At 37.7% G+C, this 72,089-nt stretch overlaps 1 long non-coding RNA gene across 1 annotated transcript; it reads left to right on the top strand.

The window, feature by feature from the left end:
- Positions 1-28,935: 28,935 nt before the first annotated feature.
- On the top strand, positions 28,936-66,614 carry LOC120226982. Its single transcript, XR_005527134.1, has 3 exons — positions 28,936-28,965; positions 46,007-46,083; positions 66,537-66,614. It is a non-coding gene; the product is annotated as an uncharacterized LOC120226982 (long non-coding RNA).
- The last annotated feature ends 5,475 nt before the right edge of the window (positions 66,615-72,089 follow it).

Below are 72,089 nucleotides of genomic sequence, written 5' to 3'. Positions count from 1 at the left end.
GTTTCTACTATATTAAGTGGATGGGATAATGCTCACCTCTGGGGCTTGCTGTGACGAAAAAGGTGACACAATGTAGGAAGGACATCAGCACAGTTTCTGGATAATCTTTTACGATGGGCCAGAAAATCCCCCAAACTCTGTCTTTGGTCGACTATCCCAGTAGCTAAGACAGCACCACTATTTCCATTTACTTAGGATCTTACAGTTTAATCCTCTGCCTTACCACATAACATATTTTATCCTCAGACTTGTGTTCTTTAAGGTTCTTTAAGGTAGGATAATTTTTTTCTTTCTTAGGCAACTTGGACTTTTATCATTCAAAATATCTACCCCAGTGAGACCTGCCTTATGCCACACAGTCCCTTGTTACCACATTTTCTCACTAGCAGGAATTTTACTAGGAAGAGAAAAAACTTAAAACTACTATTTTTTGATAGCCTACTGTGGGCAGACAGTCTAGAAATGAAAAAAGTTGGTAAACTTTTTACCTCACGAAGTTATTACTATATTATTGATTATAGTTTTTATGCTGTGCTTTAAATCTCTGAAAAGCACTTGCTCTTTTAATGAAACCTATTCTCTCTCTCTCTGTTTTGAAGGGTAGAAAGGTGAATTCTGAAAGTGGGATGGACAGAATAGGATCTGTGCCTCCTTAATGCTCCTGAGCACTAGAAAATTATCCCTTTCTGTTCAGAAAAGAGACTTCTAGATTGCTCAAAGAACTCTTCTTCTCTCCCTGAAATGTTGAATTCTTACCCCTTGAAGAGTGGCTACAAGGTTCATACCGAGGACAATGTGAGTGAGGCCTTGGTGTCTTGGTTGGCACATCTCCACTGGCTTCTTCATGACACACATAGAGCTGTGGGTTGTGGGCGTTGTTTCTCAACCCCTGAGAAAAACCCCCTGTTTCTCTTCTTATATAACTCAGTAGGCCCCTCTTTAGTAAATTATTGTTTGTCCCTTAGCCACATGATACATTCAGAAACAAGGGTTTGGTATGCAGAGTTTGAGGAATGGGCTAAAATGAGACCATTTCTCTTTGCCTGACAGCATCCCATTAACTGCTCAAATCCATACTCAGCCATTGTTGAGGGCATATTCACACTCCTTCTGAGAGGGTAATAGCAAGACATTGAGCTATGAAGGGAATCTGGGTTCCCCAAAAGCCATAGCAAGATGGACACACTTGACAAGTAGTTTCTAAAACTACCTTTTGTTCAGTGTAATTTGACATAATTTGGCTAGGCTTTGTGTATTTTTCCTCTCACTAGGTAAAAGGGAAACTGTGTTGCTTTGTAACATTTACTATTATGGGAATCATTTTTTGGATTACTTAGAAAAATCTTCCACTAATCGCCATGCTGATGCCTCATTGTTTTTGTAACTTTATTCTAAAGCTGACTGAAGAAATGTAGATCAGCACTGTGGCACAGCTCATGGAGGGCCATGATACAGAGCTGTGCACAACAGCTTGTCTGTCTTAAGCATTTATAATCCAGCTTACTAAACCAGACATTCCTGTAAAAGAAACCTAATGTTACAGGACAGAGTCTGCAAGCTGCATTAGAGGGACACTTCAAATGATTCACTTTGAACGATATACCCCAGTCTGAACATTGTATATGGTATTGTATATATTCAATGAATGAATAAATGAATGGTACAACAGACAAACTAAATCTATAACATGTCGTAAAAGAAAAATTACAGGCTTTGGAGCAAAGGGGAGAATTCTGGCTTTACCTATTGCATGATTTGGGGCTAGTCACTGATTCTGTGTTCTCTTATGTAAAATGGATATAATAAGCATTTCCTCTTTTGTCTGTGATGAATTAGTGAGAAAATGCTTGAAAAGAACCCAGGATGAGTAAATATGTATGTATCTACATATGTACATAGGTATGTATTTACTTCTTCCCTTGTACTTAAAAAAGGATTTGCAGTAACATAAAGAAACATTGAAGTTACCAGGATTGCATATAAAAGTAGAGGAGGAAATGTTAGTAAAAGGAAATTAAAGATGGAGAAAAATGTAAGTATAATGGAAGCTGAATGTACATAAATTGCAGGGTATATATATTTTACACTATCTAGAAAAGAACCACAAATTTGCTCTGAGCTTTCTTGTAAATAAAGCAAAGAGGTTAATATGATAAGATACACAATCACATTGTTAAGCAAATCTTAAAAAACCCACCTTTTTAGAAGACTGGTCCTGAGGAAAAAGAAAAATTTGCTGTGAACTACATTCTCCATAAACAGAACTCACTGGATTATTTCTTTTAGTGCATGTCATTGTGGAATCCAGTAAACCGTGTGCCTTAAAATGGGAAGGAGAACATAAAAACCTGCAATTTAGAACATTGATTTCTCATGGTAATACTTAGTCCTAGGATAAATTTAATTTATTCCTTGTGATTTTATTTTAGAAGGACTATATAAAAACAAATTGAAGACAGGAGAAGTGACCAAATGGATAGTCAATCAGAAAAGCCTGGCTGCAGAGTTTATAGATAGGATATTTTGGGGAGTTGCATTTTTGGAGGAAAAAAATCGCTTACTCAGTTGCAATTATGATGATTATGGTTTAAAGTTATTTTTAATAATTCACTTTTTATTTGGTATTTTTGTCATATATTTTACTTCTACATAAGTTAAAACTCCACAAAACATTGCTATTATTGCCTGAAGCAGTCAATAATCTTTTATATTTCCCTATAGTTACCTTTTCGGGTGTTATTTATTCTTTCTTAGTTCTCCATGCTTTCTTCTGGAATCATTTTCCACCTAGATCAAGGAAATTCCTTTATTTTTACAGTAAAATTTTGTTCCAATGAATTCTTTTATGACTATCTGAGAATCTCTTTCTTTTGCTTTCACTTTTAAGGTATATTTTTTGCCAAGTATAGAATTCTCTTGTTGGCAGTTTTTCTTTTAGCACTTAAAAAAAAAAAAAGATTACAATTTCTTAGGGCAAACATAGTTTCTGTTGAGAAATCAGCTGCCATTTTCATTGTTGTTTCCCTGAAGAAAATGTTTCTTTGCTCCCCTCTGGTTGATTTTAAGATTTTTCTCTTTATTTCTTTTTTCCTTTTGCTTTTGGGTTTCCAATGGTATGCCTAGGTGTGATTTTACTTGTATTTATTCGGAGCTTTGGCTGCACCCAGACCATTTTCTAGTTGTTTCTAAATGTATTCAGTGATACCTTTTTAAGTTATAACTGTGTATCTCTTCAGAGGAAATATCTATTGATTCTGTTACGTTTCTCAGCCAGCCATCATCTGCATCTTACACCTGAGTGAACTGAATGTACAAGCAGAGTCACATTTAATAGAAAACCTCTTAGTGACCATTCCTTACCTGGTTTCCATAGCAACAAAGGCCAGTCCAATAATAGGTTAATTTTTAGTTTGATTAAATTTAAAATTTGTCATTTTATAAGAATCATTCTATTCTGGCATAATGGACTTACCTATTTTTTTTCTTTCTTTCCTTTCTTTCTTTGTTTCCTTTTCTTCCTTTTTTTTTTTTGCAAAGACTATAGCTGCTGGGTTTTGGTGAGTTAGTCACTTACCTGATTCCAGTTAATATCAAAAGAATAATTACTTAAATATTAATAGAAACATTACTTAATTACTACATACTTGAATATGAAGTAGATTGGACTATTTATACAAAGTCTAGAAGTTATACAGTACAGGTCTGGATTAAAATATTCCATGAAAGCTCTGATAGTTTTAAGACAGTGTCTACAAAATTATGGCTTGCTCTACACAGAATTTTCATGATAAATCCCTGTTTTAGAAACTATTTCTTGAATGTTTTCCCCATAAACAGACAAAAATGAGGATAATTTGACAGTGATCTTTGTTAAAGATTCAGAAATGTATTTTCTATTTACTTGCAATTTCTTGGATGCTGTAATTGAGCTATATTTACAGGGGATTTATAATGCCAAATTGTTGATTCCTTCATGGAGGGCATACAGTTCTTAAGTCAGAATCACTACCATTTGGAAGCCTGTGTGGTATAAAGTGGAGAAGCCCTGAACTTCAAATAGAGTAATTCTAAGCTCAAGGTCCTGTTTAGTCTTTGAACAGTTGGATGAAATCGGGTAAATCACTTCATTTGTAAAAGGATGCAGTTGAGTTAAATGATTTTGAGCTTGATTATTTCTAATTATAGGACTTTATGTTTAAGCTAGCAGGTTTTGTGCCCCATCCATTTTCAAGCAATGTTCAGATTTTTTACTTTGGTTATTGATGTATAGGGGCTATTGTGGAAAAATCTATGAGCATCTAAATCTATCATGTTGGGTTTTTCTTTTTCAGGAGGACAATAAATAAGACTCCTTTCTGTGCTTTCTAAATTCAGAAGCAATTAAGAGATGAGCTAATTGTAGAATAGGGATAAACCCAAGGAGGCTATTTGAGTGTCATGGTAATTTTAGTAGGAAAGAATTTGAAGAAGGGTGTGATAAACTGCCAAATGTTGTAGAGAGAGAGATGAAGTTGATGAAAAAAAGCAGAAAACATCATTAGTGAGCATCGAGAGGTCAATGTCATTTTTGAGTAGAGGCCAGTTTTCAAGGGATAAAGAAGGGAGTGGATGATGCATGTGAAGTGGAGTTCACATTCTTCCTTTGAGAAGCCTGGAGTCATAAAGCAAGAGACTGTTATCCTAGGAGGAACACACTGCTGAAAAAAGAGTGCTTTATGATTAGATAGAATAAATGAAATTTGCCGTTACTTTTTTTCTGTGCTATATAGTTTTCTTTTGCAAAATTATCTCTTTTTTAGCCTCTGTCCATGTAGTGTAGCAATAGATAATTCCCACTTCTCTCTCCCCTTGTACTCCAAGATCTCCATGTGACTCAGACCTAGTCGATAAAAGCATTCTATCTTTTGGTCAAAGGAATTGGTTCAGGGAGAAGCACATGACTCCAGTCAGGAGATTAAGAACTCTCTGGGGACTTTTTCTACAGCCATTAGGAAAGAGGCCTTTTTTTTTTTTTTTTTTTTTTTTCCATTTTAGTATTCATTGTACTAAGGACAATGAGAATGTTTGAAAATGAAAGACCCAGAAATAAAGAATACAAACATATACAGAGGGCACATACACACAGAGAAGGGGCATTGGAGAGAGAGAGAGACTAAGATTCACTGTCCAGGTTCTTTTAGCTTTTAGATCTATCTCTAAGTGTAACTCTGAATTATAACCAATCATAGTAAAAAGGTATGCAAAGGTAAAAATCAAGAGTGAAGAATGGACGACTAGAGGTCTGTCAAAAGCAGTGTCTACTGATGAAATATAGTCTCAGAGGGAGCTCTAGATGAAGCGTAGGGATTTGTCTTATATACCCCTCAGATGCTGAAGAAAGGAGAAAAGAATAACATTGGAGATAAAGAGAAATGTTGATATGGGGAGAAGCGGAATTGAAGAAACTGGTATTAAATGGCTAAGATCACTTTTATACAATAGGAAAAATGTTACCAATCATTTGACACATAATCAACTTGTTACATTGATTTTTTTTTCATAAATTGTTATGAGAAGTTGGTTTCAAAAGGATGTTATGTTACTGATTGAGTTCTATAGGTGATTGACTGTAAATAGCATTGGGAGCTATGAAAAGCAGTAGAAGATATGGATAACCCTTGAAATCTCTCTCTCTCTCTCTCTCTCTCACACACACACACGTGCACACACACACACACAAACACACACACACACACACACCCCACCCCTGCAGACATAGGTGCACTTACCTTTGCACATTATTACTTGTGAATGCAGCTGTGAATAAGCCCAAGCACTGGGAGTGGATCTCTACCTTGATGTCCTTAACCAGCCAACTCCTGATGTACTTTATGAACATAGTCCTATTTGCTTTCTGTGGTTTTCCTCTTTCCTTCCTTCTTCCCTTATTCCTTCTTTGTGAATATTTATAATGTGCTAGCTATAGGGATTACAGTTTTGAATAAGATAGATATAGTGTCTGCTGTCACACTGGTAAAAAAAAAATGATGAAAGGATTAAGAAGGACCAAATATTTCACAGGCCTGGAGTCTTGTATCTGTTTTTACCAACTGCAGAGGTTTTTATAAGAACATTATTTATTGATAAGTTGTCAAAAGAGAATCAGCTGTGGTTATTTTTATTGAAATTGCAAAGTTGATTATGTCCAACAAGCTTGACAATTTATGTGGACAAATCTTTGGAGAAAAGTCAGGTTTTAAAAATAGCCTGCTCAGCTATGGTGCATCTAGTTTTATTTAATTGAATATCAATAAATATATTTTAGCATGTGCCATTTCTTTGGCTACCTTCTCCCCACTTGACAAGTGTTTATTAAACAAAAGCCTTATTATTATTATTAATTATTATTATTTTGTGATAAAGGGAATTAAATTATTTTCAATGATTTTTTTTATCTTCTGGCACAGGGGAGCTATTAATTGTACTAGGGGAATTGGAAGGGACACTAAAGAAGTTACACAAACTAATGCACCATACTACAAACTAGCCTTGGGAATGTAATAGAGAATTCAGATGGAAAATATTCTGTGTCCGTTTCCCAATTGTGTTAAATTTCATAGAGTTTAAATTTCAAAAATGACTGGCACAACAGATTATATAAGCATTGTCCGATATATTTAATTTAACATGTACTTATATAATGTCTAAAACTAGTCCATTCAGAACTTTGGTTCAGTTTAAGGAAAGCTCTTCTGTCTCTTAATGACTTTTCAATATCAATGATTAGTTGTCTATATTGTTTATTTCCTCCCCAGGTGATTTTTCAAATCACAGTCATACTCAAGGCCTGTATATCTTACCTCCATTTGCTTATCATTAAATTCACTTCTAGTTTGGGGCGCCTGGGTGGCTTAGTCGGTTAAGCGTCCGACTTTCGCTTAGGTCATGATCTCGCGGTTCGTGGGTTCGAGTCCCGCGTCGGGCTCTGTGCTGACTGCCAGCTCAGAGCCTGGAGCCTGTTTCAGTCTGTGACTCCCTCTCTCTCTGACCCTCCCCTGCTCACGCTGTCTCTCTCTCTCTTTCTCCTAGAAATAAATAAAACATTAAAAAAAGAGTCTTTTTTAATACCTTTTTTTTCTTTCATAGTTTATTGTCAAGTTGGTTTTCATACAACACCCAGTGCTCATACCAACAAGTGCCTTTCTCCANTCGGGCTCTGTGCTGACTGCCAGCTCAGAGCCTGGAGCCTGTTTCAGTCTGTGACTCCCTCTCTCTCTGACCCTCCCCTGCTCACGCTGTCTCTCTCTCTCTCTCCTAGAAATAAATAAAAAAAAATTAAAAAAAAATTCACTTCTAGTTTTAATAGTTGAGGAAATACATTTGGCCTGGAGTTCATCTTCTTCCTCATTTGCCATTTTATTTATATTTCTGTCTTAGAAAACAGGGATAGGAAAAAAGAGAACTGGATAAAATATTTTGTAAATCATACCAAATCTCTTTGTAAGTTCAGCAATGAATGTCTGTACTCATAGGCTAATGTCCTTCTCCAATTAATCACTGGCTTTACTCTGTCAATAGAAAGTCAGCATTGCTCAATAGAAAGAAGACTTGAATTGGGGAAGAGAAAGTTTGGTTTAGTTTCACCTATTAAAATTATAATATGCACAGCTTTGAGTTTTTACTTAATCTTTCTGGACCTTGTAATTTTATAAAACAGTAACACTAATATGAACATATTCCATAAAGATCACCTTTAGAAACAAATGAGATCAATTCTTTGCAAGTGTTTGTAATTTTGTACCTTATATAAAGATGAAGATCATGACTACACAGGCAAATTCCCATACCATTAGTTTTGCATAGCTGTCATTTTAGGTCTCAAGGGAAACATCCTTAGAGTGATATTTCCCAGTGTAGGAATAAGTAAGCATCAGTATTCTGTTAGAAAGAAAAGGTCTAACCAAGTGCAGCCCATTGTTTTGTACATTAATGAAATGATGACTTTAACAGTTATGGTGATTTCATGCATTGTACACATTCTTATTATAGGTCCATTATTAACCACAGGAAGTAAGAAAATTCAGATCAGTGAGAGTAAACTATTCAGATGAGCAAATGGTTTTATAAATCTTTGTATTCTTTTCTTTATTTCTCAGTCAGAAAACTGATATTTTTCAATAGAGAAAAGTCCTAACTGACTCCATATTTATCTGACAGTTGTTTATCTACCTAAAAAAAGCTAGATTTCTTTTTCCAGCTAATTTAAATAAAATTCTCTGTCTTACCTTGAATTATTAGTCAAGAGTGTTTTATGATCCTTTGATGGCAATTAAAAATTTTTTTTACACATTTATTTTTGAGAGACAGAGACAGAGCACAAGTGGGGGAGGGACAGAGAGAGAGGGAGACATAGAATCCAAAGCAGGCTCTAGGCTCTGAGTGGTCAGCACCGAGCCTGATGTGTGGCTCGAACTCATAAACCATGAGATCCTGACCTGACGTGAATTCAGATGCTTAACCCACTGAGCTACCCACGTGCCCCTGATTAGTAATTTTTAAAAAACTTATGCATATATGTATGCATGTATTTAAAGTAAGCTCTGTGCCCATCATGGAGCTTGAACTCATGACCTCAAGATCAAGAATCACATGCTCTACTAATTGAGCCAGCTAGGTACCCCAACCATCTAATTTAGATTTTACTTTCTAGTATGTAGAATTCAAATGACCTAATTTCTTCAAAAATACAATCTTGAATATAAATTGTATGAGTATTGAAAAATAAAAAAAATAGGGACTTAAGTCTTGTGTTGAAATAGTAGTGAGTCTAAAAGAACATAAGCTGTAAGAAAGTTGGTATCAGAATACTCTTCTAAAGCTGCTCATGATGGGATATGCATTGACAGATAAGCTTGAAAGATAACATGTATCTCTGTGGTGTTCCATTGGGCATCACATGGCCTCAAAAAATCTCAAGTTCCACTGAGTTGACTAGTCTCCAGTTTTGCTCTATGTTACCACAGTTCTCTAGAGTGGAAGTAGATGGGGTTGATTGCAGAGTGGTGAGGTAGAAAGCCTTGAACCTAAGAAACATGCATAAAAATTCCACTTTCAGGATGCAGCCTTAACAATTTTATGCTTTTCTAGGCACAACTGTGTTCTTATGTAAAAATGGACAAAAAGCTTATGTGGTGGGCTTCATTTTAAGAAATTTTAACAAAAAAGTTAGATTTAAAAAGACTAATTATATTAAGTGTTGGCAATGAAGTAAGACATGTGACACTTTCATATACTGCTGGTGAGAGTATGAATTGCTACAACCACTTTCAAAATTCTTTGCCAATATCCAATCAAGTTTAACATTAATAGACTCTAACCAAACATTTCCACTTCTAGAGATGTACCTAAAAAATTGCTTACATATGTGCATGGAAAGATATGCATAAGAATATTCATATTGGGAGCACCTGGGTGACTCAGTCAGTTGAGCATCTGACTCAATTTTGGCTCAGGTCATGAACTCACTGTTTGGGAGTTCAAGTCGTACGTTGGGCTCTGCGCTGACAATGCAAGCCTGCTTGGGATTCTCTCTCTCTCTCCCTCTCTCCCCCTCTCTCCCCCTCTCTCCCCCTCTCTCCCCTTCTCTCTCCCTCTCTCTGCCTCTCTCTGCGTCTCTCTGCGTCTCTCTCCATCTCTCTCCCTCTCTCTCCCTCTCTCTCCCTCCTTGCCCCCCAGCCCCTGCCTCTCTCTGCCCCTTACCTTCTTGCATGTGCATGCTCTCTCTCTATCAAAATAAACTTAAAAACTAATATTCATATTAACATTATTATTAATAGCACCAAACTATTGACTCAAATCTGCTTTAGCGGAATGGATACATAAATTATGATATAGTCATCTAATGACATATAGTGTACAATAATGTATAATGGTCCACGATAATGATGTATAATGTAGCTACATGCTATAAAAATTATGAATGAGACCATTTATATTTCAAAAGCAGACAGAGCTGCTTATCTATGATGATTTAAGTCAGAAAGTGATTACTTTTGGAGAAGAGGGAAGAGTTAGTGTTAGGGATGAATAAGGAGCTTTTGGGGTGCTGGTAATGTTTTATCTTTTGCTCTATGTGGCAGCCACACAAGCATGTTAACTTTGTAATAATTCATTCAATGTTACAATTATGATTTGGCCACATTTCTGTATGTATACTATACTTCACGATAAATGTTAAAATTAAAAATGATGTCAAGCCAAGAATCAATCAAAGCATCAATCAAATGTGAGGGTAAAGATCTTTTGAAAAAATCACACAACACTTAAAATTTTATTTTGAATGTTTGTTCTTGAGAGACAGAGAGAGAGAGAGAGAGAGAGAGAACATGAGTGGGGGAGGGAGCAGAGAGGGGGAGACACAGAATCTGTAGCAGACTCCAGTTTCTGAGCTGTCATCACAGCCTGACTCAGGGCTCAAAATCATGAACCGCGAGTTAATGACCTGAACTGAAGTTGGATGCTTAACTGACCCCAGGTGCCCCATATGGCATTTTTAAAACTTTACTGAGATATAATAGACATGTAACATTGTGTAATTTTAAGGTATACAATGTGATAATTTGATACACATATATATTACAAAATGATTACCACAGTAGGGTATGTTAACACCTCTGTCACTTCACATATTTACTATTTTTGTGTGTGCATTTGGTGAGGACATTTAAGATCTATTCTCTTAGTAACTTTCAAGTAGATAATATAGAATTGTTAACTATAGTCACCATGCTGTATAATAGATCACCACAACTTATTTACCTTATAACTGGAAGTTTATACCCTTGATCAACATCTTCTCATTTCTCCCACTCCTGACCCTTCATAATTCTCCTCTCTATTTCTGAGAGTAGAAACATATAAAAGAGATCGTACAGTATTTGTCTTTCTCTGTCTGACTTCTTTTACTTAGCATAATATTCTTAAGGTTTATCCATGTTGTCTCAAATGACAGAATGTCCTTTTTCATGGATGAATAATATTCCTTAGCATATATATGTACATATATATACACATATATATGTTTACACACACGTACACACACACATGCACTCACGCCTCACATTTTCTTTGTCCATTCATCCAAGGAGGAAGACTTAGATTGTTTCCATGTCTTGGCTGCTACCAATGATGCTGCAGTGAGTGTGGGAGTGCAGTTATCTCATCGAAATACTGATTTCATTTCCTTTGGATATATTTCCAAAAATGAGACTACCGGATCCAGGAAGAAAGAATGGTTTGAGAGAATAATAAAGGAAAGTTCAGCATGACAATCATGCAGCTAGCTTAGAGAATAAGAGTCCTATGCAGAGCAAGAGACCATAAGACTCCAGGAGGGTATTTAAGAGATTTGATATTATCCCAGAGAAATGGAAAAACTTAAGAACTCAATAAGGACAAATAATGCAAGAAAACAATAAAGACCAATAGAAAGATGAGGATAAAAGGCCACGTAAAAAAGAAAATATAACTAGAGAACATTTCTTGGCCCTGCCACAAACAGTATTTACATGGTCATAATAATATAAATCCTGTTTACTATTATCCAGATCTCAAGACTTAAATTTGGTTGCAGAACAGATTCAAGTATTAGTAACTTTGAAATGTGAAAATAAAATTCTGATGATAAAAGCTTGGAGGCAGAAGTGTGTATGAGGAGTAGAAAGATGGATGGGGACATGGGCACTGTGTCTTACAAAGTATTGGGACAAAAGGTGCTGGCTATGTCAGTTGGTTGGGGCTGAAATGTTGGAGTGCATTATTTCAAGCCAGAAAGTGGAACCAATTAAAAAAAATAACCCAAAATATATTAGGATGGGAATGAGAAAATGGTCTAAGATGAGTTAAATCTTTATCATTTCATAACATCAAACAATAATGTTGCACATTAATGAGGCAAGAAATAGAGTGAGCAAATCATTAAGTGATGCAAAGCTCTCATGGAAAACCGAAAAAAAAAAAAAAAGCAATTAGGAGTTAAAAGTGGCTATTTCTGGAAGTAAGATTTAGGAGTGGAAGTGGGTATAAGATAGGGGACTACTTATGTTCCCTACAAGCCCGAATGTACTATTTGATTTTTCAAATGAAGTGCAAGTATTATTCTGAAAAATGAAATTAATGTAAATTTTGATGGTTCCTCCATGTCAATGTTTGTTTATAAAATTTTGTTTATATTTTGTCAAGATTACCTCTATGTAAAAGTCTGTTTCTATTGTTGGTGTTACTGATTACCATAAACTTAGTGGTTTCAAAAAGCACAACTCTAGGGGTGCCTGGGTGGCTCAGTTGGTTGAGCATCCAACTCTTGATTTCAGCTCAGGTCATGGTCTGTAGTTCATAGGATTGAGCCCTGCCTCGGACTCTGCACTGACAGTGCAGCACCTGCTTGAGATTCAGTCTCTCCCTCTCTCTCTGCCCTTCCCCTGCTCATGGTCAGTTTCTCTCTCTCTCTCTCTCTCTCTCTCAATGAATAAATAAATAAACTTTAAAAACACATACACACACAAATCCCAAACCCACAACTTTATTACCATAGAGTTTTGTGCTTTAGAAGTCTAACATGGTCTCACTGGGGTCATATCAAGGTGGTAGCAGGGCTGTGTTCCTGTGTGAAGGCTCTAAAAGAGATCCCGTTTCTTTGACTTTTCCAGATTTTTGAGGCTGCCCACATTTCTTGGCTCATGGTACCCTTAATTCATCTTCAAAGTCATCAATATCACATCTCTCTGACTCTTTTTACATCATCAGCTCTGTCTCTCTCTTTCTTTCTCTCTCAATATGTCTGCCTCTGATTGACTGTGGAGAATTCTTTGATTTTTAAGGGCTCATGTAATTAAATTGGGTCCTATTGGATAATCCAGGGTAATTTTTTTTTTAATCTCAACATTCATTACCTTAATCAATCTGTAAAGTCCTTTTTTTGTTTCTTTTTTCTTTCTTTCTTTCTTTCTTTCTTTCTTTCTTTCTTTCTTTTTTTTGCCATTTAAGGTAACATATTCAAAGATTCTGGGAATTAGGGCTTGAACATCTTTCAGACCATTATTCTTTCCCACAAAACAATGTAAAACTCCACTGTACCAAAAGCTGTCCACAACTCCACCATAATAGTATATCCAGAAAAATAATGAAAGGTCATAATTATAAAATTAAGATAATGAAAACAAAGCCAATTTCAAGATAAAACTCTTCCTGTCCTTCTCTCAGAAAATAGGGGTCTGTATATGCTTCTCAAGAGGTTTTACTTTGTTCCTGTTGAAGATATTTTATCAGGTGTCTGCCAACGGAATAGGATGAACACGTATATTTGGTGTGAGGAGGCATAAAGTGGTGAGATCTTATGGAGTGACACTAAGAGTAGAAATAGAGTTTGAGAAGAGGTTTCTGCCTATGGGGTTTATCTGTCCCCACCTGCATGTAACACTCCAGATGCCACGGGCTGCTTTGGATACTGTTTACACTATCTACTTAGAGAGTACCCTGGAAACAGTGGTAAGGATCCAGATAGGATCTCTGAGGTTGAACCACTGTGCATATCCTTGAACCCACCCAGAGCTGAGTGTTCAGTTCATCATAGGACTGTCACTGAGAAGTAGCTACAGGCCACGTAGAATGATCAGCAAAAATGGCATGTCCTTGGGCTGAGGACACAGAGCCTCTCCTAGTTTTCTGTTTTGTACTCTGAGGATTCTTGTTAAAACATAGAAATTCCTAATGAATTGGTGGAGGGCTCAGAAGATGTCTCTCCTGATAGAAAGCACTGTTTCAGGGTAGGGAAATGGATTTTGGATGTAATTTTGCATTACTGCTCCAGAATATATAAGATCTGTAACACTGAGTAATTTTTTTTTTCATCTGTGACTCTCAAACTTCTCTGTAACGTGAGAATTGCAAATGGTTTCTTCAAGGCCGTTGTGATGTTTAATGGGATAGCATATGAGATTTCTTTTTGTATTACTTTGTTCATGACATGTTTAAAGGGTATTTGACCAATTTTGGCTAAGTTATAACTCACATTATCTAACACAATGAATACATATGTCCCTATGTGTGTGAAAAAACTAATATATTTTTTGAATCTATTATATCTCAAGTTTTGTGAGATGTGGGTGGAATATAAAATGAATAAGATTCATTATCTTTTCTCAAGTTACTTAAACTTTAGTTGAAGATTTGGGATATAAATAATTAAAATAGCACAATATTTAAATATCAATATGAGACACACTCTAAGTGGTAATTTATAATCTTATGAGGCATACATGCTGTAGACTATCCCCACTATTATCAGTAGGACTAATAATAATGACTCATTGGGAAAAAGAAGAAGGCTCCAAAGTGGACTTCTCAGGGATACTGAGGACAATTCTGTTTAAATAATTTGAATTACTAAATCTTCTAAATAAGTATCTAAGCCAAGGAAACAACTTTTATTTTAAACCATTGATCCTTATACAATAAAAGCTTTGTCAAAATGTTTAAGCAATGATGTTCTAATTGGAGTATCTGGCCCACTGAGGGTTAAGTAATCGTTTACACTTCAGCTTTTGCTGAAATTGCTTTTAAGATGTTCATATTCAGTTTCCTGCCTTAAGCAATAGAACATTGTTAAAAACAATAATGGACTCTGATGGCAAGATGTTATACTACATTGTAGAATTGCAAAAAAGGTTGAATATTGAGATGGACAATCACTGATCCTAAAATATTTTAAGAACACTTTTCAGGAGCTGCTGACTTCACACACAAAAAATTGTGTTTTTGTTTTTTTGTTTTGTTGTCTTGGGGATATCTTTGTGATTAGACTTTGTCTGAAAGCAAAGTCAGCAAGATTCCAGTACACTGAAAGCCATGGTTACCTGGATTCCAGTAAATCAGGATATTTCTCCATCTGTTAGGTGAGATATTGATGGAAAAGGGTTCTGCTGTATTTGACACCAAACTGCCAGCTCGGATTTAGAGATGAAAGTTTAAAAAATGCAGTATAGCAACTCCGGCTCTCAGTGCCGACTCCACAGATCAATATCATTTGTACACCACAGTGAGAGCTTTTGTTAAGAAATCTCCCTGCCCCTGAGTCCCAGGGAGAGAATAACACTTCAGACTTTGGGTTTACATGGCAGTTTTCTCTACGGATAATAGTGAGCCTTTGTGAAGTCCAAGAGCAACTTGGGGGTGTGAGGTGAAGAAAGCCAAGTTACCATAGTGAACTGTACGGCCAGTGGGAAAGGATCAAACCTGAGTTTGATGGGTGGAGGAAGAGTGGTCCTGAGGAAAATACGGTGCCTATAACTCAGGCATTTATAAACTTTGGTGGCGAAAGTTGTATATGTTTAATATATAGAAACAAAAATTAATGTATAGTGCTCCTAACCTTATCCTCTTTATGACTCTCTAAGTGTGATAGTGATTGTTTCTTCAACTTCTTTCTGCTTTTATCAGATTTACCCTTGAGATGTGTGATATAGAATCTTGAGGAGAGATAGAAATTCTCTAGTTGGCTAGAACTTCAGGGGGAATGATATGTGGCAAGGTGAAGGTTGTGTTTAAGATGGGCAGCTTTAAAGAAGAACTGGACAAGGAACTGGAAGATATGGGGCATGGAAAGGCACTGTTAAGGGCACGAGGGAGTCTAGCTTTTGTGTGGCTGCAAGCTTATACAATTATTGGAATTCTCTTTGAGAGAAAGAGTATGAAATTATGTAAGAAAAGAATTAGGTATGAGAGTGAATGTTTACTTAGAAAGTGTAAATAAATCACCACAAGTTGCAAATGTTAATGAACTTTCAAATATCACAAACATCATTAAATATATAATACCTTTATTAATTAGTCATTGTACACAGTAATGTGAATATGTTGAATCCTTAAACTCCAATATGACAGTATTGGGAGATGGAGCCTTTGGGAGATAATTCCAGTTAGATAGGTCATGAGGGTGGGGTCTTCCTTATTGCTTTTATAAGAAGAGACACCAGAGGGCTCATTGTCAGTCTCTCCTTAGCATGCGAACAAATAATAGGTCACATGAGCACACAGTCAGAGGGCAACCACCTACAAGCTAAGAGGAAAAGTCCTCTATAGAGGCTGGCTTGGTAGCCCCTTAATCTTGAACTTCCCAGACTCCAGCACTGTGAGAAATAAATCTCTGTTGTTTACTTAGTATATGGTATTTTGTTATGGTGGCATAAGCAGACTAAGACATAGTTATAGTAGCGTTTTTCTGTATATATATATTTTGGCTGCATACATTGAGCCTTTCTTCATGTGAGAATATATGATTTTTATATTATTTTCAACCTTAACAAGATTATTGAAAAGTGTATTTATTATTAATAATTGTGATGCATAAAATATATGACACCTTATAGATACACTCATCGTTTTATACGTTTGCGCCCTAAACAGAAAGGATTTCTGATAAATTCTATTTTCTGTTTACCACCAAAAAGACAAAAAAAAAAAATAGTAGGATATCCTTATAACTGCAAGTGCTACATTATTAAATATTTTCCAGAAAGGAAAAGATTGCTCTATTTACAATTTTACATTTTTGGTGATTGGAAGAATTTTCTACAACTAGGTTCAGATTCTCCCATTTCAAACCTGATTTCTCCTCCACTGTCTACACAATTCTAGTGCCAGGTGCTGTGTTTATGATAGTGGGTGAGTATTCCTGAAAGCCATTCCCACCGGGGAGCGCTAGAGATAAATGTAAGCCACATAAGTATGTTCCACTCAAACTAAAAGTGTCTGATAGTCAGCTCTTCCTTAGATTCCCGAAGTTGCCCCCAAGTCCCAAAGATGACAGCAGGCATGGCAAAAGGGGAGTCAGACTGTGAAGAGACACTCTTAAAATCTTGTCACTTAAATATATTATTTTTCCAACTTTTATGGGAACATATTGGATCAAATTTCTAGAGTCTTTCCTTCCCTAATTGATCTTTTGCATAGTTGCCCTGTCCACCATTGAAAGTGGGTTTTAAACTCTTCAGCTGCGTCCATTGAATTGTCTACTTGTCTCTTCAATTCTTTAGGTTTTTGCTTTGTGCATTTTGGGTCTCATTGTTAGGTGCATATGTGGTGTTGTATTTTCCTGATGGAATTACTCTTTCATCATTATCATTATAAAATATTCGTCTTTATCTTTAATACTCTTTTGTTTTAAAATCTATTTTGTCTGATATTAGTGTAGCCATTCCAGTTTAGATCCTTTCTAAGGAAAGTGGTAATTGTCGGTTTGATATTGCATAAGGTGGGATATCTTTTTTTTAATGTTTATTTATTTTTGAGAGAGAGAGAGAATGAGAGAGAGACAGACTTTGAGTGGGGGAGGGGCAGAGAGAGAGAGGGAGACACAGAATCTGTAGCAGGTTGCAGATTCTGAGCTGACAGCACAGAGCCCAACATGGAGCTCAAACCCGCAAATCCAAGATCATGACCTGAGCTGAAGTCAGAGGCTTAACCAACTGAGCCACAGAGGCGTCCCTCATTTTTATTTCTATTCAAAAATTTATCATGTGGGAGGAGGCAGAAAACACCATTAATATTAGAAAAATAAACATTAGGAATAACTAACCTTCATTCATGATTCTTATTTGAGTTTTGGTCAGTGGAATTATGCTATTTGGATAGCTGTGTGATGCAACAATTGTTTGGATGAAATATATATAAAAAAAACTTTAAAGTTGTACTGTGGAATTCTTCTTTCTAGCTTAGGGTGAGGGAGGAGGCATTGTGGGTTAAGATTTTTTTTATCTGGAGTTCAACTCCATTGACATACCCACAGCTTGTTTGTAGATGAGAATAACTTCTGTAAAGTTTTATCACCATCTAGACAAACTAGAGAAGCAAGTCCCAAGCTAGACTTCTTGGACTTATCCATAATTCTTCTTGTTTTCCCATACTTCACATCAGGACAGATGTATCTTTAGCTATGAAGTCTTGCCTTATTTATCACTCTTTCTGAGATTCTCTTTACCTTTCTACTGAAGTCAGTAGCCTCTATATTCCCTCTGCATCCTCAAAAAAGTTTTTATACTCATATTATAGCAACTCTTTCATTGTACTGTGATTCCCTTATTTATATCTGACTTCCCAGTAACAATAGATGCAGAATTCTGAGAGTAAGGACTATTTGTTTATCTTTGTGTCTTCCATACCTGGTATATGGTATGTGGTACATGCCTAATATATGTTTAGACCTCTTGAAAACTTGAACATGAACATCCAATATATTTAACCAGGCTGTACTAGAGAGTTTGTTTGGAGACTAAAAAAAGTAAAAAGTAGAAGTATTTGTGCCAGATGTTTATGATTATGAATGTCACCTTAAAAATTAGGGGGAAATGGGTTATGTAATATATGAAATAATTATGTGTTTAATATTTAATCATTGAGATAATCTATATTCATTAAGACAGTAATTGGAATATGTTCCCTTTGGCTTTTGCCTACTGCTGGATGAAATTATAGATGTTTAACATATAGCTACGTTTTATTTGAAGTGACTAAACACCAAATATAGTTTTAAAAACACCTACATTCACATGAGCAACAGCATGAGAGCCCATTAATAACTGCAGGTTTTTAACAAGCTGTTTGGTTGAAGTTGGCTTATATTTAATCTAGTAGAAGAAGGAATCCCTTCAAACTAGGATCTTCTCTTATCTCCGTAGTTGTTATATTTGTTGGGTTTCCAGGAATATTGATTTGATAGGTCAAAACTATTGATTTTTAAAACTTTTTTAAAAAGGTATTAGTTTTAATTCCGCTTAGTTAACATTCAGTGTTATATTAGTTTTGGGCATATCATATAGTAATTTAACAGTTCCATATATTACCCTGTGCTCATCATGACAAGTATACTCCTTAATCCTCATCTGTTGATGTTTTTTAAAGGCTGAATTATTTCTGCCAAACTGCTGAAAGTATTCTCAAACCTGAGACAGACGTAGAACCTTAAAGTCTTGAATTTGAATGGGATATTCTAAATCAACATAGCCTAACTTTCATATTTTACAGATGAAGAAATTGAAATGCTAGGAATTGAAATGGTTTCTCAAAGGACAGGAACCTATATTTCTTAAGTTCTAGCCCAGTGCTCTTTTCCCCATATAATGCTCAGCTTCTTACAGAGCATTTAATGAACAGATTCAACACAATACCTACAAAATCTCAGCTGTCTGTTTTGCAAACACTGCTGTGTTTGCCGATCCTAAAATTCTTATGGAAATGCAAAGGATCCAGAAAAGCCAGAACAGTCTTGAAGAAGAATAAAGAGGCGCACTTCCCAATCTCAAAACTTACTACAGACTTACTTAGAGTAATTAACTGACAGTGTGGCACTGGCATAAGGATAGACCTAGCTAGCAATGGACTAGAACTCAGAGTCCAGAAAGTAATTCTTAGATTTGTGCTCAATTGATTTTCAAGAGTGTCAAGGTGATACAGTGGGGGAAATAATAGTCCTTCTAGCAATTAGTGTTGGGACAATTGCTTATCTGCTTACAAAAGAATAAATTTGAATCTCTACCTCACACTACGTTCAGAATGTAAGTCAAAATGGATCCTAGGCCTAAACTATGAAGCTCTTAGAAGAAAGACGTAAGAGTAAATCTTCATGAGTTTGGGTTAGACAGTGTTTTTTCAAATGTGATGCCAAAAGCAGAAACAACAAAAAACACAGATAAAATGAAGATCACAACCATGAAAAACTTTGTACTTCAAAGATCACCATCAGAAGAGTGGAAAAATAATCCACAAAATGGTAGAAAATATTTATAAGCCATAGGTCTGATGTGGACTTATATCAAGAATGGACAAAAAAAATCTTGCAACACAGCAATTAAAAGACAACAAAATTAAAAAAATGGGCAGAGGATTTGAATAAACATTTCTCCAAAGAATTTACCTGAGTGACTAATAAATATATAAAAAAGATGCTCAACATCATTAGTCGTCAGGGAAATACAAATACAAAACCATATGCCCCAGAAATTCCACTCATAAGTAAATACTCAAAAGTGAAAAATCTATGTCTACACAAAAACTTGTACCAAAATGTTCATTGTAGCATTATTCAGAGTAGCCAAAATGTATAAACAACCCAAATGTTCATCAACAGATAAATATATGAACAAGATATAATGATCCATATATTGGAATATTATTTCATAATGAAAAGGAATGACGCATTGCTACATGTACAACATAGATGAACCTTGAGAATACTATGCTAAGTAAAAGAAATTAGTCATAAAAAAACGACATCTTGTATGATTCTATTTATACCAAATGTCCTGAGTAGGAAAATTCATAAAGATAAAAAGTAGATTATTAGTTGCCACTGCTGAGGGGCAGAAAGCGAAGTGACTACTGGTGAATATGAGATTTATTTATTTTCGGTGTGATGTAAATGACCTGAAACTTGATAGTGGTGATGGTTGCATCATCTTTGAATATGCTAAACACCACTGTGTATTACACTTAAAATGGTAAGTTTTATGGTATGTGGATTATAGCTCAATAAAACTTCTTTGAGGCAAGGACTGTTAGTAACTCCATTTTATAAATCAGAAAATTGCCTTGGTGAATTTTGGCACTTGCCTAAAAGTTACATTGAAGATGACTTTTGAGGCCAGGACTTGGGTCCAGGTAATCTGACTCCAGGTTCTTCTGCTTTATGGGCATTCATGGGCTACATTAGTGCTATCATGCAATCATGGTTCTTTGTGTGGCTAGGATATGTATAGTGAGTGATGTAGTACCCTCAAGAACTCAGAATCAGCTGATGTGTCCTACATAGCATGAATGAGCTGATCTCTCATGCATTCCTATAGACAAGTCAGTTTAGCATGAAATAAATCTAAGTTCACATGAATAATGCCCATTTAGGTGATTTCGTCTATTTCCCTCAAACTGGCATATGTGTGTAGACACAGCCTTAAAAGTATTCGGTTACACATTTAAATATGTACATGATTAAATATACCAACCTGAGTCTCTAAAGTAGATTTTTCTTTGTGTTTTATAGCTAAAGAATGGATTTTGCCGATCCATGAATGATTTGATATCATTTGCTCATGACCGAATAGAATTGGCCATTTGTCTAAATTTGCACTCCTCATAGATTTGCTAGTTGGAGATATTTCTTTATATCCCTTCTGTTATTTTTTCTATTTCTTATACTTTCCCCAGAGAATCACTTCATACATCCTTACTGCCCTCTGGTATTTCAAATACAACCTTGCTTATTAGCTGGGTATGTGGTACTCTGAGCTCTCCAACATTTAGATGGGCTAGGAAGGAACCAAAAAAAATAAAAACAAACAAAAAAACAAAAAAACCCAACCTCTTTAAGTGCTTGTGCATTGACATCCTTGCAAAAGAATAAAAGCCCTTTCTAGAGTTTTATTCTTATATAATAACTTTGGTTATCCATTTTTTGTCTAGTTCACATAAAATCAGAACCAGCAAGCTAGAAATTTTAGGGGATTGAAAGAGGGACACACATTGATACAGACGGATGGGACAGTTGATAAAATACAAGTTCTGGCAGAGGCCCTAACTCCTGCCACTAATGTCCTGGTTGCTAAGTGTCTCTATATCCTATAGTTGAATACAAGACCGCCTTGTGAGACCTTGCTTGGTGACTGTAAAACAAGTTCATTCAGCAGCAGCATCTGGAGAGCAAATAAGATTGTTGGGGTATGGCCTTGAGAGAGAGGATTTGCTGGGGAGGAATGTCACTGCCTGTTTCCGTACCCAGTGGAGGAGGAAAGGGAGAGGCTTCTCCTTCATCTTCAACCAAATGAGACAGGCTTCAGAACTTGTACTTTGTCACTCAAGTAGAGACTTTAATATCTGTGGTGATGGAAAATGTCCCTCTGCCATTACGGTGGTCACTAGCCACATGTGTCTACCAAGGACTTGAAATACAGCTAGTGAAACTTAGGAGGTATATTTTTAATTCTATTTGATTTCTCTTGATTTATATTTAATTTAAATAGTTTATGGCACAGCATAGTTCTAGTGTATTCTTTATGAATATTTTTAGTAACAATAATAGTTAATGCTTATTGGTAATTTGCTATGTACCAAATACTGCATTGAATATTCTAGTGCCATTTTGATCCTCCCAACAGCACTATATATATCTTGATTTTATCCATGAGAAAACCAAAGGACGCAGAGGTTAAGTAAGGGACTGATGAAGGGTAGAACTAGAGGATTTGATTCTAGAACTTTTGCTTTTAACGGCTGCCCTATGTTTTGTGGATATGTCCCTTTAATCTTCCCTGTACCATCTTCTTAGCTTTTATTAATGAGAAACAGTAGCAGGGATCCTCTCTGGAGACTTCATTTATACCTTTTGTACTGTATCTTCTTTCAGTTATACAAACTTCTAATCTTTCCCAACTACTTTTGTATACATACACGTGTATATTTTTATACGGCACCTCTGAGGCAGAATAATTCCATTTGTCTTATTTTGTAATCATCTTTGTTGAATAGTAAGTGGATTCTTTGAAGATGAAAAGATTTTTATCCTTGAAATATATGTTTGAGAGGTCCCTGAGTGCCCTCATATGTTTGATATTCAGAAACCTTAGAACGTATTATCACCTCTACCTCCAAAAAACCTCATTTGGTCCATAATGAGAGTGAGGCTTGGGGGCTTTTTGACAAGGTTTTCTATGCAGAAGGTGCTTTCCTTTTTGAAACACAAGCAAGCCATGGAGTTCCATTTGTATTTTTTATTTTCCAATAGGATAATTATATAAGATGGAAGATTTGTGCTTTCATATTTTTATTCCAGGTGCGTGGGGAGACTTTACTGATTCCAGCAGAATACCCAGTGACTGCAGAAAGAGGAGTCACAGGCAGGCTTTAGCATAGTAGTATAGGGTAGTGGCCATTACCTAGCAAAAATGAGTTTGCACCATGTACAAGGCTCTGTATGTATAGTATCTTCTTAATACCCTCTACTTAAATATCATTAATCCATTTACAGGTGAGGAAACTGAGCTGTAAAAACAAGTAAGTCATTCATCTAGGTTCATTTTGTAGAATCACACATGTAGAATCAATATCTAAACCTGGGTGAGTTCAACTCCAAAACTGTCTCCAGGAAGAGGAGTATATTTGAGCAGCAGATTTCATTTGGGGCTGCACATTGGGACTTCCAAAAATCCTAATGCTGGGGCCACACACCAAACCAGTAAAATCAGAATCTCCGGGGGGGAGGGTAGGACCCAGACATCTATACTATAAAGCTCTCCATGTGATGCCAGTGTGAGTCCACGGTGGAGAGCCACAGTGAAATAGCCATGCAACTGATTCTATTATGCTTCCTGTCAGGCACTGTTGCAGTGCCCTCTAAGATTCAACGGTGGGTGCATAGAAGACCTGTGGCATGTTCCTAAGGCATTTGTACATTATTTGGAAGAAATAATTTGAATAGTGGATATCAGTTATTCATACCAGAAAACCAAATTTAATTTTTATTTGAGTCCCACCTCCATTCTCTTTAGGATTAGGAAACAGTTGAGTCCTTGTAGGTAACCAAGTCATGTTAGTCAAATCAGGTTTTTAATTTGGTCAATTTAGGATTTAAAATAATTTATTTCATTGTTTTCGCCTACTCTCTTTTTCTTAAGAAGGAGGCTCTTCCAGCATGGAAGATGAAGGAGGAGCTATCTGGCCTGTGGCCATCCTCTGTCCTCCGTCAGGGTTGCCTATGGCTTAGCTACCTGGTCTTTGGATGTTCGCCTGTAATCTATGTGTATTTCTCATCTGTGGGGTCCATGCTATATTTGCTGGTGTTCTCTCTCATCATGACTGTAGGATCCCATCAGTCTGCCAGTCCATCCTGCCCCTACTAGATTCTTTGAGACATGGAAAACTCAAATGCTCTCTCACCCAGGTGAGTCAGCTGGTATACTGGAGTCCGCATATACCAGCTCACAAGGGCTGACTGTGAAGCTTCCCCTCTTGTGTTCAATAACATCACTTTGGTAGCTTGAAATTAGCCTTGGGGAATCTTTATGCCATTTTAAAACTCCACGTATTAGTTTCCTATTGATTCTGTAACATATTACTGCACACGTGGTAGCTTAAAACAACAGAAATTTATTCTCTGCTTTGACCTCTCTCACTTTCTCTCATCTGGATAATCCAGGAGGATCTCAAGGTCCTTGACTTAATCACATCTGCAAAGTTCCTTTTGCTCTCTGAGGCGACATCTTCACAGCTTCTGGGGCTTAGGACTTCTGTGAGGAGTCATTATCCTGCCTGCTATACTCTAAGAAAGATTTTTATTTTCAAGAGAGCTAGTTGATAAATCTTTACCAGCGCACACTCCCCATGACCCTCTAATGCCTTGGTAAGACTGTGGGGAGACCCTGTTCCTTCGTATGGCACTCCCATTTTGTTTTCAGTGTTTTCATACCTTCTGCTAGTTAGAGAAGGTTTCTCTGCCTGTAAGGTTTCTGCCTCTGGAAAGTGGGGTCCAGCCACCACATATCCCTCAAGTTTCTCTGAGTGTCTGGGAAGACCCAGGCTGAGACTGCAGAGCAGAGTAACACCATCCTGTTGCTTAAACTGTCACTTCTCCTCCCTAGTTTTCTCTCCTTCCTCAGCCATTGCACTTTACCTTGTTTGGGATGGGAAAACGTCCTTTTAGATCATTATACATTCATCCGAAAACTGTGTTTATCAAATAATCTTTATATCTCTCCTGGGTCTTAGTTCTTAATAGCTGAAGGCAAGATTTTAGAATTTAACAAACCTTTTCTCTCGCCAAAAGGCGATTTCTCACAAATCAAAAGCACCTTTCTTTGAAGATCCCATTTATTTCCAAGTTTCAGAATCCTGTTTTGAACCTCAAAGCCAACGAGTGCTGTTTTGCCATCCTTCTAAAGCAATGAGAGGCACTGAATAATAAATGGGTAGTGGGTCTCCAGGAAACTAGAATATAATACAGCATTTTAAACATCTTTTGACATAGCTAACAATGCGGTACAACATGTATCAAAATGCTTAGCAGGTGGTAGAGATAATACATACTGTAGAAGTGTAGGGGACAGAAAGGTTGGTGGGAGATGCCGAGTTAAAGGAACCGTCATGGTATCAGAACAACTAAGCTAGCCAGAGTGGGTGGTTTGAGTTCAAGTTGGAAAAAATAAGACAGATGTCGTATCAGGTGGGGCAGGGGCAGGCATGCACAAGGGAGCGAGTCCTTTAGTGAGCCCAAAGAGGGCATTGAAGAGGGCAGGTCCCAGGGAGATGGAATAGATGAAGGCTTTGAAAGTCATGCTGCAGAGTACGGACCACCTTTCTAGTCCCAGGGGAATCTAGTCTGTGGACATACCTTGAGCTGTGCGTCCCTAGGGGGAGTGTGTGGCTGTGACTTATCCTCCTGGACCCGAGCCTCATCTGAGCTCCGCAGCAGCAGAATGGTGCCATGCTAGATCTCCCTTGACACATAACGATGTATCACAGACACCTCCCAGCCTCACCCTTTGAAGCATGTATGCTACCACCTTCACTTCATCGCAGAAGAAATGGGCCTTCACGTATCTTGAAATTCTTTTATAAGCAGTTTATTCATGGTGTTTACTATTTAGTTCTTAGCTCAGTTTGGGGATGCATGTGGGAATATATGTGTGAGTGTGTGCATACTGTGTGCCTGGTATGTATGTGTGGTTCATATATGTATGGTATGTAGCGCTGGGGTAGTAGGTATGTGGTGTGTATGGTGGGTATGTGGTATGTAGTGTATATGACATGTGATGTGTTTATGTGAGATGTACTGTGTGTGGTGTGTGATAATACCATGTGTGCCTGATGCATGGGGCATGTGAGGTTTGTGCATGTATGCCGCAGGTGATGAATGTGTGGTATGTGGCATATGTGTGATATTTGTGGGGATGTACGTATGGTGAGTGGGGTATGTGTGATGTGGTGTGTATGTATGGGGTGAGATATGTGTACGTGGTGTGGTCTGCGCTTAGTATAAGTATAGATGATGTGTGGTATATACGTGGGGAATGGAGTGTGTGTGCACTTGTGCTGTCATATTTCAGAGCACTGACTGTGGAGCCAGAACGCCTGAATTGATGACTAGATCTATAACATGGGCAAGTTACTACACTTCTTAAGTCTTAGTTTCCTTGTCTCTAACAAGAGAGTAATAGGCGCTCCTGGGTGGCTTTGTTGGTTAAATGTCTGACTCCTGATTTGGGCTCCAGTCATGATCTCATGGACCTGAGATCAAGTTCCTGTGCTGTGAAGCATGGAGTCTACTTGGGATTCTCTCTCTCATTCTCCCTCTGCCCCTTCCCCACTTGCTTGCCTGCGTGCTCTCTCTCAAAATAAACAAACATTAAAAAAATATGTAAAAGAGTAATAATATTGCCTACCTCCAAGTGCTATTGTGTGCTACTACCATAAGACACTTGGAGTGATGCCTACCATGTACAAGACACTCAGTAAATGTTAGCTGCTGTTTGGTCACATCACAGAGGCTCAGGTTTTCAGGTGCTGGCTGAAGGTTCCTCTGCCCTTTGTGCTGGCTGATGGCCCTTTGAAGTAGCAAGCACTGACAGTTGATTAGAGAACTGTTAGATCCAAGCTCACAGAGGAGATTTTTCTTCTTAATGTCCCCACTCATATACAGCATCAGGGCTCATCTTTGCATTCACTGTAGATTCTGACAACATCACAGGCCTGAGCTACTTGTTTTTCCAGAAACCTGCCTGGGTTGATGAAGAATACCGGCAGCACTCCAGCAAAGCAAAGCAAATATTTGACAAGGACAGTAGGTGGGTGGCTATCAAATATTAACCACACCGCCACCACAACTCATTAATAGTAGCATATGTTTGGTGAGATGCAGTATGGTAGCTGCCTGTGTAACCTTTTAGTTTGAACAGAGAAAAAGGCCCATGAAGACACCCTGGTCTTCCATCTCGGATGAGGAGGGACGCCTCTGGCTGCTGGTTCAAAGGCTGATATTCATTTTGGGCAGCAAGGAGATGAAGTTAAGGAAAAAATTTTCCATTATTATTATTATTATTATTATTATTATTATTATTATTACTATTTATTTTACCAGAGACCAGAGAGGTTTCTAGGACATGGGCAATGAGAACCCACTTGAAGGCATTTTATATACGTCAAGACCATCCTATCAAGGCTATCAGAGAGTAGGAAATTAATGGTAACTTGATAATAAAATTAAGACTGTCAGATTTTTGTACCTGAGCAAATGCAAAGCAGTATTATATTTTATACAATTAAATATATGTGTCTCTCCTATCAAGCATAGTCACCTTTTGCCCTTCTCTATCCCCTTCTTCTGCCTCATTTTATTAATACCCTCCCTCTCTAGATTGTAAGGTTGATAAGGACAAAAATTTTGCCCCTCTTGCTCATGGTTGTAGCTGCAGTCTCTGAACAGTTCAGGCATGTGGCAGGTGCCTATGCTTAGTTGTTGAGTAAATAAGTTAAAAAAAAAAGAAAAACAGAAAATCACTTAACCATTCAGTGAGAGGGTTTGGTGGAATACAGTACAGCGCCTTCACACAGTGAAGAACAGTGGAACCATTAAAAGTGATAAGGCAAATTTAAATCCTTATTTATTAACATGGAAACAGATTCATTATGCATTTAGTGAAAAAATCAGATTGCAGAGCAGTTTATGTGTTTATCTTTTACATGTGTGTTTATAGTTCTATATATGTATGCCTGGTTATATGTATATGTTTATATAGAAAAATCTGTAGCACCTATATCAGTGATAATATCTGGGTGGGGGGACAATGGGAGATTTTTATTTCTTACTTTTGCCTTTTTGTATTTTCTGAAAAACTTAAATAGAAGCATAAATTGCTTTAAACATCAGAAAAGTAAAGATAATTTTCTTTAAAAATAGATTTTCTTTTGTTTTGAGCTTCTAAAACCTTCCTTCAAAGTCTGTGTCCCAGCGCTAATTTGTTCCAGCTGCCGAGGGCAATGGAAACTGGGCACTCGAGATTTTGAGAAGTATCCAAATAATTTCTTCTGCTTGATTCAGTATGGGCTTGAACTTTTTGCAGCTTCAGTAGGAAAAGAGGAAAAGCTCCAGCTCCTGGCATCATGTAGGCCCTCAACACATGTTTGTTAAGTGGAATGAATACAGTTGGAAATTTGCACATGGCTTGCTGTCTGCTGAAGTAGTCCTTCTTGACTCCAGGTTGATTTCTGGTATCCTAGAGAATCATGATGGTTACCCCAAATTCAAGGTCCTTTTACCCCATCAAATGTATTTATTCAAAATCCTACCATTCCAGGTTGGGTTAGAATGAATGACAGTGACCTGGTGAGCAAGATTGACTATTTTCAGTGTGGGAACTGGCTAATGTTACAGTTCATGAGAGAATTAGGCAGACTGAGTTCCAAGTGACACAGTCTTAAATGTTGAGTTGCTACTAAAACTACTGCTACCCACCCTGTCTTCTGAGTTTTAATAAAGTTTGGAAATTTTAAAATATAATAAAGGCTACAATTATTTCTGGCCTCAGGACAGTGGGCTACATTGCTTAGCGATGAGGTATTAAAATAACCACTAACATTACCAGGCACTGGGCTAAATTCCTTACTTGCAGTATCTCGTTGAATCCTTTTGGGCCATACCCTCTGAAATGGGTGTCATTATTAGCCCCATTTTAGAGGATGATGCACCTGTGATTTAGGTGAGGTTAGTACCCTGCTGAAGTCCACACACCTGGGGCACACAGCCAGCTCTCTCCTGTTCCAGAAACTATTCTCTTATGTCACAATTCTAGACTGTTTCTCTGTGTTCTGTCATACCATTAATGGAACCACCTACTTTGTGTACATTCCTAGTCCTTTCTGGTTGTTGGGTGACCTCATGTGACATCTTTCAAGGTGAATTGGTTTGGGATCATTCTTTTTTTTTTTTTACAAATAGTTTTTTTCAAATTAGTTTCCACATAACACTCAGTGCTCATCCCCATAAGTGTCCTCCTCTATGCCCATCCCCCCTCCCCCCACATCCATCAGTCCTCAGTTTTTGTCAGCATTCAAGAGTCTCTCATGGTTTGCCTCTCTCCCTTTCCCCCACCATTTCCCCCCTTCTTCTCCCCCTTGTTCCTCCATCAAGTTCCTCCTAATCCTCCTATTCGTGCAAACATATGATATTTGTCCTTCTCTGCCTGACTTATTTCGCTCAGCGTAACACCCTCAAGGTCCATCCATGTTGCTACACATGGCCAGATTTCATTGTTTCTCATTGCCATGTAGTATTCCATGGTATAGATAAACCACATCTTCTTGATCCATTCATCTGTTGATGGACACTTAGGCTCTTTCCATGTTTAGCTATTGTGGAGAGTGCTGCTATGAACATTGGGGTACATGTGCTCCTATGCCTCAGCATTTCTGTATCCCTTGGGTAAATTCCTAGCAGTGCTATTGCTGGGTCCTAGGGGAGTTCTATTGTTAGTTTCCTGAGGAACCTCCACACTGTTTTCCAGAGGGGCTGTACCAGTTTACATTCCCACCAACAGTGTAGGAGGGTGCCCGTTTCTCCACATCCTCGCCAGCATCTAGAGTTCTCTGATTGGCTCATTTTAGCCACTCTGACTGGCGTGAGGTGGTATCTCAGTGTGGTTTTGATTTGTATTTCCCTGATGAGGAGGGATGCTGAGCATCGTTTCATGTGTCTGTTGGCTATCTGGATGTCCTCTTTGGAGAAGTGTCTGTTCATATCTTCTGCCCATTTCTTCACTGGGTTGTTTGTTTTTCGGGCGTGGAGTTTGGTGAGTTCCTTATAGATTCTGGATATTAACCCTTTATGTGATATGTCATTTGCAACTATCTTTTCCCATTCCGTTGGTTGCCTATTAATTTTCTGGGTTGTTTCCTTGGCTGTGCAGAAGCTTTTAATCTTGATGAGGTCGGTTTGGGATCATTCTAAAAGGTTTGGAGACTTTGTGGAAGCCTTTGCTAATAGCAAGAGTGTATTTTACATTAAGATTCCATCAGGTTGGCTTTGCTTTATTGCTGATGTTGTTTTGCCTCTCAAACTTAGCCTGTCCGGGTTTAAACTTGAATCTCCTTTGAGATCATACTAGGAAATACAGAACCTCACTGGGGAGTTTTGGGAAATGCTGGTTTTCCTTAGTGAACAGATGATCACATTATATTCAGTGGAAGAATACCTTCTTTGTTTACCTCATATAACTGTAAAGGGAACATGTTCATTAGATTTCACTCAGTTGATTTCATATTTAAAAGGAAAATAGGAGGTTCGTATTTATATACTCTTACTAGCTAGAATCTCACACAGCTTCTTCATGGAATCATCATTATTTAGGACAGCAAGTGGCTAACTTGTCTGCACTCACCTCCCCATATAATGATGCTGAGAAAGAACAATTAATTTTCCAACATAAAATATCAGGGAATGAATATAAGAGATTAATCACTTAAGTATTGGAAAAGGGACACAGAGACCAGTTAATTGCCGGGATCTGAAAGTCAGCAGTCTAATCCGATTAAATATGTAAATGGAGCAGTGCTCTTCATTTTCAGTGTTCTTTTGGACTGATAATTAAATGATGGATTTAGAAATTAATTGCTAGGTAGTGGGCTGCTTGTCCAGAAAACACTGCCTCCTTCACCAGCTGTGCCCAGCACTTGGAAATTCCACGGCCTTATTCTTTTTATTTTATTTATTTATTTAATTTTGGGCTATGGAGGAAACAAGAAGAAATTCACACTATGAGCAAATAGCCTCCTTCCTCTGCCTTCTCCCTGACATGACAGTCAAAATGAGAGAATATTTCTCCTTGAGGAGAGTGCTGTATTTCTACTTGACTTGTAATAAGCATCAGGAGAATAGCACTGGGGACAGAGGAAAACTATCCCCTAGCAGTGCTGCTTCTGTTCAGGAAGCAGATGTCTAAATAAACCCAAGTCTCTGTAAGGGAAAAAGTCCTTCCCTGTTCAGATCAATCTTCAGCCCTCTCTCTTCTCCTTCCCCAGAGGAGACATTGTCTTAACAGTGCACCAAGGACATCTCTTCCATTGTCATCTGGACTTATTTGACTTATCACACTCCTAAGCCTGTTTCCCCTGGATGATTGCACGATGGGAGCCTGAGCTGTGTGTGACGGCACATTCCGCTAATATTCTGGTCACCTGACTGTCAGTAGTTGTGTATTGACGTGCTGTGCTATGGGGTGGGGCCACCCAGGTGCCAGTGGGGTCTGGGGTCCATCCCAGGCAGGCAGCTAGGGGGAATAGCCAGGTCACACTCCAGCTTGATATGATTCCTCCCTCTGCTGTGTAACCTCATAGCACATTGTCTGTAAATCTGTTAGATCACTTACTTGAATAATCTTTGAATACTACTAAGTTTCTAATTCAGGCCCTTACACATACTGGGTGTTTAAAATGGTCTGTAGACCATAGGTGGGGGAAGGGGAAAAAATAGTTAAGGAGAGGGAGGGAGACAAACCACAAGAGACTAAATCTTAAATACTGAGAACAAACTGAGGGTTGATGGGGGATGGGGGAGAGAGGAAAATGGGTGATGGGCATGGAGGAGGGCACTTGTTTGGATGGTGTTATATGGAAACCAACTTGACAATAAACTATATTTAAAAAATAAATAAAATGGTCTGTAGAATACAGAGTTAAGTGAATAAATGCATGATGAGGGGAAATAGTAAGTTCTGTCTTCTTGGTAGGTACTGGACAGAGCAAATTAGATTTTGTGTTGAAATCAGCAAGATCAACTGAAAGACTTCATTCAGATTTCAGTCAGATTCAGTTAACCAGTTTCTCCCTGAACTATTTTTTTCTTTTTTTTTTTTTTTCAAAAGTAGAACATGTATATAATAATAAATTCAAATAATGAAAACTAACATAGATGTGCTCATATTTGTAAGGGTCCTGATTGATGGGAACATTTTCTTAACCACTGTCAATACTGCCTTTTTTTTAAGTGTAATTTACCTGAAAGTGCTTTGTACATTTCAATACTATAAGGCCAGTTCCTTCCTCTTATAGGCTGATAGCTGTATATTGTGAGGTACTGTAGGAAAAGTCTGATGTATCTTTATATTCCTGGCAAGTTGAGCCCAACCTCTTGTATATAACAGATGTTTAACGTTTGTTAGTTGAACAGAACAGACAAACGCACTGGAGCCAGCGTACTTAGGGATTCATTTATTATTCCTAGGCGAGTGTTTGCAAGTTAAAAGTTAAGAACTGACATCACTCAATGTAAATAAGTGAACCAATGTTAGTGGAATTTCAGGCATGAGTAATGGAGATATTTGGGGCTGAGTAGAATTCTTTATCATGTTAGTTAAGCAACTTTGTACTTAAAGTAAAGGTTACCTCTGACTTTGTTAAAGCCTAATGTGTGTTTTTCTTTCTTTTTTTTTAATAGAAAGGTAAAATTGATAAAGGTAGAGAACACATACTTTGAATTCAAACATACCTTTGTTTGGATCCCCACTCTACCATGGACTTGCTGTCATATTGGACAGCTTCTTTAAGCCTCTGGACTCACAGCAAGGACAAAACACATTGTTATGATGGAAACTGGAGATAATGTGACTTAAATGGAATATTGTAGGCACTCAATGACTATTACTATTTTAATCATTGTTTTCATTTTAGAGAGCCATATACCCATGTAGTGTTTTCTAATATTTGTGGATATTTGAAGAATTCCAATGCAATCAACATATCTTAGTCTTTGACATCCCAGGTATCTTTGTCTGCTTGGTCTACTGTAATGGATAACATTAGATTGGGTGTTTTAAACAATAGACATTTATTTTCTCACAGTTCTAGATGCTAGAAGTCCAAGATCAGAGTGTCAGCATAATCTGGTTCTGGTGAGAACTCTTTTCCTGGCTTGCAGATGCACACATACTCATTGTGTCCTCACATGTTGGAGAGAGTGAGCAAGCAAGTTCTCTGTTGTTTCATAAGGACGCTAATACCATGACCTCATCTAATTATCTCCCAAAGGCACCATTTTCAAATACCAAATATTGGGAGTTAGGGCTTCAACGTATGAATTTTGGAGGGATACAATTCAGTCAAGAGTACCCACGAAGAGGTCCTATTTCAGAATAAATTTTCTGTCTAGTAATGGGTTAATCAGAGTGAGAGCAGTGGGCTAATAGAAGGTGTTTTGTAGCTCAGTGGGTTATGATCCAGATTGATGGCAACCTCTAAGTATATCTATAGGTTTGTCATTTGAATTAAATTTTTTTAAGTTTATTTATTTTGAGAGAGAGAGAGTGAGCAGGGTAGGGGCAGAGATGGGGGGGAGAGAGAGAATCCCAAGCAGGCTCCATGCTGTCAGTGCAGAGTACAATGTGGGGCTTGAACTCACAACCTGTGAGATCATGACCTGAGTCAAAATCAAGATTCGGACATTTTGCTGACTGAGTCACCCAGGTGCCCTTGTCATTTTAAGTTTTCTCCCTTAAAATGAGGAGAAGGCAAGGGTAACTGATGGCATGGTGTGCAAGTTTAGTGAGGTTCCTGGGTTTTCATCAAAGACCACACATTTGCGTCTTTGATCAGGGATGCAGAATGGAGGGTTGAAAACTGAAAGATGGTATTTAGATGGAGAATGACTACATGTATTATGTTAAAACAGAGGGTATACGTTAGAGAATAAGCAAAGGTGGAGCACAGAAATTCTTATACCCCTGCCTCTAGTATTCCTGGATATTGTGAAGGATATCTAATTATAGGCCCAATTAAAGGTCTTGACAGTTATCACTAGGTGATTACTCTTGAAAGTCTAGCTGCACCCCTTATCAGCTGTGTGACCTTCTGTAAGTGACAGAGCCTCCCCGAGCCTCAGTCTTCTCATTTCTAATAAGGTAGTTTAAGGACCAAAGTTCCTGACACATAGTAGGTACTCAGTTAAAGTTTATTGACTTTGAAAATGCATTTGTTTACCTCTTTATCACCAAAGGGGAAGTGCTAGATAATGTTCATGAGTCTATAAACAGCCAAACTGACGTGCTTGCCTTCAATTCTGAAAAGGTAAGGTTAATTTATAAAAGTAAAATGAAGAAGTATTTCAGTAACCTATGTTCTCAATCTTATCCCGAATCTTTAGAGCCAGATGTATTGAAGAATTTAGAAATTTTCAGATGTTAAAAAGGAAATGCAGTATGTGTATGTACATGCACCACATGAAACACCCCTAGTGGAGTCTGAAGGAAACACTCCATAATCAAACACAGTAATGGTTCTTTAGTCAAATGTGTGAATATTTATACTCAGTGGGGTATTCAGAGACTATAAATAGTCTCAGATCAGTTCAGGCCACGTTTTTCCACAGAAGCAGTTCGGTTTAGGTCAGATTTTGCTACCAAAAAAAAAAAAAAAAAAAAAAAAAATTCAAACCTTTTAGAAAAGTTTTTGAATTGCAGTTAAGAAACTGGGATCTATATTATTAAAATAACTTTTGATATTACTTTTGTGAAGTAATATTGACTTTTCAGAGTTGAAGTTGTTGCCATGTAGCTTGGTCATAAGCATTAGATTATGAACATAAAATTTGAATACTGGCTTCTCAGTGAGAAATGCAAATCCCAAGAGATTCAAATACCAGGCAATCATAGTTTCATGGATTCATGAACTAGGAAATGATGAGTATCTAGGCCTAAAGCTTTATTGAGAGCACAAAAAGCATACTATGCTGTATCCCACCATCTTATCATATGTGATTCACTACTATTTAGATGACAGCTCTCATAACATAGCTTCCTCTGGATAATGCTCATAACAGGGAAAAATAGTTCAAAAATTAATCACTTAGTTTTTATTTATTGTTTGAGATATTCTCCACAGGCTATTGCAAAGGAGTACATTTGACCCAAAGTCCTGTGCAAATTCTGTCTACCTACTCTCTTCAAGATCAAAATTTGATAGGTGACCTCTTTAAGTGTTTTTTTTTTTTAATCTCATTTTGTTTTCTTTAAATTTTCTTTATATGTTTTATTTATTTTTGAGAGAGATAGACAGCATGAACAGGGGAGGGCCAGAGAGAGAGGGAGATACAGAATCCAAAGACAGGCTCCAGGCTCTGAGCTGTCAGCACAGAGCCCAACGCAGGGCTCAAACCCACGAACTGCGAGATCATGACCTGAGCCGAAGTCAGACGCTTAACCAACTGAGCCACTCAGGTACCCCACTTTTCAAGTGTTTTAAAGCAGACTAAGCGATGCCTGCCTGTGATCTTCACAGCAGAGATGAGAAGCTTTTGTTTCTTTGAGTCCTTTTCTGCATCACAACATTCCCTGGGATGACCCTCATCTGTAGTTATTAAAACTACCTGCTCATCAAAATCACAAGGAAAAAATTAGTCAGATTTTCCATATAGCATCCATATAGCAGATTCGGTAGTCTTAAAAATCCTTGTTTGTCTGGTTTTCTAACATGCAACTAAGTTTGGCTACCAGAGTTTAACTTTCAGCTTGTACCTGCCTTTTGGGTCACAACAGCAGAAATCCAGTTTGGGGACAGAATGCCATGGTGCACATTATTTACTTACAGACTCCTGTAAAACTCTGCATTGTGAAATTATTAATGGAATTTTGATAATTGAACACTAAAGATTTATTGTGCCAAAGGGCTTATAAAATATCCTTCCAAATGTGTAAGTTGGGAGCCCTGTTCAAGGATGTCCATAGAGAAGTCACTGGTGAACATTTTTATTTCTGTCCTTTGCTCTGGCCTCACTGTGTTAACTTCATTTATGAGGTTCTTTAGGGAAAAATCCTAGGAGGGGCTTTCACATAGTCCCCCCCGGCCCCCCATCACTTCCAGGTTGGCGTGCAGCAGGAGCCACAAGCTCAGAGGCTTACAGGTGTTGAATAGGCAGCTTGGGTGTATGAATTGTTGGGGCAGGTGGGGTATTTGCCATATTCTTCCAAGACTGGGCAAAACTCAATCGCTAGCCAATTAGCGCCTGGTGGAACTGTGGACCTAGTATTCTGGAATTTTTTTTTTTTTTTTTAATATTTTTAGTGTTTATTTTCTTTTTTTTGGGGGGGTGCAGACACACACACACACACACACACACACACACACACACAGAATCCCAAGCAGGCTCCAGGCTCTGAGCTGTCAGCACAGAGCCCAAAGCAGGGCTTAAACCCCTGAACTGTGAGATCATGACCCGAGCTGAAGTCAGATGCTTAACTGGCTGAGCCACCCAGCCACCCCTAGGGTTTTTTTTTTTTTTTTAATTTTAATGAGAAAATCTATATTTTTATGTGAAATCTTCTGGTTTTTTGATGGGGACAAGTAATCCAACAGTACTGATATTATCTCCATTTGGCAACAAGGAAATATATTCAGAGAGTGTCATAATTCAGATTGTGCAGCAAATATTCAGTCTTTACTCTCCAGTTATAGTGTACATTTCCCTGGCCAATGATATTGCCCTTGACCATTTGATTTGCTGTGGCTCAAGGATGTGAGCAGCATGGCTCCTTCACAAGCTATTTATGAGCTAATGCTGAAAGAAGGCCTGGCATATGTGCCCTTCTGCCATTCCCACAAGAAGAACACATGCCTGCTAGTCTGCTGGTCCACAGAACATAAGAGCCACACAGAGATGTGATTCCCACCTGCAGCTTAAAGCTAAACCTAGTTCAATCTGGTCTAGATCAATAAATACCTCAGTAGCCCTCAGATTCATGAGCAAAAATAAATGATAGTTGTTTATACATTATTATTTCGACTATGAGTAACGAACAGAGGAAGTTTACAACTTGCTACAAATCAATTATATCAGTTATTGATTTACTGAGGATTTGTTCTTGGGCCTATTAAATCTAAAGCTATAATTACTAGTATTCCTTAGTTACTGGTATGTTAGCCCATTGACAAGACACTATGTGATCATGCTTTTTCAGGTTCATGATTCTAAGGTATTAAGTTGCCTTGATATGGTTTTAAAAAATAATTGCCCTTGGGAAAATTCCATTGTTTTTTAAATTGAATAACTTCTAATTCTTTGAAACTGATGATTACCATATCGTTATACAGATAGTTTTTATTGGTAGAAAAATACTTTGGAATTTCTCTGATGTGTCTTTCTTCTTAAAATTACACACACACATATCATACACATACTTATACACATACACATACACATACACATATATGATACTTCTTCCCTTCCTTCCAGTCTAAAATGAGTATCTAGTATCTGCCAGTTGGACACTCCCTATTTTTTTCACCTGACCCAGGACATTCAGGTTCACCTTATCTAACCCCAGTGTATTAGTTTTGTAGGGCTACCGGAATAAAATGCCATCAACGGGAGACTTAAAACAACAGAAATTTATTATCTCACAGTTCTGGAGGCTGGGTGTCAAAATTAACATGTTGGCAGGGCCATACTCCCTTTGGAATGCATAGGGAAATCATTCCTTGCCTCTTCCTAGTTTCTGGTGACCTCTTCACAGTCTTTGGTGTTCTTTGGCTCCCAGCTGTGTAACTCCAGTCTCTGCCTTGGTTTTGTCACATGGCATTCACCTTGTCTGCACAGAGCCTTTTCTTATAAGGACATCCATCATATTGGATTGGGGCCCATATCCAGTATGACCTCATCTTAACTAATTATCTGCAATGACCCTCTTTCTAAATAAGGTCACGTTCAGAGGCATAGGCGTTAGGACTTCAACGTATCTTTTCTCGGGGGTACAATTCAACCCATAATACCCAGCCTGGGCCTGGAGTTTGGAGGAGATTTCATAGGCACAGGAATTATGTTCACGTAGTTCTCACATGGCCATGCCTCTGTATCCTAGGGCCCTCAGACCTTGAGTGACTCCAAAGCTTTATCCTCCAGGCTTTGCATAGTGCTAGGAGAAAAATTGTCTTCAGTAGTAGGTCCTTTCTCAGGGAGCCCTCAATTCATTTTTCTTCAAACAATACATTTTCTGCTCACTGAGTGAATATCTTTTGTCCCGGGTGGCCAAGCTTTTTCATTACTTGGAAAATCCCTCAAACTCCAAATCAGAAAGAACCACAAGTTAACCATATTGCTATCTATTTTCCCCACATAAGTGCAAAAAAAGCATTAGGGAATAAAGCTGAAATGTCACACTGGGCTGACAGTTTTCCATGCTGATTGACTCTAACTCTAGTTGATACAGGAAGATAGACTTGGCACCGGATGCCAGGAAGTGGGTTTCCTCTCCTCGCTGTGCTGCTCAGCTTGGTTCTCCTGCCCTGTGTTTGGCTGATTCAAGCTTCTGGTCTCATGTGCCTTCCTGTGAGTTTGAAAGAGTGGTCCTGGAGAATCATGGCTGTTTGAAAGGAGAGTGGTTCCATTGGTGCCCTTGTCCATATCCCAAGTACTTCTGGTGACAGCAACAGCTGCCAAGAAATAGAACTGAGAGGAGTGAGACATGGACAACAGTGCAAACTTTTGATGGCAGATTTAACCATTTAAAACCATGTTTCTAGGTATTAGCTCAGTTTTGTAAACTGTCATCCATTTTGTCCACTGGCTGCTGCTGTGCCTGTGTTCCTCATGTTTTGATTCTGATTTTCTTTTCTCTCTGAGGAACCAGCTTCTAGTCTCTGGTCCCAGACTGTCTGTTTTGCTTGACCCTATGGTTCATTATTGACCCTTTGTGTCAATCCCTTTCCCTGGGCTCTGGAACTACTGTGTTTCATTCTGACCCCACAGTTCAACGTGATAGGAACAAGTGTTGAATTTTAGTGCAAAATTGTCATTCTCTGTTTTTTCCATACGTAAGGAACTTTTTTTATTTCCAGAAAACTTGCCTATCTTTATGGAAGGGACATTATGCACTGGTTTATTTACAAATGCTGTGACCCATCCAGGATGCTTTTGAATTAATGTCTTGTCTCCTCAGGGGCCCTCAACCTAAGGACTGGGGGTCAAAGCTTCAAAGACCTAAGTGTCTCTTTCTCCAGGCTGCTTCCAGTTACCATTTGTTTTCCTCTGAATCAGTGTGTCACCTAAAACATGGAAATAAAAAAGTTTCATCCATTCATTCACTTATGCATTCATCCTTTCATTCACTTATGCATTCATCCTTTGATCAGATTCTTAGTGAGCTTTTTACTGCATGTAATTAAAGTCTTTTCTGGGGATGTAAATAAGGACTTTTTTCAATCCCTGCTGCAAGGGGCTCAAGATTCTGGTTAGGGAAACAGGTGTGCAAAAACTTTAAAGTCATTGAAAATGTACAACAGTAATTGTAGTTGAAGTTAAGTTTTATGGCAGATCTAAAGAGTAATATAATATGTAATATAGTGGATCCAAGCTTCCTCAGTTTAAATCCTGGTGCCATATTTAGCTCCTGAACCTCAGTGTCCTAATATCTAACATGTGGACATGGGTGAATTCAGGTGTTGTGGGGTCTAGGCCCTATGCAGCTTTGTACATCATCTTTAAGAGAAATAATGCTAAATTAGGAATATATAATTAGGTGCAAAAATTAACATCTATTTAGAAAGAGAAAGGAAATTACAGCTAACGTATTTTAACAATTTCAAAGCTCACATGTCATCAGCATCATGAAATGCAAAAATACATAATCTCATTACTATTGATAATATGTATTTGTCTAGTACCTCTCTATAATACATCTTTTCACAGATATTTTGGCATATTTTTATCACTTCTTTGTATGATAACAATTTTATAATACTTTATACAGTGAGAATAGAAAAATATCACATTTTTCATACACCATGACAATTAAAAAAATTGATCATTTAGAAACTGTTTTTTTTTTTTTAATTTCACAATTCATTCTTGCCAACATCACAAGTCTGTGCTGTTTTCTTAGGTGGTGCTTCTTGCCTGTAGCAATGTCTCAGTTGAATCCAACCTTTCGATCCTTCTAGGGATGGCCTAGAAGGCCATGCCCAGTATCCAGGAAGTTGGACCAGAAGCTAGCCTATTTTGCCACAGCTGGTTCCTCCCTGTCCTAGTGTGTTAGTGCTGCTATAACAAAGTAGTGTAGACTGGGTGGCTTACAGAAGAAACCCAGAAATGTATTGCTTAAAGCGTGGAGTGTGGTAGTGTGAGATCAGGATGAGAGCCCTCTTCCCGCCTACAGACTACTGACTTCTCATTGTATCTTTACGTGTCAGAAAGGGAGCTAGCTAGCCCTCTAGTCTCTAATAGGACATATTAAGTGAGGGCTCCATCCTCATCACCTAAATACATCCCAAAGGTCCCACCTCTAAGTACCATCACATTAGAGGGTAGGATTTCAGTATATGAATTTTGGGCGACATAAATATTCAATCCATTTTACTCCCTAATCCACGCGTTTTGGGATATGGTATGTCTTGGCCATGGATCCTGGGTCCTAGTGGCTCCCAGCGGGAGCAGAGAAACATTTATTTTCAAAGGACTAAGGCTGTGTGTACACTGCCACAAAATAAGAAGCTCTTTAAATACATATTTTTCAAAAAGGAAGCCACCTCCAATTTTTTTCAACTTTGAAAATTGGTAGGGTTGTTAGAAGCCCAATCAGGGATTTTATTTTTTTAAGTATCAAGAAGAGGAAATCCACTCATGTTAAATTGAAAAGAAGGCTTCTTGAAAAGTAACAATAAATAGGCTCACAGAAACAAAATTAGGAAATGCAGAAATGGGATTTGGGAATGAAGAACAGCTGGGATCATTAGAAATTCCACCTCTCATGGGCCTCTTTGTCTTATGGACTCTTTCTTTCTTTCTTTCTTTCTTTCTTTCTTTCTTTCTTTCTTTCTTTCTTTCTTTTTAATTGTAATGTTTATTTATTTTTGAGGAAGAGAGAGAGGCAGAGTGCGAGTGGGGGAGGGGCAGAGAGAGAAGAAGACACAGAAATAGAAGCAGGCTCCAGGCTCTGAGCTGTTCAGCACAGAGCCTGATGCAGGGCCTGAACCCACGAACCATGAGACCATGACCTGAGCTGAAGTCAGATGCTTAACCACCTAAGCCACCCAGGTGCCCCATGGATGCTTTCTTTTTATACACTTGTTCCTTTCCTGCTTCTCAGAAGCCTGGCTTTTCCTGCTTTTCTACTTACCACATAACTGTTGTGTAGGTGGCCATGAATTTCCATAGCACAAGGTCAGCCTTGATCCTCTGTGACCAGAGCTATGTATCCAAAAGCATCTGAGTTTTTTTTTCTTTAATTTTGCATTTTTTAATGTTTATTATTTTTGAGAGAGATAAAGAGTGTGAGCAACGGAGGGGCAGAGAGAGAGGGGAACACAGAATCTGAAGCAGGCTCCAGGCTCTGAGCTGTCAGCACAGAGCCTGACGTTGGACTCGAACACATGAACCATGAGATCATGACCTGAGTTAAAGTCGATGCTTAACCAACTTAACCACCAAGACACCCCTTTCTTAAAGGACAGTGGATATAATTGGCTTAGCCTGGTTTCCAGATTGGGTCTTTCCATGCCAGAGTTCTGTGTCCCCACCACTTTGCTATGGCTAGAGAGAGTAAGATCTTGAGATAGGAGACACAGCCATTCAGGCAGGGGCTGAGCTTGAGCTGAAATGTCTAAAAAGAGAAGATAGACAGGGTATCTATTATACATTAGACACTGATTCAGAGGAAAATGGGCTAAATTCAATAAAAAAGAGGTGTGAGCATGTGCTGTATGTGTTTGTGCTTTTCTGAATGAGGTTTACTGCATTGTTCAGGAGAGAACTCTTAACTACAGTGTGCCATGTTCCCTTTTTTCTGAATTGTCAGCTTCAAATATGGATAATTGAAAACATCATTTGAAGGATTAGCATGGAGAGGATAAAATCGAGCTGTTTATGGTCCTGACCTCCAGGTTATACTTATTTATTACTCCCCTTTGGCAACTTCAATGGAAATGTTTAAGAAGTACTGTATGCATATTTATATACTGCCTTTTCTTAAAAAAACTTTAAGATGGAAACAAACTTTGTTTTTCACAATCACATTAGTAAATTTGTGAAATTGACTCATTTTCTCTTTGAGGCACTCTTGTTACTCATTCAGCATTCATTCATTCAGCCATTCTTTAAATATGTGTTGAGTAACTATTATCTGCCAATAATGACAAGACTATCTTTTGGCTCTGCCATTATGGAGCTTACGAGAGGGGAGGGAGACTTAAAATAACCATGTTAACATAGAAACAAATTATACTTGATTGAGGTAAGATTTATGAAGGAAACATGTGTGCTAGGTTGAGATATAGAGAGGAGGGAGGTACAATATCAGAGAGGACTGGCCTGAGAAGGTCTAAGAAGATGATTTGTGAGCTAGACTTGAACAGTGGGGAGGATATAGCCCTGGTAAAACCCCAGGAGGAGCTTCCAAGGCAGATGGAGCAGCATGAGTTCAGGCCTGGTACAGGGAAGAGCATGGTGTGTCTGAGGAACTGAAAGATGGGTAGTATAATGGGAGATGGATGAGAGATTTTGGTGGGTTATGAGGAAAAGAGATGGAACTTATGAACAGTGAGTTTAGGATTTATTCCAAGTATAATGGGAAGTTATTGAAAGGTTTCAAATGAGAGAATGGTTTCATTTGGTTTATATTTTTGAAGGATCACTCTGGTGAACTGTAAGAAAGGACTGGACAGGAGCAATCGGGATGCAGGAGGTTCAGTTGGGAGGGGTTCATGCAGAGCAGTGATGGTAACAAAAGGTAGACATCTCACAGAGTGGGAAACTGAACTTATCTGAGAACAGGCTTTGCCTTCTGGATGGTGATATCAATCAGTCCAGTTGTATACTTTTCTCCAGCAAAGGACATTCTGCTCAGATGCAGGTATAGAGGTTCTGGATAGTAGAATTCATTCTGCAAGTGTAGGATTTGGTGTGGATGAATAGGGAATGCGGGTCCATACAATAGAGTGATTAGGAGGAAAGTCTAAGCAGGAGTAAGCTGATTGGTGTGAGACTGTACCAAGATCAACAGGACTGAGGAATCCTGCAACGTGAGGGTTTGAGCAAGTGGGCTGAGAAGGATAGGATGTCATGGCCAGTAAGGGGTGTATCTGAATAAAGACGGTAGCGATGATGCAGTTTCTGGTGATGAGAGGCCAGGGCTGACTGTGCGATGGAGCAGCCACATGGGTGGAGAGAGGGCTCATTGTAGACAAGGAAGTGCAGCACTTGAGAGACCGGTGTTCAAGTCACTCAAGTTGTTTGTGAAAAGGAGATGTGTGAGGAGAGAGAAAGCTTCAGTGACAGAGGGAAGTGATCAGATGCCTGCAGCAAGAGTGAGGTAGAGGAGAGTCAGATAACTGGATGGGATGTCTGAAAGGAAGAGAGGATCTTGCAGGATGGAGAGAAAGCCAGGCATGTGATCTGGAAGCAGCAGCGGGGAAGGTGAGGACATAGCCCGTCTCTTCTAACCCTGAGAGGGATGATAGGGAGGCCGTGTCTGTGGGAGCAACCAAGTCAGGCCAGGAGATAAAGGGAACAGAGAATAGCCGTTGGACCGTGGGGATATTGGTTGATCATAGATTGGCTGTCCCAGAGGGCATGGAGGGCGTGAGGGGGCGGATGGGGGATTTTGAACCCAGGGAAAATACAGGGCAGTAAAGGAGAGGAGAGGCAGGTGATAATAGAGGCTCTTGGAGCTTGTGCTTCTGGGAAGGATTAAGGTAAACAGAGCGCAAGCCCTGAAAGACTGATGCAGATGCTCTCCTTGGGAAGGTTTGGTGTTGGGCCTGCCTCTGAGATCCAGGATTCCTTTCCTGGCAGTGCAGTGGGTTCCAGGGCGCTGCTTGCGAAGCTCGGGTTGCAGAGTGGGGGCACATGCAAGTGAGGGCAATGAAGACCAGCAAGCTTGTTCTTGACTGGAATGAATCCTTAGGACAGTGCTGCTAAGTAGATTTATTATTCCCATTTACAAAAGCTGACACTACAGCTCAGACAAGTTAAAAGACTTGACGAACATTAGACAATAAGGATGGAGACAAATTTTTTTTGTTTTTGTTTTTTTTTGAGAGAGAGTGGACACGAGCAGGGGAGGGACAGGGGGAGAGGGAGAAAGAGTCCCAACCAGGCTCTGCACTGTCAGCACAGAGCCAAAGTGGGGGCATGAACCCACATACTGTGAGATCATAACTTGAGCCTAAGTCAAGAGTTGGACGGTTAACTGACTATGCCACCCAAGCATCCCTACAGAGAAGATTTTATACCCAGGTCTTTCCAAACCCCCAGTGGGAGTTTTTTCCCATTATCGTACCATCATGGGTGCTGGAGTAGGAACCAGGAGGTAAAAGAATCAGAGAGACACAGGGACTTCCTTTGAGTCTGGCTGGGACAGATTCCTTCATTGTTTGGCTCTCAGTCCCATGAGATTTTGAGCTTCTTGAAGGTGGAGACTGTTCCATTTGTATCTCTAGCTGTTAACACAGTGCCTGACACATAGTATGTGCTTGATAATATTTAATGAATGAGCAAACTAATGAATTACTTTATGTCATTCTTTTCTTTTTCCCTTCCTCCTTTCCTTTTTTTCTTCTTTGGTAGTCAGTTAACTCCTGAGCTTCGTTATGGGTCCACGGCCATAATTTCCCAGACTTTGTCTCAAAGTTTTGGATCAAACTGTTTAATGTAGCAAGGACATTCCTTAACACCAGAAAAGCTATGCTTTTACTCTTTGAGTATTAGAATGTTTATTGCTGAGCCTAAATGTGCTGTGCTGTGTGTGTGTGTGTTTGTACACACAGTTTCATTTGTATAAATTATGAATGAATGCATGGTCTGTATTTATCACTTTATCCTAAGACTCCAGAACAGATGAATTGGTATTAACAGACAATTTTCTTTAAGAATTATCAATATAGATATGCATCAGTCTTGTGTGCTTTGCTCGAACACCCCTCCTATGTGCATTTTTTTGGGGGGGCAGCACTGAATACTCTTTCACATTTGCGTGCACATCTTCTTATATCCTTAAGGTGGCAGGCAACAATCAAAACATTATTTAAAGAGAATTAACTGAAAGGGTGAGGAAAAAGGAAAAGAAAAAACTAATTCTTCCTGGAATGTCGTATAATACCCCATTTTCTGCTCAGCAGAATTATATTCATAGCTGGATTATTCATTATTAAGAGCTTATTTCAGCCCAGACCGTGTGTGTCAGTAGATTAGGATGTGGAGGAAGATTAGTTTCTCACAGTGGGTGGCTGGAAATAAGTTCCTTATCTGATCATTAAAATTGGTTGTTCATGGTTTTTTGATCATAATTATTAATTCTGTCGGGGGGTTTTGCATGGCGATTAAATCTTGGTCCCGATATGTGCTATTAGGATTCAGCTGCATGCTACCAGTGTCGCATTATCAAGGCAGAGATGAGTTTTGTGTGGGTATGTTGGTCTTAAAAAATTTTCAAGTCTTTGCAGTGCCCAGTAATTATTTTAGAAAGTACTTAATGACTTTGAGACTTTTGTAGGAGAGTACTGCTATTAATATATACAATGTCAGCAGCTACTAGTAATTGTCTACCATGTGCCTGACACAATCTCAGGCAATTTTACCTCCATTGCCTGTTTTTCTTTTAAATTTTCTTTTTATGTTTATAGTAGTTTTAGATTCTCAGCATCACTGAGCAGAACATAGAGAGAGTTCCTCCATACATACCCCCCATCCTCAAACGTGGGCAGCCTGCCCTGCTCTCTGTCCACATCCTGCACTGCAGCGGAAATATTTGTTACAATTGACAAGCCTTCATGTTTGGGCAATTATGAATAAAGATGCTGTAAACACTCATGCACAGGTTTTTGTGTGGACATTGTTTTCAGTTCCTTTGGGTAAATACAACAGAGTGCGGTTACTGGATTGCATGGCAAGAGTACGTCTGTTTTAAGAATAAATCACCAAACTGTCTTCTAAAATGACTGTACTGTTTTGCATTCCCACCAGCAGTGAATGAATCCCTGTGGCTCGACATCGTTTGCAGCATTTGGCATAATCAGTGCTCTGGATTTTGGCCATCCTAATAGGTAGGTACCTGTATCTCATTGTTGTAATTTGCATTTCCCTAATAACATATGACATAGAGCATCTTTACACATGCTAATATTCCATCCATATATTTTCTTTGGTGAGGTGTCTGTTCATGTCTTTTGAACCCATTTTTTACTGTAGTTGTTTGCTTGTTTTTAACTGTGTTTTAAGAGTTCTTTGCATATTCTGGATAACAGTCCTTTATCAGGTATATCTTCTGCAAATAAGTTCTCCCAGCCTGGCTTATATTCTCATTCTCTGAACACTGTCTTTCACAGAGTAGAAATTTTTAAAAATGTGTGCCTGGTTTGAGAGAGAGAGAGAGAGAGAGAGAGAGAGAGATATGCATGTGCATGTACAAGCAAGGGAGGAACAGAGAGAAAGAGAAAGAGAATCCCAAGCAGGCACTGTGCTGTCAGCATGGAGCCCAATGTGGGGCTTGATCCTATGGATCATGAAATCATGACCTGAGCTGAAATCAAGAGTTGGACACTTAAGTGACTGAGCCACCCAGGCACCCCACAGAGCAGAAGTTTTTAAATGTAGTGAAATCCAGCTTATCAATTATTTCTTCTATGGATCATGCCTTTGGTATTATATCTAAAAAGTCACTGTCATATCCAAAGCCATCAGTGATTTCTCCCTTATTATCACCTATGAGTTTTATAATTTTGCATTTTAAATTTAGGTCTGTGATCCATTTTGAGTTAATTTTTATGACGAGTATAATGTGTGTGTGTCTTGGTTCTTTTTATTTTTATTTTTTCATGGGGATGACCAGTTGTTCCAACATCATTTTCTGAATCAATTGTTTACTTTCATCTTCTCTTAAACCCATGCCAGAGTTATCACCATTACCTCCATGTTAAAGACAAAGGAAGCAAAAAGCAGAATAAAATAACTTCTTGAGGTTTACAGAGCTAATAAATAGTAAAGTTAGGGTGGGAACCTAGGTATTTCTCATTGAAAACCCCTCCTCGGCTGCTCTTCTAATAAAATGGACTTGTTTTGTGTGAGCCTAGCCAGGAAGTAGGGTTCTTAAATTAATATATTGCCACAGTTGATCAAAATGAACCCATTGATTTTTAAACATAGGGGACAAGGTGCTTAATTGTTCTGGCAAATAAAACCTAAAGAGAAAAATAAAATTTTGAAAATGTGTTAGGTGATTTTCTCTCATTATCCAGTTATAACAAATATTTGGGTATGAAGCAATATGTTAGGTGTTGTGGATACAACATTGAATAAGACACAATCTGACTTCCAATAGGAAATTAAAATGTTATCATGGTAGTAGATTGACTACAAAGGAAGAAATGATTTATTTAGCTTTCTAGAGGTAGAGGACCCTTGAAAAAAGCTATGGAACTGTTCACAGTTTCTCTTTCAAGAGTAGTTATAATGTCTTCCCTCAGTTACCACTCCACCTTCATGCAGTATAAAAACCTTAAGGATAGCTTTTTGGTAAGATGACAAAAGTTGGTGAGGTAGAGTGGGAAGTCTTATTCAGTTGGCCCCACTTTGCTGAAGAATGGCTATGGATAAAACCTCAATTGCGTGAAACACAGAAAACCTGGGATAGGGGGTGGGTGGACAGTGATGGTGGGAAGTGGTGGCGTGATGGTTGGTTATCATAAAATTGTATCAGGTGGACATTTAGACTCCACAGTGAAGCATCTCCCTAATCATGAGAATTGAAATTTGAGGTCAGTGCATGCTTTCATTCATTCAATCATGACTTACTGATTACCAATTTTATTCTAGTTCTGTAGTTTGCTGTGAAATTTGGGTTATCTGAATGCCTACCTATTAGGAAAATAAGTGTTTCAAGAGACCCAGTTTGAACCTGTAGGGTAGTATCTTGTGGACTCGGTCGTAGGTAAAGATAGATGTGAGGGGGAATAGGATGCCTGGTAGATCACTACGTACTCCAGTCACGGCACAGAAATGCTATCAACTCTGGGGCAAAGATGATTCTTTATTTAGGGAATTTAAATGTACTTATTAGCACAGGACCAACATAGAGGATAAGAAGAACTGAGTGATTAGGGCGGAGATGGAGGTTTTGATCTTCTGTAACCAGAAAGGGGAGGAGGCCCAGTGGTTCCTTTGTTCATGTACTCATTCATTTGCTTATTGAACCATTCCATAACACTTTCTATATGCAGACACTATAGATAATAACCCACTTATCCTAATAAGAATCTCATGAGGTATGATTTATTATTAAACCTGATTTACAGGTAAGAAAACGGGGCCACAGTGATACTGAGCAACGTGTCCAAAGCCGTATAGCTTCATTCCCTCACAAAGCCTTTTTATCTTCTTTTATTCCTGAGAGCCAAATTTATACTAAAATAGGAAGTGATTACCGCATTCTAGTTTTATGCAGACAACTGGTTTTTGAATCAGCATTCCCAGGAAAAGGTAGACTTCCTGTACCTACTTATCTTCTTTCCAGCCCAAGGTTGGGATGGACCAGTTAACACCTTTTTACCTTGATGGTATCAGCAGATACTGAGAGAAAACAGGCTTCTTGTATTGTCAGAGGTCCCAAAGCTGGAACAGAATATCACCAAACTCACACTGATAGAAGTGTCTGGTCTGTTGGGTCACTAGATGCCTTTCACAGCTAAAATCATACCATGTGCCCTGCACAGCCCTGAGCCATACACCTGCAGACCTTGCAATAACTCACATAACCCCATGCAAGCATTGTCTCACAACAAGGCTCCAGACACGGATATGGAAAATGTCCAATAAAGATATTAAGAGGGAACGGCTCAGAGAAAGCACAGCTAATCACCGCCCTGCTGGGTGAGAGCAGGAGGCCAGCAGGGGCCCAGGCCTTTTCTTCTATTTTTAAATTAGGAGTCTGAGCAGTAAACCCCATGTCTCATTCAATTCACTGCACTGGTCTACAGAGAAGCACGTGACATGGCCCACAGTGGCAGCTGAATGAATTGTTCAGGCTGATTGTCCCTTCCTCTGTCTGTCTCTGCCATCCGGGTAGAGATGGTTTAAAAATATGCTGTCATTAAGGGCATTTCAGCTGCTGGCTGCAGTGGTTGCCATAATTGTGAGCTTCCTGAGTCTCTAGGGCTTCCTGAGTCTCTGACTGCTGCTTTTCTGCTCGTCGACACACATGGCCCACAGGAGTTTTGAATGAAATGTCCTGTCTAAGTTGTTGATAACTGTTAGCCAGCTCTAGGAGGTAATTGAAATGATCCTATATTTGCATTGGAGATTTTGTATTTATGCAAAAGATTGCTGAATTGCATATCATTGAGGATATATATTTTGAGAAGAGCTTTTCCAGCTGGCTTTGTGGCTCTTGTGTTTTGTTTCCAGTAAAGGATGAAGCAACATTGGAATAAAATAGGTTTTAAAACATTTTAGTTATATAGTGGCACTTTTCTTGCCCTGGTCAGTTATAATTTTTCAACTTGATCTTCCTGTCAATTGGTATTTGGGTTTTTATATGTAGCAAGGCCCTCTGTAGCTTTTTGAGGTCTTAGCAACCCTTAAGTCTAGAGGCCAACAAATGGTTGAGAAAGTATCTGACACTTCACTTGGAACCAAAGAGTTATGTCATTTGTACCAAACCTAGTTGATGTTCTTCTCTATGTCTGCTCAGCCCTACCTGGCCCTTGGATATCATTATTAGATGGCTATCCCTGGCCAACACTGCTCTTGTTTCCTCATCTCCTAACACCATTAACTGTCTTACTGGTGAAAACCATGCTTTGGCACAGTCTTTCCCATGGCAGGGATCACATCACCTTGGTGCCTTGGAGGAACTGACCACACCCATAAAAGGTATGGTACCTTCTACCACTTTTGGTCTCAGACCAACTGAAACCACTGAAACACCAAACACGGGGGCATGAGAACTGGATTGCCCAAAGGCTGTCTAGAGGGGCCAGTTCATATAACCAGAAAATATGGGACAAACTTTGTCCAGTGAGAGACAGGAGACAGAAACACGCTGGTAGGTAACTTATGTAACCTTTATCCCTCCTCAGGTGTTCCCATGCATGCTGGCTCCATACAGCTTCTCTAGGGATAGCTTACATGGCTGAAAAGTGGGGTATGGCCTCCTTATGAAGGCCAGTCAGCAAGGTGCCACCTTGTAAATGATTTTCTACTTCTATCCCTCACGTCCCTTTTCCTTCAGTCTTGCTGCTCTGGAATTGCTTCTCCTGATAGAGCACTCGATGTATCACGGGGCTGGAGAACCTGACAATGACAACATGGTTCAAGAGAGATTTGCTTCTCAGACGATCAATTAGAATGATGGTAAAATGAATGATAAAGGAGAATAAAGGGAATAGCTTAGGGTGAATAAGAAGCATGCAAAAAAGTGTGCAGAAGAAGGTGGTTGGTTCCTTCTGAAAAACAAGTGTTAGGGTGGATCCAGAGAACAAACCTTTGCCACAATTTTTTAGAGCAAAAGAAGGGAATGGTTTATTCCAGTGGGTGAAATTAACATTTCCTGATGCAACAAAAATAAATAAATTCAAATAAAGTTGAATAACCAATTTTTATGTAAAAAGTAATTTCTGATATAACAGACAAACCCCAAATATCTTTGACTTGACGTAATGTAGATGTTTTTGTACTCAGAATCTTATATGGTTCTGGCGGTTCTTTTCCATTTTGTAGTATGCAGTGTGAAATACTTGGCCTCCAAGATTTTGGGAGCTGGGGAAGGAAGATGGATCCAGAGCTGGAGGTAAAACAAGAGTGGGAAAGAGGAAGAGAAAGAGAACTAGTGAGCATGAAATAAGAAACATCATCTCTTTACTTCCCTTGCCCGAAAGTAACACACATGCTTTTCCTCGTAGGGCAGAACTAATCATCTTGCCATAGACTAACTGCTAGAAAGGCTGGGAAATGTAGGGGAAATATAGGGTTTTTTGCTGTGCACACATTGTCCCATGACAAGTTTCATCAAGAGAAACTAACAGAAGGGATGAAATCAGACAGGGCAGGAGACTCATGCCAGAAGAATGCAAAGATCTTTAAGAAATGCGAAAGTGGGAAGGAAGAAGTGGAAGTACAAGACCTGAGACGAATGTATGTTTAGGAATAGAGGATACAGAGTGGAAGGAAAAAAATAATGAAGAGTTAGGTAAATTTTTGGAGCAGAGCTGAGAGAAAATACAGTTAGTTGGGATAGTGTGTCTGGGGATATAAAGGTGAAACCGTGGAGGAAGCAGTTCTGCCACCTCACAGTGAGATAGGGCAAGAAACCCTGGAGAAGACATCAGGTGAGCTGGCCACACAGTCAGATGGGACAAGGAGTATCAGAACATCCCTTAAAATCAGGAATACTGACATGTTCAACTCACAGATCCAATCGCCGCAGTCAGCGTCAAATAGCGAACATGTGATGATGTCCAGCTGCTCAAGAAGACCTAACTCACAACTTTGAGGATTGTTAAATTTAGCCCTGAAAGGTCATGCATGTGGAAGTGCATTTGTAAGACTCGGGTGTACATGTCCGAGGTTATATGAATCAAGTAGGACTCATCCAGATGTGCTTTGCATCACAAGAAAGAAGGAGCTGGGCTGCTAATCAAAAAGGCAACATTCATCGACTCTCTGATAGGGCTGTCGTGAGGACTGGATCAAGCGCCTAGCTTATCCTAAATGATCAATCCGTGTTACCTATTGTTTGGCCAACCTTTTGACATTTCTGTTTTAGAGATTAGGAAACTGAAGCAGAGAAAATTTAAGAGATTCTTTTTTGTGAAGTCATAGCTGGCCAAAGCATAGGGTAGTAGGTAGCCATCACCTAATCTAGGAGTTCAGGAAGGTGGGTGGTTATCATGAAAGACCTCCTTGGCACAGTGATATTTAAGCATAGACATGGAGGATATGGAGTTAGACAGGCAAGGAAGGTGAGGAGGATACTAGGAGACGTCATGTAGAGGGAACAGCATAGGAACATGGTGAAGTCAGGAATGAGCTTTGTGGGAGCTCATAGGAAGAGGATATGGTCAGGGGTTTTATGAAGGAGAGAAAGACTGGTCCAAGATGAAACTGGAGAGGAAGATAGGCTTAGGCAGTCTCAGGTCATGTAACAATGAACCCCATCCTAAGAGCTCATGGGCCACTAAACGTGCTTTAAGTAGATTTGTGGCATAACAGATTTGTGCTTTAGAAATTGCCAACTGTTATATGAAGAATGGATTGGGGAGGAGGGCAAGTGTGAATACAGGCAACCAGAAGAAGACTCCTTTAGTAGTTCTGGCAAGGAATGATGGAGAATTAATTTGGGATGATAGCAGTTGACACAGGGGAAAGTTGAGGATTTTCGTATTTACTTCGAAGATAGAATCAGCAGGAATCTAGGGATAAAGCATTTGAAGTTATCCTTAGGTCCAGGTCCAGGTTTCTGGCATGAGAAACTCTATGAGTAAAGGTGCCATTTATTTCAATGTGGGGCATATTCTACATTGTTGGTTGAAGGGTATTTTTTAAAAACTCTTATGTAAAAAATTACGTAAAACTCTTATATAAAAAAAACTCCACCAGCTTGTTCTAATGTTAACATCCTACATAACCATGGTACATTTTTCGAAACTAAGAAATTAGCATTAGAACAACACTATCAACTAAATCAAGGACTTTATTCCGATTTCACCACTTTTTTCCACAAATGTGCTATATCTGATACAGGATCCAACCCAGGACATATGGTCACTTCGTGCCCTTGATTTTCTACAGTCTGTAACACTTTCTCGATCCTTCCTTGTTTCTCATGAGCTTTGACACTATTGCATAATACTGGTCGGGTATTTTGTAGAATGACTCTCCATATGGGTTTATCTGATATTTTTTCATGACTAGGGTGGGTTATATAATCTGGCAAGAATGCCACAGAAATCACGTGCCCTTTTCAACTTACCGTATTAAAGGATATATGATGTCAACATGGCTTATTATGCCACTTGGTTAACATGGTGTATGACAGGTTTCTCTATTTTAAAGTTACTATTTTTCCCTCTCCATACTTTGTTCATTAGTAGAAGACACAAAGTTCACAATAAATTCACGCTCAAAGAAAGGGGAATTAAGCTTTGCCTTCTGGAGAAAATATCAAATAATTTGTGGACATATGTTAAAACCACCCATAATTAATAAGTATTTGGGGGGAGTTACTTTTAAGCCATGCAAATATCCTATTTATATTTAAAGTTTCTTATCCATTAGTGGATTTTGCCTGTAGCAATTATCACTGTGGTGTTCTAATGGTGATTGTCTATTTCCCTAATTCTTTCTACATCTATAATTTGGAATGATGGCATCTAAATGTCACAGATCCATATTTGTTCAGCCAGCTAGTCTCATTTACTTAATTTATTTTCTTGACAAAACTAAGAAGTTCTTTAATGAGGGGTAGTGTCTGCTAACTTAACACTCTGTGTGTCCAACTTTTTCATTCATTGGAATGTTGTTACTTATGCGGGAATGTCACTTAAAACACATAGTTATTTGACTTTATTTTGAGTATTTATAGTTTAATACTAGAAAGAATAAAATAATATATCCATTTGTAGACAGTAGTTAATAAAATACTGCTCTTAATTCTATATTTATTGTAGGATGAATACTAAACTGGGGATTTTAGATTGAAAAAAAGAATACATGAGACATCTGGGTGGCTAAGTTCATTGAGCATCTGACTTCGGCTCAGATCATAATCTCGTGGTTTTAAAATTTATACCTTGATTCTTTTCTTTAATACAGTATTATATGTTTTCCATTTCTCTTAAAAAACTTTCAAATGGTTGCATAGCAATTCATCAAATGGCTCATAATTTATTAACTATTCTTCTATATCTGCCAATGTAGCTTGTTATCCAGTCTTTTACTAGTGTAAATAATTCTGTGCTGAGCTTTTTTGGATCATATCTTTAAATTCAATTTGATGATTTTCTTAGCAAGGAAACAGTGGTGTAGTGGTTTAAAGCTTAGTCTTTGGGGCTAGATTACCTGGTTTTGTACCTATCTATGTCACTTAATAATTGTATGATCTTTAGAAAATTGTTTAACTTCACTGTGTCTACCTATATATTGTGGATAGTTACAATACCTACCTTAGATGATTTTTATGTAGTAAATGAAGGCTATATGAAAAGTAGTCTGAAGAGTACCTAGAACTTGGCAAGCCTTATATATTAAAAGAACACATGGAAAAAAATCAGTGTTATAGGGCGTGTAAGTTGTCCTGTAAAACCATCTGAATATGCTATTTAAAAATAATGATTTAATTTATTTAATGGTCATAGGGCTATTTGGGTTTTCTAGTGCTTCTTGTGTCAATTTTTGAAATTATATTTTCAAGGACTTTCTATTTTGTGGCATATTTTAAATATTTTAAATTTATTGGTATATAGCTTTGAGGTAATTCTGTTATTCCAGAATTATGTGCCCTATCTGGATTTGCATAAACTTTTGTATTTCTTCTATTTGTTCATGTTTCATCATATTTTCTTTTGACAAGTATTGATAAAAATTTATCCATTTTATTAGTCTCTTTTTTGAAATGTATTTATGTTTATCAATCTATTTATTTAACAACTTTATCAACATATATTTTATATACCAGAAAATCTCCACATATATTCAATGCATACAATTTTGTGAGTTTGGATATGTGCATGCACACACAAAGCCTCACCACAATCAATGTAATAAACATATCTACCACCTCCAAAAGTTTCCTTGTGTCTGTGCCTGTGTTTTAGTTTCATTTTCGTGGTAAGAACACTTAACATGTGATCTATCCTCTTAACAAAGTTAAGTGCACTGTGTTGTATAGAAAGTCTCCAGAACTTCTTCGCCTTTTAATCTTGCATAACTGAGATTATACCTATTGAAACACAGGTCACCATTTACCTCTCCTCCAGTCCCTGGCAGTCACCATTCTATTCTCTGCCTCTATGAGTTTGATTATTTTAGATACTTCATGCAAGTGGAATCATGCAGTATTAGTTCTTCTGTGACTGCCTTATTTCACTTAACATAAGGTCCTCCAGATTAATCTTTGTTGTCTCATATGGCAGGATTTCCTTCCTTTTCTTTTAAGACTGAATAATATTCCAATACATGTATAAACCATAACTAAACCATTTTTCATCAGTGAGCATTTAGGTTGTTTCCATATTTTTGGCCTTGTGAATAATACTGCAAAACAAACAAACAAACAAAAAACCAAGGGTGTGTAGATATTTCCACATCCTATTCTGAATTCTTGTAGATATATACCTAGAATTAAATTGCTGGGTTATACAGTGGTTCTATTTTTAATTTTTTGAAGAGCCCCCATACTGTTTTTTATAGCAGCTGCTCAATATTAAATTCTCTCTAACATACACAAGGGTTCCAGTTTCTCCATATCCGCACCACCAGTTATCATTTATTTTATTTTGTGTAATAGCCATCCTAACAGATATGAAATAATAGCTCACTGTGATTTTGATTTGCACTTCTTTTGATGTTCAGCATCTTCAAATATTTGTTGGCCGTTTGTTTTTCTTCTTTGAAGAAATGTCTGTTCAAGTCCTTTCCTTTGCCTGTATTTTAATCAGGTAATTTTTTTTTGCTGTTCAGTTTTATGAGTTCCTTATATATTTTGGATATTAACTCCAAATACCTGGTTTATAAACATTTTCTATCATTTCTGTAGGTTGTCTTTCCATTCTTTTACAAGATTTTTCAGCTCTATTGGGATTTCATTGGCTTAACATTATGTAAGTTTAAAGTGTGAAGTGTGAATATTTTATAACATAAACATTGTGAATTATTGTCATATTAACATATACATTGCCTCATGTAGTTATCACTTTCTGGTGAGAGAGGGTAAGAAGCTCTACTCTCTTAGCAACTTTCAAGTGTATAGTACAGTATTATGTTAACTATATATTGTATTAACTGAAGTCACCATACTGCACATTATATCTACATAACTTATTCATCCTATAACTGGAAGTTTGTACTTTTTGAGCATCATCATCCATTTCTCCCTTTCCCTCACATCTGAAACAACCATCTGTTTCTACGAGTTTGGTTTTTTTTTTTTTTATTATATATGTGAGATCATACAGAATTTGTCTTTTTCTGTCTGACTTATTTTACTCAGTAGAATGACTTCAAGGTCCATTCATGTTTTGCGAATGGCAAGATTTACTTTCTTTTTAATGGCTGAATAATATTCCATAGTGTATAGATACAGATGTATATATGCCACATTTGTAAAATTCATTCATCTATCAACAGACACTTAAGTTTTTTCCATGTCTTAGATATTGGAAATTAAGGAACAGTGAACATGGGTGTATAAGTGTCTCTTCAAGGGTGTGATTTCATTTCCTACAGATATAACCCAGAAGTGGAACGGATAGATCATATGGTAGTTCTATTTTTAATTTTTTGCATTACCTTCATACTCTTTTCTATAGTGGCTGTACCAGTTTGTATTCCTACCAACAGTACACAACGGTTCCCCTTTCTCCAAATCCTCACTGACACTTATTGATTCTTGTCTATTTGATAATAGCCATTCTAACAAGTGTGAGGTGTTTTCTCACTGAGGCTTTAATTTGCATTTCCATGAAGCTTAGTGATGTATAGCATCTTTTATGTACTGATTGACCATTTGTACGTCTTCTTCGGTTGATGTCTGTTTAGGTCCTCTGCCCACTTTTTAATTGAATAATATTATTAATAATAAATAATAAATTTAAGTTTATTTAAATAATAAATTATATTGAATTAAATTATTATATTGAGTTGCATAAGTTCTTTATATATTTTGGATATTAAACTCTTATCAGATAGATGGTTTGAAAATATTTCTTCCCTTTCCACAGGGAGTGGTTTTTCTTTTTATTTTCTTGATGGTTTCCTTTGCTGTGCAAAAGTTAGTTTCGTGTAGTCCTCTTGTATAGTTTTGCTTTTGTTGCTTGTGCTTTTGGGGTGACATCCATAAAAATCATTGCTGATGTCTTTGCCAATGCACAAGACCAATGCTAAAGAGCTTTTCTTCTGTTCTCTTCTCAGATGTTTATGGTTTCAGGTCTTACATGTATATTTTGAACTTACTTTGAGTTGATTTTAGTGAGTGATGTAATATAGGTGTCTACTTTTATTCTTTTGCATGTAAATATCTAGTTTTCTCAGCACCATTTGTTGAAGAGACAATTTCTTCCTCATTGAGTATCCCTTGTTAAATATTAGTGGACCATATAGACATGAGTTTATTTCTGGGCTCTCTATTCTGTTTCATTGATATATGGCTTGTTTTTGTGCCAGCACCATACCATTTTGATTACTGTAGCTTTGTAATATAGTTTTAAATCAGGGGGAATGATGCCTTCAGGTTTGTACTTTTTTCTCAGGATAACTTTGGATATTTGGAGTCTTTGTGGTTCCAATATGAATTTTAGGATTTTTCTTTTATTTATGTAAAAAATGCCCTTGGAATTTTGGCAGGAATTCCATTGACTCTCTAGATTGCTTTGGGTAGTATGGACAGTTTAATGGTATCTATTCTTCCAATCTGTGAATACCTGATATCTTCCTGTTTATTTATATCTTTCTCAATTTCTTTCATCAATGTTCCATTGTCAGTGCATATGTCTTTTACCTCCTTGGTTAAATTTATTCCTAAGTATTTTGTTGTTTTTGATACTGTTGTAAAGAGGATTCTTTTGTTATTTCTTTTCCAGTTAGTTCATTGCTCATGTATAGAAACATAACTGATTTTTGTATGTTGATTTTATAACCAGAAATTTTATTGAATTTATTAGTTCTTTTTTTAAAGTTATTTATTTTTTGGGGTTGGGGGGGAAACTCCCAAGTAGGCCCATGTTGTCAACACAGAGTCTGATATGTAACTTGATCCCAGGAACCGTGAGATCATGACCTGAGCTGAAACCAAGAGTAGGACACTTAATTGACCGAGCCACCCAGGTGCCCCTGAATGTATTAGTTCTAACAGTTTCTTGGTGGAGTTTTTAGGGTTTTCCAGATATAAGATCATGATTTCTGTATATAAGAGACAATTTCATTTCTTCTTTTCTGATTTGGAAAAGCTTTGATTTCTTTTTCTTGCCTGACTGATTTGGTTAGGGTTTCCAGTACTGTGTCAAATGGGACTGGTGAGAATGGACATCCTCATCTTATTCTTCATGTTAGAGGGAAAGCTTTCAAGATTTTACTGTTGTGAATAATTTTTTTTTATTAAACTTTTATTTTTATTTTATTTTATTTTATTTTATTTAACTTTTATTAAAAGTTAATAAAAAATAAATTTTATTATGTTGAGTTAACTCAATTTGTTGATAGGTTTTATCTTGAAAGTATGCTGAGTTTTGTCAGTTGCTTTTCCTACATCTACTGAGATCATCATATGATTTTTATCTTTCATTCTATTAATGTGGTATATCACATTTATTAATTTACTCATGTTGAACTATCCTTGTATCCCAGGGAGGAGTTAATCATGGGGTACAATTCTTTTAATGTCCTGTTGAATTCATCTTGGTAGTTATTTTGTTGAGAGTGTTTAGTTTTATATTTCCCTATATAATACAAGACAACCACAAAAAAATGGAAACCTATGAAAATAATCTATTATCCTTATTTCTAAATCTTCATCTTAGTTCCTTTTTTTATATTATGTGCTCATGTTATAAATTTATAACTTGTCCTGGTGGTACTGTTCCTAGTTGTGCAATAGAATTAAATATATTTATTAGTGTTCCGAGTTTTTCCAAGCCTTTGTTTACAGGTGGATTACATAGAAACAGAAATCTAAAATTCACTGACTCAGGGCCACATGCCTCACACCAACTACCCACATGGCATCTCCTGTGAAAGTCGTGGTTTACATTGCTCTCACATCAATCTGTCAACTGATGTATCTAGAATGGATGCCACATCCAGGTGGCATGGGGTACTGAGTTTTCTTCTCTTGCTCTGACACTCACATTTGGTGCACTCTCTGGGAAGTCACTTGAGGATGCTATATATCTGCCATTGCTAATGCTATATTTGTGAAAATACCAGCATCTCTAGAAAGGATTCTAGGCTCTGGTGCTCCATATGCCACCAAATATCATTGTTTTCTGCCCCTAAGTGGAGGAATATCTTCTTTTCTGTCTCTCCATCTGCCTTCAAATACAACAATTTGTCCCTGAAGTGACACTGAATCCTCCAGGAAAAGATTCCTTCAGCTTTTGCTATAGGCTAATAAATGAGTCCACAGACTTGGGGGTAGTGGGAAAAATGCTTTCTTCTGTTTTCCTCTCCATCATCATACCAGCATTGCTTTCACACGGATGTTTCCTCCATTAAAATCCTCTTCTCCTGGGTTAGACAGGTACTGTTACTAGTGGTTAAGGCTGTGGGTGGTGGGCTGGACTTCCTGGGTTCAAGTTTCTGCTCTACCACTTACTAGCTTTGTGACTTTAGGCAACTCACTTCATCTGTCTGTGCCTCAGTTTCCTCTCTACCACAGGGCTTAGATTTCCTAGTTTTGTTGAGAGGAACAAATGAATTAGTTATTGTAAAATACTTTGAATTATATGTGGCATTATAAAATCTGTGATAAACAGTAGTTGTTTTAAGCCTAGACCTATCTGACGGCTCTGATGGTTAAGACCAGGCTGCATCTATGAATTTATGATTACCCATAGCCTCTATATACATATAAGATAAATATTCTCTCTAGGGTAAATATTTTATAGAGCTGAAAGAAATAGTTTTAGTACATTAGAAAAAGTTGGCAGAGAACCAAAATGCAGGAGTTGCACATTTCACCAGGATGTATTTTGATACTGATAACACATGACTTTTATCTGTACAATTTCTGGGCCATAGACTAGAATTTCAGAATTTGTCTCAAACTACTCAGAGAAGAGGCTATTTCTCACTGCCTGGCTCACCAGTAGCTGGAAAAGATACCAGGAAGGAAAAGGGATTTAAAACTTAAAGGACAAGACATAAAACACATATCTAACTGATAAGAACAGAAACAAAAGGGTGCTTAAACTACAGATAAAATGAAATGCTAAGAGTTTTGGGTTTCAGCCACATGAAGTCATGGGGCTTTAATTCTTGATGGGTAGCCTGACAAGAGAGTAAATGAAGCCCCAGAAATCTGGGCTTTCTGCCAAAAAGGCTGTAGAGCTGGAGGGTTCTGATTCACAGTACTGTATTCTTGGGGAGGAGGAACCCTGAAGTCTTGTGTGTTTACTTCAAGGGGCCCACTGTGAGCGGACAAAGGTGGTCACTTAATATAGAGGACTGCCTTTGATCTTGGCCAGCTCTGGGTTTAATGCTTTTCCAAGGTGACATTGGTGAAGATTTCTAAGCTCTCATCATCAGAAGAGAGATTTTTATTTTGATGATAAAGAGGGCAAATCATCCATTAGGTACTATAAGTAGAGTTCCTACAAGCTACAAGATTTGTAAGGGTCTTTTAAGATGTTTGAGATACAAAATATTTTTTTTAAGTTATACATTTAAAAACTGGAAAACTAAAATTGAAAGGGATTTGAAGAACACAATTCTAAAAGGCCTTTCACTTTTTTTAATGCCAAAAATGAGGTAATGTGGAATATGGGTGCATGTTAATAATTAGGATACGATAATATGATATCATGTGGAACATTCTAAAGTGGTAAGACTTAAGAAGAGCCTTCTCTAATAGCAGGGTGCTTGCAACATGTTAGGAACTAAATTACTGTTAATTCTTTCTCACATTTCTTTACCCAGAAGTCTTTTGTAATATGGGAGGACGATTAAGGTCATATCATTTAACTCAGTTGTTATTTAGGTAGTCAATATGATAGTAGGCATAATGTGATTAAATAATAGTTTCTTTTTTATTTTTACTGTTATTTTACTGTATGTACGCTGTGTACCAGGTACTCTTTTAGATCACATATATTAACACAGTCAATTCTCATAATAATCCAATGAAATAGTTATGGCTGTTATTATACTTTTAATGAGGAGAACATGAAAAAATAGTAATGCTAGGCAATTTGTCAAAGCCACATAGTGGTGGACCCAGAATCTGAACACAAGCATTTTGACTCTGGAACCCAACTCACGGCCTCTAAGTGGTACTTGAGGTACAAAAGATAAATATGGATAGTACAATGCTTTGAGGTATGTCTTTTTTAGGTTTGAAGTCAAAGAGAAAGGCAATTTTCTGAACAAGAAAGTTTTAAAACTGTCCCCCCCATTGCCATGAAATGCAAGATGCTGGTCATGGGTAGAATTTGAAATCTTGCAAACACATAACAAAGGGCTGGAGTTAGAACAGTGGTTTCTCATTTTCAAATATAAAAACACTCACTTAAACCTCCCAACCTTCATATACTCTACCGGCATAGTGATACTTTTAGTAACTACTATCTGAGGAAATACAAAGCAGAATGGCACCAGATAACACATGTGTATTATTCACGTACCCACTGACAGCGCTGGGAGCACAGGTAACTTCTTGGACCATTGTAATCACTCTGTACCCTCTTAGAATGAAGTTATAGAGAAATAATGGACTACATATCATATAGATACTCCCATTAATTAGGTAGGGTAGCATCTAAGATTTTTCTGACTATACTGGAAAGAAGCAAAAACTATTTGCTGTTTTAGAATATTCTAAAAATATTCCAAAAGGATACAGAGGCATAAATGAAACAAAGACAGAAGCAAAAACTACATGCTTAAGAAACAGGATTCCTGAAGGAAGAAGAAAGTATTCCTGTGCACATAGCATATGAGCTGTCTGGAAAATGAAGAAAACCCACTGAACATATTGGAGACTCTTACAAACATTACAACTCATTACTTGTTTCTTAATGAGGCAAGAGCTGAAAAAGCCCATTCTCAGAGCCGACTCTTTATTCTATATAGTTTCTAAGTTTTAACATATTAAACTGAAACAGATTCCCAATTCAAATTGTATATGCAGCAATTCCCAGCTAATTTCTTTGCTGACTCATACAGTCTGGAGGTGAAGGACTTGAATGTGACTCATTAAAAAGTTTCTTTACCCTTAAAATTGTTTATACCACTTTCCAGAATTTCTACATATATAACTTTATCCTAAAAAAATAAGATATACATGCAAATATATTTGTGTAAGCATAGTTTTTCTAGCCCTGACTTGTAATAATACTTGAAAACATAAAATGTTCATCAGTGGGAAGTGAATCCCTAAGTTATAATACCCTTATGATAGGATAGCCTGGGGTCCATAGGAAAGAGATCTTAAGAGCAGGTTGACATGCTAATCCTTGTTGGAAGGTGTACTTCCAGGGCAGCAAGCCTGAAGCACAAAGGAGTGAAGCAAAGAAAAAGGAGAAGCACATGTATAGTGATGTTAAAGCATTGTCTATGACTTGCCTTTAGACTCGGGGGGAATTTATTCCTTGACCCTAATCAGTCTCTTGTTTACCCCGGTCAAAGTTCATCCCCCAGGGAGTTAACTCCTCCAAACCGCTCTGTTGTATCCCTGGCTCTTCCTTCACTCAGTAGGGAAGCCACATTCTGCATACTGGGTGTGCTTCATCAGGTTTGGAAATGGTGAGATGAACCAGAGACTATAAGCATGTGGCCAGTTGGTCTCCATAGTCTCTCCAATGAAGTGGCTGAGACTGAGTGGGGCCAGAAGTGTGAGTGGACAGTTGGGCTGAAAGAATTTGAGGAGGCACATAAGATCTGAACATTAAAACAGACAAAATACTCTAAAAAAGGTGTGGGGGGGTGGCGCCTGGGTAGCTCAGTCATTTGAGTGTCTGACTCTTGATTTTGGCTTAGGTCATGATCCCAAGGTTGTGGGATTGAGCCCCATGTCAGGCTCTGTGTTGTGTATGGAGCCTGCTTTATATTCTCTCTCTGTTTCCCTTTGTCCCTCTCCCCTGCTCGTGCAGGCATATGTGCACATGTGCTCTCTCTCTTTCTCTCTGTCTCTAAAAAAAAAAAAAAACAACAAAAACAGACATAAAAATCAAATGAAAAGCAGATTGATACATTCACAATATAATGGTAAGAAAAAAGAAGGTGGGGTGTGTATTTAATTTGTTACTGTTTTTATAAGTCTATACACATACATGAGACTAAAGGGAGAGAGAGGGAAAGAAGAAAATACTAAAAAGCATACAACAAGTCCTCATTATGTAGTTATCTATAGAAGGTAGATTCACAAACTTTAGAGATTTTTTTCCCATTGGGATTTTTTGTGCTTCTCATGACTTTGTGTGAAACATGAATTGCTTGGTGTTATGAAAATGAATCCTGTATGAGAGTAGAGATTTATCTGTAGGGTGGTTCAGTATTCAGTTGTTATAATAATAATAAAACATATGCTAGTTATAATAACAAAATGAAAACTCAGAGATTCAGCAGTCTCGTGTATCATATTAATGAGAATATATCTTGCTCCTTTAATATCCTGAAGTCTGCATAATTGTTTAAAAGTATTCACTGACATGAAAAGTATTTATAACTTATTGTTTGATGAAACAAAAGCAAGTTACAAAAACTATATACTTGACGTTATCATACATTTAAAAAATATTTTGATTCTATAAGAAAAAAACATCTTGGGGAGACTCCCAGTTAGGAAAAGTAAATATGGTAAAATTGTAAATTGTTCTCAAATTACACATAGTTAATGCAATTTCATTCAGAATCTCCCTTTTTTAAATTGGAAAAAAAACATTTTAAACACATGAAACACATGAAAAACACATGAAAGAATGCATTGGGGCGGCTGGGTGGCTTAGTCAGTTAAGCGTCCGACTTTCACTTAGGTCATGATCTCACGGTTCGTGGGTTCGAGCCCCGCGTTGGGCTCTGTGCTGACTGCCAGCTCAGAGCCTGGAGCATGTTTCAGAGTCTGTGACTCCCTCTCTCTCTGACCCTCCCCTGCTCACGCTGTCTCTCTCTCTCTCTCCTAGAAATAAAAAAAAAAATTAAAAAAGAAAAAGAATGCATTTACAAAATAGAACATGTTAATTATTTGCATAAAATCCTAAAGTCAAAATGGTATGAAAGAGGGATAAGAACAGAAGAATAGAATATTGAAGCAGAAAAGAGTCTGGGAATAGATCTAAGCATGGTAAGGCCTTAACATGTTACAAGGAAGCCTTTTAAATTCAGTGGTAAAATGATGGTTGATATAATAAATGGTGATACATACTTAGATATCTATCTGGAAGAATAATGTTGGATTTCTACCTCATAGCTTATTTAAAATACATTCCAGATCGATTAAACAGCCAAGTACAAAAAGTAAAGCAATAAAAACATTAAAAACTTTAGGGAAAGGTTTATGTAACCTTAGGGAGGGAGAGAGATTCTGAATGAGATGGGAAACCCAGAACTAGATAGAAAAAGGATTGGCAGATTTAACTGCATATTAATATAGTTTTTCTTAATGGGAAACAACACAGTTAACAAAGAATGGAAACAACTTATAGGCTGGAGAAAGTATTTGCAATATTTATAACAGACAAGGAGCTAGTAATTTCTAACTGCAAAGTAAGACCTACAAAGAACTAAGAAAAAAATAAAATAATGTGAAAACAGATTTCATAAAAAAGAAAATAAAAAATACCAACGAAGCACACGAAAAAAATGGTGAAGACTGTTGCAAACCAGAATCAAACAGTGAGAAGTCACCTTTAAACTATTAAAATAGCCAAATGAAAAGTTTAGCAAGGATTGAATACTGGCAGTTATATGGGGAAGCAGATGGCATTTTACGTTGCTACTAGTATTTCCTCACTTTTGGGAATTGCAGCATTGTTCAAAAGGGGGAAAAAAGATAAACCAAAACAAACAAGCAAACAAACCCTACAGATAAGCTGAAATGCATTAGTAAGAGAATTTAAAAGATTAAAATATGGCACATACATACTGTAGACTATTATGAGGTTATCATGAAGAATAAATTAGATTTTGATGCATAGCCCTTGAACCCATAGGGGAAGTATATGGTTCAGAAGACTCAGGTTAAAATTATACCTCTGTACATTATCTAAGATCCAGAAAAATATTTATTAATTGATTGACAGTATAAAAAAGGACAAGATTAGGGCACCTGGGTGGCTCAGTCGGTTAAGCGTCCGACTTTAGCTCAGGTCATGATCATGTGGTTTGTGAGTTCTAGTCCCGCGTTGGGCTTTGTACTGACAGCTCAGAGCCTGGAGCCTGTTTCAGATTCGGTGTCTTCCTCTCTCTCTGCCCCTGCCCAGCTCACGCTCTGTCTCTCTTCCCTTCAAAAATAAATAAATATTAAAAAAGGAAAAGATGGCATGTCATCTAGAAAAAGGGATGATTAGGTGAGCTGATAATAGATGTATTAAATAAGCAAGGATTGTAAAAGAAGAAATAAAGGCAGAGTTAGAATCCATCTGAAAAAGCAAAAAGCAGAAGTGATGTGTAGAAAACTTAATTACTGACTCAGATGACAATATTGGGAACCACTTCCAGTGTGGAAAGTATTGAAAAAGAACATAATAATAGTGGGAGATAGAGACTACATGTACTGTATAGCAAATTGGTCTTCCATTTAGAGAGGAAAGAACAAATGAATAGAAAAATATTTGAAGATAATAGAAATTTGTTGTAATTTGGAGAAAAAAATAATTGTGGATACATATATATAAAATGCCTCATGATCTTCCAGTCAAAATTGTGAAAAGTAATTGACCATTAAATACATATTGCTAAAAATTTAAATCTGTAATGATAAAGAATATTGCTACTGGCAGTCATCCAGGAAAAAAAGCATCACCTAGGAAAGGAACAAAAATTAGTTTGGGCATTGGTATATAGAGTTTAGAAACTTGATACACTATTGACCCTACTCTGTAGGGAAGACATAATTGATCAGATAATGACAATTAAAAGTAATATTTTAACTCATTTGTGATATTCTAATGCAAAATAGTGGGAATTGAACCAATTTGAGAGTATATGAAAACATATGAAGAAAGGGTTGAAAACATGCAAAGAAGAGTTCATTACAGGAAGTAAAAGAACTCATGAGGTAAAGGGGAAGCTGGAATGGCAAGTGCAAAGACCCGGGATGAAAAGATTAGCATTGTGGTCAGAATGGAAAGGAGATAAAATGAATGAAAAAACAAAAATATCCATCATGAAGCATCACCACGGGCTGTCACTGTAAATAGCAGGGAAATTAAAATTTGTTAGACTGATTTTATATGTGTATATATATGCACTCACTATTTGTTAATCGATTTGAATGCCTCCATACATTTGATGAATTTCTAGGATAAAAAATTCTTGCTAGCTTGATTCATGGAATGGTCAAAAACCCTAAAAAGAAAAAACTCCCAGAAGGTGACAGTCCCAAACAATGTCATAGACAAATTCATTGTCATTATAGGACCAATATTTAAAGCATCCCAACAAACAGACAAAGGAGGAAGACTTCAACAATGTATTTTCTGATGGAAGTCTAACACTTAAGTTAAAACTGAACACTAACAAAAGTAACAAAGCAAAGAATAATCTTTCTTCAGATGCTGCAGTAAAAGTTCTAAAGAAAGGAATTGGAAAAGAAATTCTGATTCTGAAGAAAGAAATTACATCCGGTTATATTTTAAAGAAAATACTTACTAAAAGAAGAATGCACTACAATGAAGTAAGTGACATCTGGTAATAAAAAGGTCAATTATGGAAATTATTAATGTAATTAATTTCATTGCAAGCGTAGAAAGTAATATTTTCTTAATCTCTGTCATTTGCTCCCCTTTTATTTCATTTACTTCATTCACTCTTGATATCATTCATTCTTCATGTATTCACTTCACAGCATAACATTTTTTTCTCTTCTTTGGAGTTCCACACATTATATTTAGGGAGAGAATAAAGGGGGACATGCATATTAGGAGACAGTGGTTTCTGTAATGGTACTCATGACATGCCATGTGATGAAGACACTACCGCCAGCACGATGGTGGCACAAAAAGGGGTGGGCCTGGGTCTGCTAAGCTGGAGGGTAAGTGTGTGGGAAGAAAATGAATTCTTCACATCGGAGGGGACACCTCAGCTGCAGCCTTAAAAATGTGTGGGGCACCTGGGTGGCTCAGTGGGAAGACCATGTGACTCTTGATCTCGAGGTCATGAGTCTGAGGCCCATTTTGGATGTGGAGATTACTTAAAAACAAAAAAAAACAAACAAACTTCTAAAAAAATGTGTGCAGCTTGCTGGGAAAGGTGCAGGAAACACATGCATGGGCACCGAGGTATAAAATGGCATGACTATTTGGATTGTACATCACTGAGGTGTGGTGGTGAAGGGGAGCAAGGAGGTGAGAGGTAAAGGGTTTCAGTTACGGGCCCTGGGAAACCTGAATCCTTACGTAGGCTAAGATATAGGAGGAAGCTGTTGACAGTGGCAACAGTGGGGAGCCAGGGTGACATGGGAGGGTTTGGGAGGCATTTACAGTGTGGGAATTAAGGGTGGCTCTTCTGCCATAGGAGACTTGCTCTAGGTGGAGGGCATTATGGAGAGGTTGAGGAAATGCCCATCAGAAATGCTTTGTTTTTTTCTCAAACCTTATAAAGCACCAGCTACCTTTAATTTAAGAAAGTAGTAGAATTGCAGTGACTCGGGGTTGTGAGCTGTGAACATCGCTTATCATGTCTGGTTGAGAGATTGCCAGAGAACAGAGCATTTGTGTTTGTTCCAACAGATCATGCTTTCCTTTCCTGGTGATGGTACTTTAATGAGAAAATTAGTGCGCATGTATATTATCTGTCTGCTGGATCATTATGCGAATGTGCCTGTTATTTAAAATCCCCAATATATCAGATTCATAAAAAAGTGATAAGTGGCAGATAATTCATTTTGAAGGCCATTAAGCGGTGCAATTCACAGTCTCTCTTTTGAAGGTAGAAAACACTTTTGAATAATGCCATTTGTGGATTTTCCTCTTCCCAGTACTTTTTGTACTTTTCTACCCTGAGGAGGAGCATAAGTCTCATATATACATATATATACATATGCCTTCTGCTCATATATATACATGTATGTATGTATACGTATATGTATATATATACATATATACACATTTATATGTGTGTGTATATATATATATATATTTTCATGAGAGTAGTAGTGTTAGTGCAATACGAGTGCAGGTAACCCAGGCATTTGAAGCTGGCAATTGAATTTTTCCCAAAAAAATCTCCTAACACCAATCAACCCGGGATAGACAGGAAATCCAACAGTTGAGTGCTCGAGGGGTAAACATGAGGATTTGTATCCTAATTTAGCACTTTTGTTCTGTTCCTGCTTTATCCAGAATTTGTTCTTAGCAACCCCCATCTCATCCCTCTGCCCTTATCTCCTGGCTCTAGTTATATTCAAAAAGCATCAGCAAGAGGGAAGTTATCAATAAAGGCCTGAAACCATACTTTACAAGGTTGTACCAACTTGTGCCCCATGAATTGAGACAGATTAATGTCAGTGAGAACACACTGCATACGTAATAAGAATATTTTGTAAAAAGGAGCTGATAATCTGCTACTCACTCATTTTTAGGAACTGTTGTATAATTCATGTGGCTTTTGCATATTATTCATTGAATTACTGAATAAAGGATTCCTGTACATCAGATAAGATACATACTGAAACCGAAGAGAGAGTAAGAAATGCATTTTTCAGTTTTGTCCCAATACCAGTAGTCAGTTTATTTGAATGATAAAAGGTAGATAACATTAATTTGCCAACAAAAAAAAAGATTAAAATCAATATGGTTGGAATTGTAAAACTAGCAGAGATCTCAGTTTGTAGACAAGCTGAACAGGGATGTCAAGCATATGGAGGACAAATCATTTGCTATTTCTCTGAGATGGTAATATTTTCCAATGAGCAAATAGCTACAGTATTCAGTGTCAGCAGAGGGAATTGCTGTTTTACTGCGGTAATGAATCATTTAGGCTGAGGAGGCTTCAGGTACGTGAGTCACATCTGCTGTTGCATGGACTTCATCTGCTCAGCTCAGATGCCTCCTGTTTTCCTGGGGGATTTCAGGAAAAGGCTTTTGGCCAGGGATACTCTGCATCTTTTCACCTGTCACTGTAGTGGGACAGTAGTGGGAGAAGGAATCCGCCTACAAGTGTGATTTCTGGAAGGGAAGCTGAGGAAATCCTCTTATCCTTTGCAAAATCAGAAAATGAATTTCTCTCCCAAGAGACTGCTGGAGCCAAAGTTCTGTCACTGGGCTTCATGCTGTGACTTGGGGCTTTATTAATAAGTTACAAGATCTTCAAAAGAGTTTCTGTCTTTTAAACATCGTTGTGCAAATGTTCATTGAATTATATCCCTGAATTCGATGATCATAGGAAGAAAGAATAGAAGGAATATGGAGGAATTGAACTGGCTGAGGCAAAAGAGACTTTATCCATAAGGAATATAGATTAAACCAACCTCAGTAATAACTTCCATTAACACTTACCAAGCATTGTTCTAGTGGCCATATACATAATTATCTTATTGAATCCTCACCAAATCCTAACTCTGAGCAATTCATATATATTATATCATATAACATATATGTTATGTATAAGCAATTCATATATATATATATATATATATATATATATATATAAAATAGGTGAAGGGCTAATAAGTTACGTGACACACCCAAGTTCAGTGAACAAATGAATGGTGGAATTGAAATCTGGATGAGGGTTGGCCATTTCTTGACATGGACAAGGATCCACTATGCTGTCCAGCAACTTTGACAAGGTCTATCTCAGTTGGGATCTTCCATGCTTTCCTTGATCATTCTCTGCCTAGTGTCACCAGGATATCTGCCCAGGTCATCAAGGACCCAGGGACACAGTTCTGTCACTAGTTTAATGTGTGATCTTGAGCAAGTCATTCAGATATTTTGTCCTATTCCTTCAATTGTAAAATTGCAGTGGGACAAGATCAGTCGTGCTTAACGTCTTTGAGAGTCATAGACCCATGTGAATGAACTTTCACACAAAATTTTGTTCATGGTTTTATACTCTTATGAACTTCCTGAAATTTGGGTCAGGCTAAGCATGTCTGGGTTAAACAGTCTATTATTCTTTGATGAGGGTTGCTGGTTTAGACTTTTCACCTTAGAGTTTTGGAGAGGTAAGGGGTCATGGGCTAGGTAAAATGTCAAAGAATAAGGAAAATGTGAACCTAATATAATTAAAAGGAAGCTAACTGTCTACATTTCTGTAAGATAACATTTTGTAAACTTTTTAAAAATCAAGAATAGTGTAATTCTTTGCCATTGAGGAGTACTTACAAATAGGTAGATTTCTTTATCATTTGATGCACAATTTGCTCAAAACTTCTATTTTTCTATAATAATGACTAGCAACAGCAACAATAATAATAGCTATCATAGATTGAACACTTACATCTAAGCATTGTGCTAAATGTTTTGCATGAATTGTCTTATCTAACATTTGCAAAAATCCTAAAGATATACATATTTTAAAAATATATATATATATCTGTAGTCTCCATTGCACTTTGGCTTCTCCAAATAATTATGGTTCTAAATAAGCACATCCTCAAACTAAAATTCCTTATTGTCAAATAAAAAAGATATCATATATCATTTAGGATTATGTTTAGCTTTAGCTAGAGGTAAACTCAATTTAGAGTGGCTTAACCAAATAGGTATTTTATAAGCCTAGTGTTCCTGAATATTCCTTGGAAACTTCATGAGAATGTCCCTCACCCCCAAAATTAATGTATTTACTATGTTTAAGGGGAAAATGTGTATGAAAACTCAAATTAAGGGGCACCTGGATGGCTCAGTTGGTTGAGCATCCGACTTCGGCTCAGGTGATGATCTCATGGGTCGTGAGTTCAAGCCCCAGGTCAGACTCTGTGCTGACAGCTCAGAGCCTGGAGCCTGCTTCATATTCTGTCTCCATCTCTCTCTCTCTCTCTGCCTCTCCTCTGCTTTTGCTCTCTCTCTCTCTGTCTTTCAAATATAAGTAAATGTTAAAAAGTTTTTTAAAAACTCAAGTGTTTCCTCTACACTCAAGGTTTTACATTTAGAATATTATCACTTCTGGCTAAATTTTTCAAATATCTTTTCACAAGATATCAATTCTTCATTTTGAGATTGTCTTTACGACTTTGTTGGTATTAACATGGCCTTTCTTTTACAAGCTGATGATCGTGAAGATGAAGTATGGTAGTAAGTTTATTTGTTTTATATGTGTGTGTCCTTATTTAGTAAAATGGCTTGGTGAAGGATGCCTGTGTGGCTCATTTGGTTGAGTGTCTGACTCTTGATTGTGACCTAGGTTGTGATATCAGATTGTGGGTTTGAGCCTTATGTCTCTGCGGATGGTACGAACCTGCTTGGGATCCTGTCTCCCTCTCTCTCTGCTCCTCCCCCACTCACACCCTTTATGTCTTCCTGTCAGAATAAATAAACTTTACTAAAAAAGAAAAGAAAAATGGCTTGGTGACACTCTTTTTGTCCCTTCTCTGCTTGTCAAATTCAGAATTCTGAGGACTCCTATTCTAGAAGATATGAAACATACCTAAATTGACTTCAAATGGTAATATCCATGCTAAGAGGCTATACAATTTTCCTGCAATTCTAATGAGCTGATTCTACTGAATAGTGCATTCTGTAATAACATTAGCTGATTAATCTTCCCAGTAAGAAAAGGTAGCTGAATATTTGTTTCATTATGAGAGTAAACCTGAAAAAAAGTTTAAATGCCCTGTATTTAGGATCACATTTAACCTAATGGCACAGTTGGCTGGAAAGCAGCCAGGTTATGTCAGTGCATTAGGATTCTGTAAATGTTTCAACTGATGATAAAATTGACCACTTCATCTCTACCCATGTGATCATCAACAAGAAGTATGTTATATCTATGATATTGAGAACTGAAAGAAAAATGTAATTTATCTGGG

Source organism: Hyaena hyaena, unplaced genomic scaffold (genome assembly GCF_003009895.1).
Source record: "Hyaena hyaena isolate Hyena2069 unplaced genomic scaffold, ASM300989v1 scaffold_1924, whole genome shotgun sequence".
Taxonomy (NCBI): Eukaryota; Metazoa; Chordata; class Mammalia; order Carnivora; family Hyaenidae; genus Hyaena; species Hyaena hyaena.
The sequence above is the reverse complement of the archived record's forward strand: the minus strand, read 5'-3'. Positions and strand labels throughout refer to the sequence as shown.